At 38.8% G+C, this 72,089-nt stretch overlaps 1 protein-coding gene across 3 annotated transcripts; it reads right to left on the bottom strand.

Annotated features, from left to right (window-relative positions):
- Positions 1 to 23,372: 23,372 nt before the first annotated feature.
- On the bottom strand, positions 23,373 to 59,467 carry SLC25A36 (solute carrier family 25 member 36). Of its 3 annotated transcripts, XM_061420263.1 has the most exons (8): positions 59,188 to 59,466; positions 56,617 to 56,776; positions 46,237 to 46,401; positions 41,155 to 41,232; positions 38,949 to 39,049; positions 31,191 to 31,257; positions 28,503 to 28,792; positions 23,373 to 27,288 (listed from the first exon to the last, which is right to left on the bottom strand). In XM_061420263.1, exons 3-8 carry the CDS (start codon positions 46,290 to 46,292, stop codon positions 27,095 to 27,097), a joined length of 786 nt encoding a protein of 261 aa, XP_061276247.1. In that variant the 5' UTR covers positions 46,293 to 46,401; positions 56,617 to 56,776; positions 59,188 to 59,466; the 3' UTR covers positions 23,373 to 27,094. The 3 variants fall into 3 exon arrangements, with proteins under 3 accessions (XP_061276247.1, XP_061276229.1, XP_061276239.1); XM_061420245.1 differs by lacking the exon at positions 56,617 to 56,776 and having other exon boundaries at positions 59,188 to 59,467; XM_061420255.1 differs by lacking the exons at positions 41,155 to 41,232; positions 56,617 to 56,776 and having other exon boundaries at positions 59,188 to 59,467.
- Between the last annotated feature and the right edge of the window lie 12,622 nt (positions 59,468 to 72,089).

A 72,089-nucleotide genomic window follows, 5' to 3' on the forward strand; every position in this document is an offset into this window, starting at 1 on the left:
GCCATCCTCTTCTCTTGCCAGACATAACCATCATCCAGAATTTTTGTTTCTCATTCTCTTGATTTTTAAAAAAACACATACATATGTTTGCCTAAACACATTTTGTTGAGTTTAGCAGGTTTTTTAACTTCATCTTACATAAATCATGTTATATACACATATGCTTCTGTAATTTGCATTTCTTATTCAAAATTAAGTTCTGAGATTGAACCATGCTTGCTGATCATGTGGTTCATTCATTTTCACTGATGTGAATTTCTTCACTCTTTTATTCTTGGATACTTGGAATGTTTTCAGTGATTTTCTATTGCACGCAGGCTGTTGTGAACATTCTTGGGCATGATTCCTGGAACGTACAAGCCAGGGTTTTTCTGATGTATACACCTAGGAGTGGAAGAGCCAGCTTATAGGTATAAGCATCTTCAACTTTATAATATAATGCAAAATTCTTTCCAAATGATGATACCACTCTACACTCCCAACTGGAGCACATAAAAATTCCTTTGTTCTATATCATTTTTAATGCTTATAAAGTAGCCTCTCATGATTTTAATTTTCAATTCCCTAATTTCTAAGGTGAACATTTTTTCACATGGTTATTGCATTTCATGTTTTATTCTCCTATGCAATGTTTATTTATGACCTTTGCCCAGGTTTTTATTGAGTTTTCTTTAACTGAGAGATTCACAGTTTTTTTATATACTCTGATACTCTACCTTGTCAGTTGGGCTTCCCTGGTGGCACTGGTGGTAAAGAACCCGCCTGCCAATGCAGGAGGCATAAAAGATGCGGGTTTAATACCTGGGTCAGGAAGATTCCCTTAGAGGAGGGAATGGCAACCCACTCCAGTATTCTTGCCTGGAGAATCCCATAGACAGAGGAGCCTTGTGGGATGTAGTCCATAGGGTTACAAAGAATCGGACATGACTGAAGCGATTTAGGATGAACACACACACTTGTCAGTTACATGTGTTACAAATATAATCTAGTTTGGGGATTAATTTCAATATTTTTGAAGTATTTTGAGAAAAAGTAGTTATAAAGTTTAATGTACTCCAGTTTATCAATCATTTCCTGTGCAATGTGTTGACTAAAAAAGATGCACACTTTGAGAGTTGTGAGTTAAGTTTTATTTGGGGCAAAATGAGGGCTGCAGCCTGGGAGACAGCACCTCAGGGCGCTCTGAGAGACTGCTCCAAACAAGCTGTCAGGGTAGGTCAATGTACAAGATTTTGGTGAAGGTGGAGTTCAGTGAAATCAAGCACTTACTTTACAAAAGATTTCTGCTAGTCATGAGGAGCTGATGTTACCATAAAAGGATTTAGTGATTTTCTAGATATGAAGAGATACAAGGACTGGGATCATGGAATCAGTTCCTGAAAACATCTAACAATCTAAAGACCCATTCCACCAGTTTCTCTGGAACACAGAGTCTGGTATTTCCATCTCTAAGAATTTTCCACAGTTTGTTGTGATTCACATAGTCAAAGGCTTTAGCGTAGTCAATAAAGCAAAAGTAGATATTTTTCTGGAATTCTTTTGCTTTTTCTATGATCCAGTGGATGTCGGCAATTTGATCTCTGGTTCCTCTGCCTTTTCAAAATCCAGCTTGTACATCTGGAAATTCTCGGTTCATGTACTGTTGAAGCCTAACTTGGAGGATTTTACCTTGCTAGCATGTGAAATGAGTGCAATTTGTGTGGTAGTTTGAACATTCTTTGACATTGTCCTTCTTTGGGATTAGTATGAAAACTGACCTTTTCCAGTTTTGTGGCCACTGCTGAGTTTTCCAAATTTGCTGGCACATTGAGTGCAGCACTTTAACAGCATCATCTTTTAGGATTTGAAATAGCTCAACTGGAATTCTGTCACCTCTACTAACTTTGATTGTAGTGATGCCTTCTTAAGGCCCATTTGACTTCGCATTCCAGGATGTCTGACTCTAGGTGAGTGATCACATCATTGTTATCTGGGTCATTAAGATCTTTTTTGTATAGTTCTTCTGTGTATTCTTGCCAACTCTTCTTAATATCTTCTGTTTCTGTTAGGTCCATACCATTTCTGTCCTTAATTGTGCCCATCTTCGCATGAAATGTTTCTTTGGTATCTCTAATTTTCTTGAAGGGATCTCTAGTTTTTCCCATTCTATTGCTTTCCTCTATTTTTTTGCTTTGTTCACTTAGGAAGGCTTTCTTATCTCTCCTTGCTATTCTTTGGAACTCTTCATTCAAATGGATTTATCTTTCCTTTTCTCCTTTGCCTTTCTTTTCTCAGATATTTGTAAGGCCTCCTCAGACAACCATTTTGCCTTTTTGCATTTCTTTTTCTTGGGGATGGTTTTGATCACTGCTTCCTGTACAATGTTACGAACCTCTGTCCCTAGTTCTTCAGGCACTCTATCAGATCTAATCCCTTGAATCTATTTGTCACTTCCACTGTGTAATCATAAGGGATTTGATTTAGGTCATACCTGAATGACCTTTAGTGGTTTTCCCTACTTTCTTTAATATAAGTCTGAATTTTGCAATAAGGAGTTCTTGATCTGAGCCACAGTCAACTCCTGGTCTTGTTTTTGCTGACTGTATAGAGTGTCTCTATCTTTGGCTGCAAAGAATAGAATCAATCTGATTTCTTTATTGACCATCTAGTGATGTCCATGTATAGAGTCATCTCTTGTATTGTTGGAAGAGGGTGTTTCCTATGATCAGTGTGTTCTCTTGGCAAAATTCTGTTAGCCTTTGCTCTACTTCATTTTGTACTCGAAGGCCAAAGTTGCCTGTTACTCCAGGTATCTCTTGACTTCCTACTTTTGCATTCGAGTCACCTATAATGAAAAGGACGTCTTTTCTGGGCATTAGTTCTAGAAGGTCTTGTAGGTCTTCATAGAACCATTCAACTTCTTCAGCATTACTGGTTGGAGCATAGACTTGGATTACTGTAATATTGAATGGTTTGCCCTGGAAACAAAAAGAGATCATTCTATTGTTTATGCGATTGCATACAAGCACTACATTTTGGAGTCTTCTGTTGACTATGATGGCTACTCCATTTCTTTTAGGGGATTCTTGCCCATGGTAATAGATATAATGGTCATCTGAGTTAAATTCACCATTCCAGTCCACTTTAGTTCACTGATTCCTAAAATGTCGATGTTCACTCTTGCCATCTTCTGTTTGACCACTTCCAATTGACCTTGATTCATGGACCTAACATTCCAGGTTCCTGTGCAATACTGTTCTTTACAGCATCAGACTTTACTTTCACCACCAGACACATCCACAACTGGGCGTTGTTTCTGCTTTGGCTCAGCCTCTTCATTCCTTCTGGAGCTATTTCTCCACTCCTCTTCAGTAGCATATTGGGCACCTACTGACTTGGGGAGTTCATCTTTCAGTGTCATATCTTTTTGCCTTTTCATACTGTTCACAGGGTTCTCAAGGTAAGAATGCCGAAGTGGGAGATCTTAGTCAAAATGAAACTGTTTCCCTCAGATTAGGACTTGAACTCATGTGTTAGGACTCAAACTTGCCCCAAACCCATGGTCTTCCAACTGAGACCATATACCTGTTTCAGGATCTAATGAAGGTCAAGGTCTTGATGGCTCGTTGCAGAAAGAATTCAGTGAGAGAGAAAGTGATAGGCAAGAAGTGGATTTATTTAGAGAGAAACACACTCAACAGACGAGAGTGTGGACCGTCACACAGGAAAGTGTGGCCTCAAAATGTGGTGTGGTTAGCTTTTATGGGCTGTGTAATTTCATAGGATAATGAGAAGGAAAATTATTCCAATTGTTTAGGGGAAGGGGCAGAAATTTCCAGGAATTGGGCCACTGCCTAGCTTTTGATCTTTGAGGTCGGCCTTGGAACTGTCATGGCGCTTCTGGGTATGTCATTTAGCTTGCTGACATGTTACAACGAGCATATACTGAGGCTCAAGGTCGAATGGAAGTGATTTGTCTGCCATCTTGGACCTATTTAGTTCTAATCAGTTTATGTCATGTCCTTAGACTGTGTCATTCTTTCAAAGTTTATTCCCTTGCCCCCTTTCCTCCTTTTTCTTTGACAATATTTACAATACTGTATTACATACCTGAAAGTTGCTAAGAGATCTGATTTTAAATGTTTTACCACACACACATATAAATGGTAATTATGTGAGGGGACGGAGGTGTTAACTAACTTTATTGTGGTAAACCTTTGGTATACAAAATTGTACTATCAAATCATCATATTTACATCTTAAAGGTATGCAAGGTTATATGTCAACTATATCTCAGTAAGGCTAGGGGGAAGGAAAATATTCTTATAATAGTATGGGGAAAATAAAATTTAAAATAAACTCTAAAATTCTATTCTCTGAATTATTTCCCCAAATGGTGGAATTTTGAAATTCCAAATTTGGAACTACCTATATCCTATAATAAGATAGTTAACATTTATTTTTTATTTCAAACAACAGTGACATCAGCAGAAAAACAAAAAACCCTCTGTATGATTTGGATACATGCTGAAGTATAAGACAGGCCTTCCTGATGGCTCAGTGGGTAAAGAATCTGCCTGCAATGCAGGTAAACAGGAGATGCAGGTTTGATCCTGGGTCGGGAAGATCCCCTGGAGGAGGAAATGGGAACCCACTCCAGTATTCTCCTGGAAAATTCGCCTGGAAAATTCCATGGACAGAGGAGCCTGGTGGACTATAGTCCATGGGGTTGCAAAGAGTTGGACATGACTGAGTACATGACACATGAAGTATGAGAACCACAGCCCCAGTGTGATCTTAGAAGGAGAGTTTTGAGAATCGCAGAGCCTCAGTCTACTGAAGAATTGTTACAGCAAAACCAACCTGCTCTCAGTCCAAGATACTTAAATGCACAAGCAATAATTGCCTGTTAGGTTGAGCCATTATGCATTTGAGTCAGTAAACTACTGTGCGCTAGCCAACCCTAACTAATACAAAGGCTTGCCTCATTAATTTTTAGCCTTTTTTCTTTTCTAATGTATGGACTTAAAATGAAATTTTTTCTTAGGACTGCTTAAAAATTCATCAGTTTTAACATTTAGACTCTTTATTACCATTCAGCTTAAGATAGTTTGTCCATTTGATTGAGGAGAATTGTGGGTTCTCTAGAAGCATGTGCGTCAACTTCGATGCGCATGAAGTTCTTCAGTCTTCTTGTTGATTTCCAGTTTAATTGTTTTGTGGTCTGAGAAACTCAAGAAACTCCTCTGTATGACTTCAATATTTCGAAGTTGGATGAAATTGCTTGGGCTCATTTTTGTCAACATTCTGTGTATTCTTGAAAAATCGTGTATATTCTATAGATGTTGAATGCATGATTCCATGCATTTCTATTGGGTCGGCATCGTTAATTATCTTGTTGAAATTTGTATGCTTACTTTTTTAAAAAATGTTATTTATTTTTGGCTGTACTGGTTTTTCATTGCTGTTAGCGGGTATTCTCTAGTGTGGCTTGTGTGGGCTGCTCTCCAGTTGCAGTGCACGAGCTTCTCATTGCGGTGGCTTTTCTTGTGGTGGTGCTTGGGCTCAACAGTTGTGACACGCAGGTTTAGTTGCCCCTTGGCATGTGGAATCTTCCTGGACCAGGGATTGAACCCATTTCTCCTGCTTTGGCAGGTGAATTCTTAACCACTAGACCATCACGGAAGTCCTATGGTTTCTATTTTTACTTGCTTGTTCTATCAATTTCTGAGTGAAGTTTGTCAAATCCTCTCACTACTGCAATGGGTTTGTCTGTTTCTTTTTGTGGTTCTTTCTGTTTTGGCTCTACACAATAAAGAAATTTAATTAGATGCATGAAAAATTTAAATCATCGTGTCTTTGGTGAAACAAATCTTTTATTATCGTGACATGACTAACCTTGAATTCTAGCATTGTTTACTTGCCTGAAAGTGTGTTTTGTCTGGGGCTTCCCTGGTAGCTCAGCAGGCAGGAAACAAGGGTTCAGTCCCTGGGTTGGGAAGATCCCCTGGAGAAGGAAATGGCAATCCACTTCAGTATTCTTGTCTGAGAAATCTCATGAATGGAGGAGCCTGGAAAACTACAGTCCATGGGGTCACAGAGAGTGGGACACAACTTAGCAACTAAACAACAATGACATAGTTATACTTGTTTTCCTTTGGGTAGCATTTTTACATCTTATCCTATTTTATTCTTTTACTTTCAACCTTAACATGTTCTTATGGTTTAGCTATGTCTCTCACAAGGTTGTTGTTATTTTAAAATCCAGCCTGAAAATCTTTGACCTTGAACATTTGATCCTATTCCGCTTACTGTAACTACTGATATGTTTGGTCAACCTATATTATTTCATGCTTTTTGTCTCTCCTTTCTGGCTTAAAAAAAAAAAATTAATTTCAAGTTTTCCCCTTCTACTAGTATGGGGAAGTGGTACTATTTCTGTCCCTTCAGTGGTTATCCAACATTTTATAATGTATATTTAAAACTTTAAATGAATCAAGATCTTTGTCTTTCTCTTGGATAATACAAGGTTCACAGAACATTTAAACTCCACTTACCTCTTTCCTCACTTTCCAAATATTGTAATGTGCTATATTTTTCTGTCATTTAAAAAAATGTCACAATTATCTCTTTCATGTAGTTTAAATACATTCTGCATTTGCCTGCGTAACTTACTGCTCTTTGGCTTACCATTTTTTCTTGCATCTTAGGTCTTCCTAAGATTTGATCTTACATTCTTCTGCCTAAATCTTTTAGGATTTCCTTTGGTGAACTTCTGCTGAGAGCAAACTCCCAGTTTTAATTTTTTAGAAATTTCATTTCACCTTCATTTTGGAAAGATTTTTACTGGGTATAAAATCCTAGTTTGGCAATACCTTGAAAGGAATTGTTCCATTGTTTCTATTATGAACACTGAGTTAGTCATCAGACTGCCATTGCTTTGAGGAATCTGTCAAAGAAAAAATTCTGCTTTTATCTCAAATTTTTCTCCTGGTCTTTGGTTATCTAATTGCATGACTTTGTGTCTTGATATGGGCTCATTTTATTTATTCTGTTTGAGATTACCTGGGATTTTGAGTACCTGTGAGCACTGATCTTCATCAGTTGGAGAAAATTCTCAGCCTTTGTAGTTTCAGATGATGTCTATGATCCATTTTCTCTCTGCTTCTCTGGGACACTAATTAAACATCTATTGGACTTGCTTTGTATCATCCCTGTATCTTACTCTCTCTTCTGTAATTTGTTCTCTCTCTTTGCTACATTCTGCATTTTTTCTGCTCCATCTCCAGTTAAGTAATTCTCTTTCAGCTTTGTCCAACTGCACTTTATTTTTATTTTTCATTTCTGGAAGTTATATTTGGTTTTCAAATCTGGTCTACCATTTTTAAGTGGCCCATTCTCCTGTTTTCAAGTATGCCTTGTGTTTTTAAAAATACACTAATTTGCATTTTACAATCTGCATTTGATAATTCCAGAATCTGTTTTCTTTGGGGCGGGGGGGTGGTGGTGGTGTGGAGAATAGGCTGTTTTTGCTTCTATTTTGAGAGTTGTCCCCAGCAATGTGGTCTCCTTATATGCATATTATTCACTGTGTGCTGCTCATAGTCCTTGAAAAAACAAAGTTTTTTCATGATGTGGTTTTACCATGACCTGGGAGGAGGGATGAGGATTGGTTTTTCCAGAAATGAATGGGATTTGCATCTATTGTGCACTTGGAATTTGTTTATGGAACCACTTTAATTCATGACCTGAGAGTTCCTCTCCCAGTCCCTCTCCCCATTATAGTAATGCAGATTTGTCCCCTTCTCCTCCTGCCTTCAGTCTTTAATTCTGCTCAAGGGTCAGTACTTGATCTACTGTCTCAGGAACAGGTTTTTCCTCTCTCATTCCCCCCCCCCCCCAATTTCTGTTCAGTACCAAGGAAACTTCATCTGCTCAGTCAGTCATTTCAGTTGCTCAGTTGTGTCTGACTCTTTGCGACCCCATGAGCTGCAACATGCCAGGCCTCCCTGTCCATCAGCAACTCCTGGAGTCTCTTGAGTCTATTGAGTCGGTGATGCCATCTAACCATCTCATCCTCTGTTGTCCCCTTCTCCTCCTGCCCTCAATCTTTCCCAGCATCAGGGTCTTTTCAAATGAGTTAGCTCTTCGCATCAGGTGGCCAAAATATTGGAGTTTCAGCTTCAGCATCAGTCCTACCAATGAATATTCAGGACTGATTTCCTTTAGGATGGACTGGTTGGATCTCCTTGCAGTCCAAGGGACTCTCAAGAGTCTTTTCCAACACCACCGTTCAAAACCATCAATTCTTCTGCACTCAGCTTTCTTTGTAGTCCAACTCTCACATCCATACATGACCACTGGAAAAACCATAGCCTGACTAGACGGACCTTTGTAGACAAGTAATGTCTCTGCTTTTTAAGATGCTGTCTAGGTTGGTCATAACTTTCCTTCCAAGAAGTAAGCGTCTTTTAATTTCATGGCTGCAATCACCATCTGCAGTGATTTTGGAGCCCCCCAAAATATAGTCAGCCACTGTTTCCACTGTTTCCCCATCTATTTGCCATGAAGTGATGGGACCGGATGCCATGATCTCAGTTTTCTGAATGTTAAGCTTTAAGCCAGCTTTTTCACTCCCTTCTTTCACCTTCATCAAGAGGCCCTTAGTTCCTCTTCACTTTCTGCCATAAGGGTGGTGTCATCTGCATATCTGAGATTATTGATATTTCTCCCAGCAATCTTGATTCCAGCTTGTGCTTCATCAAGCCCAGCATTTCTCATGATGTACCCTGCATATAAGTTAAATAAGCAGGGTAACAATATACTTTGTTCAGCACCAAGGAAACGAGGCAAAAGAAAGAACCTAAATTTACTTCTGGGGTCCTAACTTAATGGGAAGGATCTACAGGCTCCTTGACTTAGGTGAGGCCTACTTGGTCATCTGCTCTGTCCCTTGAAAAGCTATCAAGATTATATAGATCAGCAAACATGTCTAAGTAGCTGTTAACTTTCTAGGTTCTTGTTGTATCTTAGATTTTGGCCTGCTCATTCTTCCTTATTATATTAACTCTTGGATGTTAACATTTTTGAAATATTTTATCTAGTATTTTAATTGCACTCATTAGAAACATTGGCCTTAAAACCTAGCCCATCATACAGGTAGTAGAAATCACATCTTCGTCTTGCTTTGATGTCCTTTAGTTTTACTAGGTGTATAGGCATAATTTAATCCTATATAGGATGCACTGTGATTCGTGGAGCTATGGATTCATGTTTATCAGCTCTGGGAATTTTACCTTTTAAAATATTGCCTCTTCTCTATTCTCTTCATTAAATATAACCAAGTATTGCACATTCCCATTCCATCCTCCATACCTCTTCTCTTTCATACAGTCCTTTTCTCTCTCTTCGCTGTCTTCTAGGTCAATTATTTAGATATATCTTCAAGATTAAATCACTTCAGTTATGTCTAGTCCATTTTTGATTTGTTCATTGAGTTGATGTCAGTTCCTATATTTTTCACTTTTACTGTTAACTTTAAGTCTGTTTATTCCTTTAAATTTTTAAATTTATATATTTATTTGGCTGTGCTGGGTCTTTGTTGTGGCATGTGGGATTTTTAATTGAGGCATGCAGTTTTAGTTGTAGCACATGGGATCTAGTTCCCTGACCAAGGATCGAATCCAGGCCCCCTGCATTGGTAGCTCAGAGTCTTAGCCACTGAACCACCAGGAAGTCCCTACTCTATTTATTCCTAATGTTTCTTATTGTAAGCTCATGTTAATAATTATAGCTACTCTGCATTTTATCTATCACTTGACAATTGGATCTGTGTTCCCATGCTTCTGTAGTGGCTGGTCTTACATGTTTGGTGACTATTAAATAATGCTGTGAGAGTTCTGTTGGCCTAACTTGGAAGTTTCCCCTCTAGGGATCTGATTTGGCTTCTACTGGCATTTCCCACCTGGAAATACTTCAGCCTGTTCTAATTCCCCTATTCTTCAGCTCCAGACCTCAAATATAATTGCTCCCAGTCATCTAAGCTGCAAAACTAGTCCCTACCCTGATTAATCCAGATTTAGTTCTGCTTTGGGCTTGGGGTGGCAGAGGAGAGGGAGAAATGTCCTTGGGGGAAGCCTTCAGTTTCTTGCCAGCAACGCCTTAAAAAGCATGTTCTAAGATCAGCTATCATGGAAGAGGTGAGTTGTTCAGGGATCCGGCTTTACTCATGACACCAAAATCAGATGTTCACTTTTAAAACCTTCATCTTATTTCTTGAGACATTAAGCATGACTGTTTATGAACTGTGAGCTTCCCAGGTACCTCAGTGGTAAAGAGGTAAAGTCTCCTGCAATGCAGGAGACATGGGTACAATCCCTGGGTTGGGAAGATACCCTGGAGAAGGAAATGGCAACTCACTCCAGTATTCTTGCCTGGGAAATCCCATGGACAGAGGAGCCTGGCAGCCTACCGTTCATGGAATGGCAAAGAGTCAGACACAACTTAGTGACTAAACAAAAATTTTATGAACTGTACTTTGATATTTCCAGTATCTTAAGTTTTCCTGGGTTTCATTCTGTATCTTTCACTAGAAATTTACTCTTTTTCCTAAGTATTTTTTATTTCACATTTTTAGGTTTAATTAGATTTATTTCTTCAAACAGTAAGCATGACTATGAACTGTGGGCTTCCCTGGTAGCTCAGCTGGTAAGGAATCTGCCTGCAATGTGGGAGACCTGGGTTCGATGCCTGGGTTGGGAAGATCCCCTTGGAGAAGGCAACAGCTACCCACTCCAGTACTCTGCCTGGAGAATTCTACTCCATGGACTGTATAGTCCATGGAGTCGCAAAAAGTTGGACACGACTGAGCAACGTCCACGTTCATTAGATTTTAAATACATGTTTAAAGTGAATATTAAATGTATAGCTAATGATTTTCATATTGTGTACACATCTGTTTAACCACTACCCAGATCAGCATACAAGAGATTTCCATCACTTGAGAGTTCCACTAGGCCCCTTGTTAGTCCAGCTCCCGCTCCACACTTCCTGGTAAACATTAATTTAGCTTCTATTATGTTAACTAGTTTTGCCTGTTCTTGGCCCTCACATAAATGGAATAGAGCATATACTATTCTGTGCCAGGCTTCTTTCATTTGTTTTTGATACTCATCTGTGCTATGGCATGTATCAATAATTCCCATCTTGATTTTTTACTATGCAGTATTCCACTATACAAATTGCCCTTCTCTTGATGATATTTAGTAATGAAGCTGCTATGAACATTTAAGGACACATTTTCATTTCTCTTGGGAATCCTTTCCTCTACAAATGGTAGTAATTCTGGCTAATAGAATGGATAGTTTTAAATTTTCCTAGAAATTGAACTTCTCCAAAGTAGGTGTATCATCTTACACTCTAAACAGCAATGTATGAGTCCCAGTTATTTGTACATCCTTGGTATGGCATCTACTTGTCATCATACTGGGTGCACTGTAGTGTTCCTTCTTGGTTCTATTCGGTTGGCCAAAAAGGAAAAACCCCAGTGAACCTTTTGGCCAACCCAGTTATTTGTTAATCAGGTTAAGTTGTCTTTTCTTATTAATGTCCTACCAGATAAACTGTGACTTACTTTGTCTGCATCTGCATTTTTTATTGTATTTTTAAAATTCTGATGTTTGTTTTTAATGGTTAGTGCCATTTTTGGTTTAACTACCTTGTCTACTTCAAGGTTGCAAAGATATTTTCTCTAGGTTTACAATTTTAATCTTTAAGACCAAAATCCATCTTTTGTGTACAGTTAAGTAACTGTTCATTTTTATTCATATTATTGTCCAGTTGCTCTAGCATACTTATCGGGGGCATGGAAACAAAAACACAAAATCAGTATATAGTTTAGGAAGATATAGATCAAATAATCTGGGCCACTAAAACATGTAGTTCACATAACTTTGACTAACTTTATTGGTTTCATCTTGAAAGCTATGTCAGAAGTAGCAGTTGAAAATGGGCTATTTATTCTCGATAATAAGACTCAAGGAGGGATTATAAGGTGCTTTTAAGGGATAAAACAAGGGTCCACAGCACTAAATTTCATTGTACTGGATGTGATGAGCCCCTTTGAATTAGACTAGGTTTAGAATCCTGAGTCAACCACTTGTTTCAAAATGCCAGGTCAGTTATAGTTACTTTTGAGTTAATTTCCAGGAAAAGAATAAAAGGGGCTGTTTCTCCTAATGGGCCATAGAACACTTTGATCTTTTCTTCAAGTAACACCCCTCCCTGTATCAGTCTGTCAAATTTCCATCTTTGTTTCAAATCTGGGTAAAATACTTTTTTTTCCAGGTAACATTTCCAGATTTTTCTAAGAGAACTAATTGCCACACTTCAGAGAACACAGGACACCCCTGAGGTTCACAGGTAGTATAACTGAAGGCAGCCCATCTAAGACAAATTTAACTTCATGTTTATTAAGTCTTTCTGTCGTCACATGTTTTGGCGAGAAAAAAATTCATTGTTTCTCCAATAGCCTCAGGATGTAATCCAAGCTCTATATAGATCAGCTTCAGACAGTCCATGTTCTTCCAATTTACAAACTGAGCTCCATTGCTCATTACTCCCCAATGTTTCATCCTAAGCCAATCCCCATCTATCTTTACAGTTTTTTAAAACATCATTTCAGTGTCATCTGAAGTGCTGATGAATAACCTAGTGTAGTGACTAACACTGTAGCTAACAAACCCTTGAATACCATATGTTTATTCACCCAATGTATAGGCTGTTGGGAAATTACTATATAAACACAGCAATCGACAAATTTACTGAGTTGACACCATATATAAAGGTAGTCATCTGGTCTGTGCAATGCAAAAATTAAGAAAACAAAGGAAACCACTGAACTACACTTTGCTTGCTTGCCTGAGTTTTATCAGCTGTACAGATGTCATACCTTAAGAAATCATAAATTCAGGGAGGCAGTCCTAAGATGGCGGAGGAATAGGACGGGGAGACCACTTTCTCCCCCACAAATTAATCAAAAGAACATTTAAACGCTGAGTAAATTCCACAAAACAACTTCTGAATGCCAGCAGAGGGCATCAGCCACCCAGAAAAGCAGCCCATTGTCTTTGAAAGGAGGTAGGAAAAAATATAAAAGACAAAAAAAGAGACAAAAGAGGTAGGGACGTAGCTCCGTCCCCGGAAGGGAGTCTTAAAAAGAGAGGTTTCCAAACACCAGGAAACACTCTCACTACTGAGTCTGTGGCGAGCCTTGGAAGCACAGAGGGCAACATAACAGGGGGGAAAGATAAATAAATAATTAAAACCCACAGATTACGAGCCCAATGGTAACTCCCCCAGTGGAGAAGCAGCGCAGACGCCTGTACCCGCCTCTAGCAAGTGGGGCCTGGGCAGGGAGGTGCGGGCTGCATTGCTTAGAGTAAGGACTGAGCCTGAATGCCCCGAGGGCAATCTGAGCGAACTAACTTGGGCTAGCAAACCGGATTGTGGGATAGCTACCACGAGAAAAGCCCTAACATAAGACACTGCCAGGCCCACACACAGAACAAAGGGCTGAACAGAGATAGCCGGCTGCAGACCATCCCCCTCCAGTGACAGGCAGCCAGAGCCAGAAGCGGGCAGTCACAGCCCCAGAGAGACATTATCTACAAAACTGCAAGCAGGCTTCTTTGCTAACTAAGACTTCTTGGGGTTCTGGATGGTCAACATCCGCCTGAGAAGGTGTGCCGGTTGTACACCCAGAAAACCGAGCGGCAGGGATGGGAAAGGCAATAAGTCGCAGCAACCGCGTTTGCCAAACACCTCATCACCTGAGCTGCTCAGACCTGGGAAGGGCACAAAACGCAGGCCCAACCGAGTCTGCGCCTCTGAGGACTACCTGAGTGCCTGAATCTGAGCGGCTTAGACCTGGGAGGTGCAGGCAGCCCAGGGCCGGCCTCGGATGGTTCCCGGCAGAGCAACCTAGAGCCTGAGCAGTGTGGGCAGGGAGGGCACACACGCCGTGAGCAAGGGCAGGCCCAGTGTGGCTGAGACACTGCGAGCACACGCCAGTGTTATTTGTTTGCAGCGTCCCTCCCTCCCCACAGCGCGACTGAACAAGTGAGCCTAAAAAAAGTGTCCACCACTGCCCCCTCTGTGTTAGGGTGGAAATCAGACACTGAAGAGACCAGCAAACAAAAGGAGCTAAAACAGAGGGAACTGCCTTGGAAGTGACAGGTGCAATAGATTAAAACCTGTAGTTAGTACCGAGTGGAAACAGTGTCAGACTTTATTTTTGGGGGCTCCAAAATCACTACAGATGGTGACTGCAGCCATGAAATTAAAAGACGCTTACTCCTTGGAAGGAAAGTTATGACCAACCTAGATAGCATATTCAAAAGCAGAGACATTACTTTGCCAACAAAGGTTCATCTAGTCAAGGCTATGGTTTTTCCTGTGGTCATGTATGGATGTGAGAGTTGGACTGTGAAGAAGGCTGAGCGCCGAAGAACTGATGCCTTTGAACTGTGGTGCTGGAGAAGACTCTTGAGAGTCCCTTGGACTGCAAGGAGATCCAACCGGTCCATTCTGAAGATCAGCCCTGGGATTTCTTTGGAAGGAATGATGCGAAAGCTGAAACTCCAGTACTTTGGCCACCTCATGCGAAGAGTTGACTCATTGGAAAAGACTCTGATGCTGGGAGGGATTGGGGGCAGGAGGAGAAGGGGACGACATTGCATGAGATGGCTGGATGGCATCACTGACTCGATGGACGTGAGTCTGAGTGAACTCTGGGAGTTGGTGATGGACATGGAGGCCTGGCATGCTGCGATTCATGGGGTCACAAAGAGTCAGACATGACTGAGTGACTGAACTGAACTGACATAGGAAGGGGCCTATAGATCTTGAGAAATATAAGCCGGACCAAGGAACTATCTGAAAATGAAATGACCCCACACTGCCCACAACACCACCAGAGAAAGTCCTAGATATATTTTTACTATTTTTACTATCATTCTTTTTTTCAATTTAAAAAAAAATTTTAAAGTCCTCTATTACTCCTTTAATTTTCATTTTTATAACCTATTACTTTGCAAAAAAAAAGACCCTATTTTTAAAAGCAAACTTCATATATATATATATATTTAATATAATTTTGTGACTTTGGTTTGTCTTTCCTTTTTTTCCCTTTTCTTCCCTTTTTTTTCCCTTTTCTTTAATATTGTATTTTTGAAAATCCAACCTCTATTCTAGATTTTTAATCTTTGCTTTTTGGTATTTGTTATCAATTTTGTACTTTTAAGAACCCAATCTTCAGTACCCATTTTTACTTGGGAGTGAGATTACTGGCTTGACTGCTCTCTCCCCCTTTGGACTCTCCTTTTTCTCCACCAGGTCGCCTCTGTCTCCTCCCTCCCACTTCTCTTCTCTACCCAACTCTGTGAATCTCTGTGTGTTCCAGACAGTGGAGAACACTTAGAGAACTGATTACTGGCTGGATCTGTCTCCTTTTGATTCCCCCTTTTTATCCTCCTGGCCACTTCTGTCTCCTTCCTCCCTCTTCTCTTCTCTGTACAACTCTGTGAACATCTCTGAGCGGTCCAGACTGTGGAGCGCACATAAGGAAGTAATTACTGGCTAGCTTGCTCTCTCCTCTTTTGATTCCACCTCATCTCATTCGAGTCACCTCTAACTCCCTCCTCCCTCTTCTCCATGTAACTCTGTGAACCTCTCTGGGTGTCCCTCACTGTGGAGAAACTTTTCATCTTTAACCTAGATGTTTGATCAACAGTGTATAGAAGGAGAAGTCTTGAGACTACTGTAAAAATAAGACTGAAAACCAGAAGCAGGAGGCTTAAGTCCAAATCCTGAGAACACAAGAGAACTTCTGACTCCAGGGAACATTAATCGACAGGAGCTCATCAAATGCCTCCATACCTACACTGAAACCAAGCACCACCCAAGGGCCAACAAGTTCCAGAGCAAGACAAACCATGCAAATTCTCCAGCAACACAGGAACACAGCCCTAAGTTTCAATATACAGGCTGCCCAAAGTTACTCCAAACCCATTGACATCTCATAACTCATTACTGGACACTTCATTGCACTCCAGAGAGAAGAAATCCAGCTCCACCCTCCAGAACACTGACACAAGCTTCCATAACCAGGAAACCTTGACAAGCCACCTGTCCAACCCCACCCACAGCGGGGAAACTCCACAATAAAGAGAACGCCACGAACTGCCAGAATACAGAAAGGCCACCCCAAACTCAGCAATATAAACAAGATGAAGAGACAGAGGAATACCCAGCAGATAAAGGAACAGGATAAATGCCCACGAAAACAGACAAAAGAGGAAGAGATAGGGAATCTACCTGAAAAGAATTCCAAATAATGATAGTGAAAATGATCCAAAATCTTGAAATCAAAATGGAATCACAGATAAATAGCCTGGAGACAAGGATTGAAAAGATGCAAAAAAGGTTTAACAAGGACCTAGAAGAAATTAAAAAGAGTTAATATATAATGAATAATGCAATAAATGAGATCAAAAACCCTCTGGAGGCAACAAATAGTAGAATAACAGAGGCAGAAGATAGGATTAGTGAAGTAGAAGACAGAATGGTAGAAATAAATGAATCAGAGAGGAAAAAAGAAAAACGAATTGAAAGAAATGAGGACAATCTCAGAGACCTCCAGGACAGTGTTAAATGCCCCAACATTCAAATCATAGGAGTGCAAGAAGAAGACAAAAAGAAAGACCATGAGAAAATACTTGAGGAGATAATAGTTGAAAACTTCCCTAAAATGGTGAAGGAAATAATCACCCAAGTCCAAGAAACCCAGAGAGTCCCAAACAGGATAAACCCAAGGCAAAACACCCCAAGACACATATTAATCAAATTAACAAAGATCAAACACAAAGAACAAATATTAAAAGCAGCAAGGGAAAAACAACAAGTAACACACAAGGGGATTCCCCTAAGGATAACAGCTGATCTTTCAATAGACTCTTCAGGCCAGGAGGGAATGACAAGACATACTTAAAGTGATGAAAGAAAATAACCTACAGCCCAGATTACTGCACCTAGCAAGGATCTCATTCAAATATGAAGGAGAAATCAAAAGCTTTACAGACAAGCAAAAGCTTAGAGAATTCAGCACCACCAAACCAGCTCTCCAACAAATGCTAGAGATCTTCTCTAGAGAGGAAACACAAAAAGGGTGTATAAACTCGAACCCAAAACAATAAAGTAAATGGCAATGGGATCATACTTATCAATAATTACCTTAAATGTAAATGGGTTGAATGCCCCAACCAAAAGACAAAGACTGGCTGAATGGATACAAAAACAAGACTCCTATATATATTGTCTACAAGAGACCCACCTCAAAACAGGGGACACATACAGACTGAAAGTGAAGGGCTGGAAAAAGATATTCCATGCATATAGAGACCAGAAGAAAGCAGGAGTAGCAATACTCATATCAGATAAAATAGATTTTAAAACAAAGGCTGTGAAAAGAGATAAAGAAGAACACTACATAATTCTCAAAGGATCAATCCAAGAAGAAGATATAACAATTATAAATATATATGCACCCAACATAGGAGCACCGCAATATGTAAGACAAATGATAACAAGTATGAAAGGGGAAATTAACAATAACACAATAATAGTGGGAGACTTTAATATCCCACTCACACCTATGGATAGATCAACTAAATGGAATATTAACAAGGAAACACAAACTTTGAATGATACAATGGACCAGTTAGACCTAATTGATATGTATAGGACATTTCACCCCCAAACAATGAATTTCACCTTTTTCTCAAGCACACACGGAACCTTCTCTAGGATAGATCACATCCTGGGCCATAAATCTAGCCTTGGTAAATTCAAAAAAACGGAAATCATTCTAAGCATCTTTTCTGACCACAATGCAGTAAGATTAGATCTCAATTACAGGAGAAAAACTATTAAAAATTCCAACATATGGAGGCTGAACAACACGCTGGTGAATAACCAACAAATCACAGAAGAAATCAAAAAAGAAATAAAAATATGCATAGAAATGAATGAAAATGAAAACAAAACAACCCCAAACCTGTGGGACACTGAAAAAGCAGTGCTAAGGGGAAAGTTCATAGCAATACAGGCATACCTCAAGAAACAAGAAAAAAGTCAAATAAATAACCTAACTCTACAGCTAAAGCAACTAGAAAAGGAAGAAATGAACCTCAGGGTTAGTAGAAGGAAAGGAATCTTAAAAATTAGGGCAGAAATAAATGCAAAAGAAACAAGAGACCATAGCAAAAATGAACAAAGCCAAAAGCTGGTTCTTTGAAAGGATAAATAAAATTGACAAACCATTAGCCAGACTCATCACGAAACAAAGGGAGAAAAATCAAATCAATAAAATTAGAAATGAAAATGGAAAGATCACAACAGACAACACAGAAATACAAAGGATCATAAGAGACTTCAGTTCAGTTCAGTTCAGTCGCTCCGTTGTGTCCGACTCTTTGTGATCCCATGAATCACAGCACACCAGGCCTCCCTGTCCATCACCAACTCCCAGAGTTCACCCAGACTCACGTCCATCGAGTCAGTGATGCCATCCAGCCATCTCATCCTCCGTCGTCCCCTTCTCCTCCTGTCCCCAATCCCTCCCAGCATCAGAGTCTTTTCCAATGAGTCAACTCTTCGCATGAGGTGGCCAAAGTACTGGAGTTTCAGCTTTCGCATCATTCCTTCCAAAGAAATCCCAGGGCTGATCTTCAGAATGGACCGGTTGGATCTCCTTGCAGTCCAAGGGACTCTCAAGAGTCTTCTCCAGCACCACAGTTCAAAGGCATCAGTTCTTCGGCACTCAGCCTTCTTCACAGTCCAACTCTCACATCCATACATGACCACAGGAAAAACCATAGCCTTGACTAGATGAACCTTTGTTGGCAAAGTAATGTCTCTGCTTTTGAATATGCTATCTAGGTTGGTCATAACTTTCCTTCCAAGGAGTAAGCGTCTTTTAATTTCATGGCTGCAGTCACCATCTGCAGTGATTTTGGAGCCCCCAAAAATAAAGTCTGACACTGTTTCCACTGTTTCCCCATCTATTTCCCATGAAGTGATGGGGCCAGATGCCATGATCTTCGTTTTCTGAATGTTGAGCTTTAAGCCAACTTTTTCACTCTCCACTTTCACTTCCATCAAGAGGCTTTTCAGTTCCTCTTCACTTTCTGCCATAAGGGTGGTGTCATCTGCATATCTGAGGCGATTGACATTTCTCCTGGCAATCTTGATTCCAGCTTGTGCTTCTTCCAGTCCAGCGTTTCTCATGATGTACTCTGCATAGAAGTTAAATAAGCAGGGTGACAATATACAGCCTTGACGTACTCCTTTTCCTATTTGGAAACAGTCTGTTGTTCCATGTCCAGTTCTAACTGTTGCTTCCTGACCTGCATACAAATTTCTCAAGAGGCAGATCAGGTGGTCTGGTATTCCCATCTCTTGAAGAATTTTCCACAGTTGATTGTGACCCACACAGTCAAAGGCTTTGGCATAGTCAATAAAGCAGAAAGAGATGTTTTTCTGGAACTCTCTTGCTTTTTCCATGATCCAGCGGATGCTGGCAATTTGATCTCTGGTTCCTCTACCTTTTCTAAAACCAGCTTGAACATCAGGAAGTTCATGGTTCACATATTGCTGAAGCCTGGCTTGGAGAATTTTGAGCATTACTTTACTAGCATGTGAGATGAGTGCAATTGTGCGGTAGTTTGAGCATTCTTTGCCATTGCCTTTCTTTGGGATTGGAGACTATCAGCAATTACACGCCAATAAAATGGACAACGTGGAAGAAATGGACAAATTCTTAGAAAAGTACAACTTTTCAAAACTGAACCAAGAAGAAATAAAAAATCTTAACAGACCCATCACAAGCACAGAAATTGAAACTGTAATAAAAAAATCTTCCAGCAAACAAAAGCCCAGGTTCAGACGGCTTCACAGCTGAATTCTACCAAAAATTTAGAGAAGAGCTAACACCTATCCTACTCAAAACTCTTCCAGAAAATTGCAGAGGAAGGTAAACTTCCAAACTCATTCTATGAGGCCACCATCACCCTAATACCAAAACCTGACAAAGATGCCACAGAAAAAGAAAACTACAGGCCAATATCACTGATAAACATAGTTGCAAAAATCCTTAACAAAATTCTAGCAATCAGAATTGAACAACACATTAAAAAGATCATTCACCATGACCAAGTGGGCTTTAACCCAGGGATGCAAGGATTCTTCAATATCTGCAAATCAATCAATGTAATACACCACACTAACAAATTGAAAAATAAAAGCCATATGATCATCTCAATAGATGCAGAGAAAGCCTTTGACAAAATTCAGCATCCATTTATGATAAAAACTCTCCAGAAAGCAGGAATAGAAGGAACATATCTCAACATAATAAAAGATACATATGACAAACCCACAGCAAACATTATCCTCAATGGTGAAAAATTGAAAGCATTTCCCCTAAAGTCAGCATCAAGACAAGGGTGCCCACTTTCACCACTACTATTCAACACAGTTTTGGAAGTTTTGGCCACAGCAATCAGAGCAGAAAAAGAAATAAAAGGAATCCAAATTGGAAAAGAAGTAAAACTCTCACTGTTTGCAGATGTCATGATCCTCTACATAGAAAACCCTAAAGACTCCACCAGAAAATTACTAAAGCTAATCAATGAATACAGTAAAGTTGTAGGATATAAAATTAATACACAGAAATCCCTTGCATTCCTATACACTAATAACGAGAAAATAGAGAAATTAAGGAAACAATTCCATTCACCATTGCAATGAAAAGAATAAAATACTTAGGAATATATCTACCTAAAGAAACTAAAGACCTATATATAGGAAACTATAAAACACTGGTGAAAGAAATCAAAGAGGACACTAATAGATAGAGAAATATACCATGTTCATGGATTGGAAGAATCAATATAGTGAAAATGAGTATACTACCCAAAGCAATCTATAGATTCAATGCAATCCCTATTAAGCTACCAACGGTATTTTTCACAGAGCTAGAACAAATAATTTCACAATTTATATGGAAATACAAAAAACCTCAAATAGCCAAAGCAATCTTGAGAAAGAAGAATGGAACTGGAGGAATCAACCTGCCTAACTTCAGGCTCTACTACAAAGCCACAGGCATCAAGACAGTATGGTACTGGCACAAAGACAGAAATATAGATCAATGGAACAAAATAGAAAGCCCAGAGGTAAATCCACGCACCTATGGACACCTTATCTTTGACAAAAGAGGTAAGAATATACAATGGATTAAAGACAATCTCTTTAACAAGTGGCGCTGGGAAAACTGGTCAACCACTTGTAAAAGAATGAAACTAGAACACTTTCTATACACAAAAATATACCTAAAATGGATTAAAGATCTAAATGTAAGACCAGAAACTATAAAACTCCTAGAGGAGAACATAGGCAAAACACTCTCCGACATACATCACAGCAGGATCCTCTATGACCCACCTCCCAGAATATTAGAAATAAAAGCAAAAATAAACAAATGGGACCTAATTAAACTTAAAAGCTTCTGCACAACAAAACAAACTATAAGCAAGGTGACAAGACAGCCTTCAGAATGGGAGAAAATAATAGCAAACAAAGCAACTGACAACTAATCCTAAAAATATACAAGCAACTCCTGCAGCTCAACTCCAGAAAAATAAACAACCCAATCAAAAAATGGGCCAAAGAACTAAATAGACATTTCTCCAAAGAAGACATAGAGATGGCTAACAAACACATGAAAAGATGCTCAACATCACTCATTATCAGAGAAATGCAAATCAAAACCACAATGAGGTACCATTTCATGCCAGTCAGAATGGCTGCGATCCAAAAGTCTACAAGCAATAAATGCTGCAGAGGGTGTGGAGCAAAGGCAACCCTTACACTGTTGGTGGGAATGCAAACTAGTACAGCCACTATGGAGAACAGTGTGGCGATTGCTTAAAAACTGGAAATAGAACTGCCTTATGACCCAGCAATCCCACTGCTGGGCATACACACCGAGGAAACCAGAATTGAAAGAGACACGTGTACCCCAATGTTCATCGCAGCACTGTTTATAATAGCCAGGACATGGAAGCAACCTAGATGTCCATCAGCAAATGAATGGATAAGAAAGCTGTGGTATATATACACAATGGAGTATTACTCAGCCATTAAAAAGAATACATTTGAATCAGTTCTAATGAGGTGGATGAAACTGGAGCCTATTATACAAAGTAAGCCAGAAAGAAAAACACCAATACAGTATACTAACGCATATATATGGAATTTAGAAAGATGGTAATAATAACCATGTAAACAAGACAGCAAGAGACACAGATGTATAGAACAGTCTTTTGCACTCTGTGGGAGAGGGAGAGGGTGGGATGATTTGGGAGAATGGCATTGAAACATGTATAATATCATATACGAAATGAATCACCAGTCCAGGTTCAATGCATGATACTGATGCTTGGGGCTGGTGCACTGGGACGACCCAGAGGGATGGTACGGGGAGGGAGGAGGGAGGGGGGTTAGGGATGGGGAACACGTGTATACCTGTGGCAGATTCATGTTGATGTATGGCAAAACCAATATTGTAAAGTAATTAACCTCCAATTAAAATAAATAAATTTATATTAAAAAAATCATAAATTCAGATTCCTTCCTCTATCACAGCTCCTGGTTAACTGGTAGTGAACACACATTCACAACATTTAAACTCGAGACGTTTGAGCTAAGTCATACCAACTTCAACCATTATTTTGCCAGTATCTTCACTCTATATACTATTTCAGTTTTCACAAAGAATACTGTAAGGAGGCTAAACAATGCCAGCTTTAGGCAAATTGAGAAAAGGAACATGGCAAATTTTTCCTGGTTTCCTTACCAAAAAAATTAGGTGAAGTTTGATGGTTGCTACAATTTGGGAAAATCTAAAAAAACCAAAACAGACAAAACATAAAGTGGATAGGCACTACAAACACTTACAAATGTATTTCAATCTACCACATGTGGATTCATTCAGCTATTCTAACAAGTTTCCAGCTCTTTTCAAGTTTAATTTTTAATATTCTTAGTTTTCTCAAAGGATGAAACTACAAATTTCTTCCTGAACTAAGAGTGGGATCACTTGACCTTTTAATTGCCAGAGACATCTATCACTAAGTCTAGCAGGTGGGACACTAACAATTGGAAAAAAAAAAAGGCAATGCACTTTTGCTCTACACATAATCATAAGAAAGTATGATTATATTCTTACCATACCAAATATTAGAATACATTATATGAAACTAAAAAATGAGACATTGGATTTTCATAAGTATATTTTAATTTTTTGAATTTTAACAACTCAAATAAAATTCAGCTAGTTAACATAAATACAGAGTAAATGCACATAATTTACAGCCACATAACAGGAATGCAATAGCAAACCTCACATAAATGGTCAAAGAATACCAACTCTTTGAAGTTGTTTAGCTACAACTGACAGGTCATAATTTAAATGTTCACATATGCAGGGGTACACATTCAAAATGTTTATTAACACAAAAACCGAGTAAAAGAGGAATCTTCAGTTTCTAAAAGGAGTAGCATAAAAAGCAGAGTATAGATTGAGAAATGTAAGGGCACAATGGAGAAGAGATTTGTGTAAGCTGAAAGTCTGTACACTGTATTAAATACTTTTAATTAAAATCCCTTTCCAATTTAAATCATTTAGAAATATCTGTATTCTTAGGAATGTTGAAGTCATGATCAATACTAGAGAAAAAGGCTGAACTATTACATCCACCAGCCCCAAAGGGGTCCTGATAGTACTAACAGTCTGGGCAGAAGGGCATGTAAACAACAAAAGACAGCACAGACAATGCCGGAAGATTACAGGATAAACTGATTCCTAGCACTTAATTCTTTCAAGGTCAAATCAATATTTTCAGTGATCTAAAACAAATCTAAAAAATGCGGACATATTTATACTCCAGTAAAAGAGTAAACACTCATTATTCTTAATAACCCAAACTCAGCTAGTCCTAATATAACCATGCTATTCCATAATGGGCATTTGGTTTTAGGAGACAGAGACATAGTTAAATAATGTAAATGATACTCTCTCTTGGTGTCAGTTTAAAAAAACCAATTACTTGGGGGTCCCATCTAGTAAGATTGGTTCCGCAAAGTAACACACATAAGGAAAACCAAGCTTTGGTGACAGTTTTTTTCCCTGGATTTAAAAGCACTGTGTGGTACCCCACAATCACAGGTTGGTGATTCTCAGATGTGCACTTTGAAATCTAGTAAACTGTTTCTGTGAGCCAGAAGTACCAGAGTTTTATCTGCTGCTCTATGAATATGCTCTTCAGTGTGTACCGCTTTAAACTGAAAGGATCAATTCCATTTTCTGAGAAGATTCTCAAATAAAAGTACATACCAATTTGAAGAGTGCTGACTACCTTTATACAGTAATAAAGTTATCTGATAGATGAAAATAAAACACAGAATAAAAAAAAGTTTCAATGCTTTGTTTTTCTTTTTAAATGTCTACACCCAAAAAAAAAACCACAAAAAACCACCTCCCAAGAAATGTTTCAGACAGACTTTATATACAATTTATATATATATATATATATATATTTTGTTAAATTATCTCTGTCATAAACTGCAGCAGATTGTACTTTTGGGGGGACAAAACAATTAAACATCATCGCTCCTTTCCAGTTGTTGCACAAAGAAACAAAGTCTGAGACTCTAAGATCCTTTTCTTCCAGCACAGAAATATACTCACTTTTAAAAGCTGAACACAATGCACTAAAAGGTCAAGGTCAATACAAACACAAACAGGAACAGAATATGAGTTCATCCTTGAAGGACACTTGTTATGAATTTGCTACAACTAAATAAGATGTTCCTTAGTTGCTGGTTTTCATACATTCTTAACCATTTGTGGGTATTCAGATCACTAAATTATTGAGTCTCTTGTACATTCGATACAACTAATGTTTACAGATCTTCACAAGGCAAATGGCACTGTATTAGGCAGTATAAGCGGCACCTGAAAATCAAAACACTATAGGCTGACACTTTCACTACAGATTTAAGTTATAAACCCTATTACTGCTTTCTTTTTTTGGCATGTTTCTCACAATAAATGTCAAAGCTGAAATTCACCATAAAAGATATGAATAATCCCAAAGGTAATGAAACTGAATTTGCCTTTGGTCTCCAAATAGACTGGAATACTAATTCCAATCGAAGCACCTCAAAAACATCCAGTTACTGTTGATTACAAGGAAGTTAAGAAGGTGGAGGAATTTAACAGGGCACTGCGTTTCACTGGTGACAGCAGAGAAAGCTTGCAATGACATGCTACGTTTTTTTATGTTAGGGGCACTGGAGTACACATAAGAATACTTAAAACATTTATTATATTAAAGATCCCCCAAACAATATACCTAAATCCCAGAAAAAAATGTTATGAATACTGTTTCTGCCTAATACATTAACCAACGTTTTAAAAAAATAATCTAACATGGGAATCCTCTCCTACTCACACCCCCCACCCCCCAACCTCCCAAAAGGCCACAAAGTGCATTCACAAAGAGTCATTCTTAAGATAAAGCCATTGCACACAATGCACAGTTCATGTATACTGAAATGAGTACCACACTGGAGTTCAATGGTATAAGCTTCATACACCAGTATAGCAACAACCATGAGCAAAAGTCTTTAATATTATAGACTTACAGCAAGTATCTTCACAAGGGCCATACATATAATACAGTATTAAAAGGTGCAGTTGATCTCAACAGCAAAATGTAAAAGCTATCTCTTGTTAATACACTTAATCTGAATTAACTTGCATTTTTTTATGATTTACCATTCAAGAAATTAGGATGGAATAAATTTCTTATGCAAAGTAGTTTGTTCATTTATAAAACTATTAGTCAATTAGGATCACTATCCACTCAATCAGATAACAGAGGCCCTTCTTCTATAAATGTTTATGCTGCCCTGGATACTTATAATGTTGCCTTAAGAAGAAAAACACCTTTTAAAGGCAAAGCTGAAAACTACCATTTTCTCTACTAAATAACGCAATGTATGAAGATCTTCCAGAAATAATCCAAAGGTTCAAATTCTTAATGTGAAACCAGAGAAAGATCTAGAAGCAGTACATTTTTTTTCACTTTAAGAAAATGATACCTAGGTATGATGGGTGATAATTCAACTTCATAATTAGTAAGTCACTGAAGAGACACTGCATTCATGTATCAATAGGTTAGCCAAGATAAGAGAACATGCTCAAGTTGTCAAAATGGCCAAGAATCAACATTTTGCTGGCTTATTTTGTCCCAATCTATTACCATTTGAGTTGATACACTGGGCAATTTTAGTGTTCACACTGGGCTAAACATAACACACCTGTGAGCAGTAGAAACCAACACATTTTTAAACTTAAAAGCAAGCACAATATTTAGATACTACTTCTTTTGTCAAAAACAGTGACTACTAATACCAAACAATTAACTTTAAAATACAGTGCCAAATCCTCTCAAGGAAATGTAAATACTAGTATTGTTACTTTCCAATTTCATAGGAACTATACAGAAGTGGGATGTTAGAAATTTACAACTGTTAATACTTTCTTTGGATAGTTCTAGTATATAGTTACGGATGGCTTTGTCTAGAAGACTGGAAAAGTGCTCATGGAATAAACACTGTACTCTGGTTGCCATAAATCAACAAAATGCCAATAGTATCCTGTGGCTGTGACAGAGAAAATGGCAATTTTGAGGAAGGAGTGCTTCTAAAGGCTTTTTCTTGGAGGCAGCCACGGTTTTTTCCCCCCACATTACTAAAAAGACTAAGTAATGTGGTTACAATTACTTTAATTCCTACAAGCAAACTTCCACTTAGGCATAGTTCCATGTTCCCACGCTATTTTCCTTCTGTCCGCCATGCTGGCTTTGGTGCTCCATGGTCCAATTTCTCTTTTGGTCTTCCCTCTTTACAGCGTAGCAGTTTGGCAGTGCTATCCATTGAGCAGGTAGACCACCAACTCATAGGTGGCCATCATAATGGCTGTGTTTGGAATCTGTCTCACCAGATGAGTTGTCAGACCACGGTAAAGAGACCCATAGCCTTCTTCTTGAACAAGCAAAGATAATGTCTGAAAAAAGGATCTATACTTTGTTCCCTCTTCACGCAGTCTTGTTCTTACAACTTCTGTATAGGGGAAAAAAAAAGTCATTTTATGTAAAATGTTAATAGTATCTTTATACCCTCCTAATATTGAGCACATTCCATTTATTAGATTGTAAGTGTGAGCTCAGAATAAGCGAGGAGTGATTTTTTTAAATGTAACTTACTGACACTAGTTATTTTAACAACACCAAACTCCTAAGTTAGCTAGCTAAAATCATGCATATTAATTATAAAATTTCATAGGTTCCTGAATGGAACCTATGAAAGAAGATAGAATAAACAAAAGTATCTGCTGCATACTAGATATAGATAAAAGGGAGAAAAGATGTGATTAAAAAAAAAAGGTAGAACAGGAATGATTAAAAAAAAAGGTAGAACAGGAAAGAGATTACAGGTGGTATCAAAGATGAACAGAGGACTTGCCTGGTGGTATACTGGATAGGAATCTGCCTGCCAATGCAGGGGCCATGGGTTTGATCCCTGGTCGGGACAGATTCCACATGCCAAGGAACAACTAAGCCTGCGTGCTGCAACTACTGAGCCATGTGCACCTAGAGCCTGCGCTCCACAACAAGGAAGACAGAACAATAAAAAGCCCCCGAGCTCACCAAAACCATGAGCAGCCTCTGCTTGCCACAACTAGGAAAGCTCTCATGCAGCAACAAATATAAACAAATCTTAGGGGGAAAAAAAGCCTTATGCTACTCATACATATTAAACCCCATTATGATGAACTGTATTGTTATACTATAATTCAGTAAAATGGTAAAATGTTCTAATAAATGGGCCACTGGCTGAAGTGGGAAAATATTTCAGAGTTAATGGATTTACTCATACACATTCAGGGTTTCCCTGGTGGCTCAGTGTGAAGAATTCTCCTGCCAATGCAGGAGATGTGGGTTCAAGCCCTGGGTTGGGAAGATCGCCTAGAGAAGGAAACTGCAACCCACTACAGGCTGGATGGCATCACTGACTCAATGGACGTGAGTCTGGGTGAACTCTGGGAGTTGGTGATGGACAGGGAGGCCTGGCGTGCTGCGACTCATGGGGTCGCAAAGAGTCGGACACGACTGAGCGACTGAACTGAACTGAACTGAACAGTATTCTTGCCTGGGAAGCCCCATGGAAAGCAGTGCCTGGCAGGCTACAAAGAGTTGGACATGACTGAGAGTCATGCGAAGAGCTGGACATGACTGAGCAACTGAGTAACAACATACATCATCCCGTCCTCCTACCGTGTGGATATGCTATACTCGTGGCACATGTTTTTGAGGTGGCGGCAGCTAGCATCATTCCCACAAAATCGGACACTTCTTTTACAGACTCTTCTTCATTTTCCATTGTAGAAGCAATCTTATATTCCAGTAGTTTTTGCTTAATACTTTCATATATAACAAAATGGATAACAGTCTCTGATATGCCAGCATATGAAGCAGACATGCCCCTATAAAATCCTCTAAGTCCATCTGTCTGATACACTTTACGGACACACTCGAAAGCACCCATTCGCTTTTCCCCACGGTTCCTGAAAACCAAAAAGGAAAAAAATCTTATTAACATAAAGTAGTACAGGTTTTTAAATAAAGTAAATACAATATACAGGAAGAGGCCACTATAGTCAAGAGTAACCCTCTTTAATTCATGAGGAAGTACAAATGAGAATTTAAAAACATCTAGAGTTCCTAATCTTTTGTCTCAAATCTGTCACATCAGACAGATAACTTATAAGGTAGTTTATTTTACTGAATGCAAAACACACTACATTGAATCTCCAGTTTCATTGAAGTTTGTATTGTAGGAATAAGCAACAAAATCCACCATGACTGCAGCTCAAGAGAAAAACAAAATAAAAACCCCTCACATTATATTAAATGCAGTTCTAAGTTGAGAAGATTTCTTTAGCATTTAATAACACATAAAAAGAATGACTGAGACACCACTGACAACAGAATATTAAGAAGTACAATTAAGGTAATTTCAGTGCACCTGAGGGATTCTTCCAAGCCCACCCAATTTCTCCCCAAAAGTCACTGGGTGAATTTAAGTCAAATTTTCTATGATCCTTTGAAGGTAATGGCTGTCTCTTTTACCTCAGTAAATAGTGAATGAGGACTTCTACAGTTATCAAGTATTTATTGAGCACTGTGCCCAAGACAACTTTCTTAGTGCTGCTTCAGGGTGCAGCATCTACTCTTGGATATAATTTTGAGTTCATAAAAATATTTATTACCTTCACTATGATTCCCTCAATAGAACTTTATCTGTAAGAAATGGGTTTAAACTCTACCCACAGGGAAAGAAATAGAAAAGTTGACTGTTTATAAATTATATACAATCTGCTTATGATGTAACAAAATAAAATCACAACTAAGACACCCACCTGATAACCTACAGAAAACCTCCAACTTTATAAACTAGTAACTGTCTTGAATAACTATCCTCAACTAATGGTACTGAATAAATACTTTCTTGGTTGAGTGATCCACGCAACCAACTGTAATTAGTTTCGGCTGTCAGACTCTTTCTTACAAGAAAGTTAAGAGAGCTCTAAGTCCTAAAGGATAACATGCAAACATATCCGTCCTATTCTCGGTCTCAGTGTTGTAAGGCAGCACACCTTCAAATCAACCTTTCATTAACCCTACTCCTAAGCCTAAAAAATTGTGCTGGCTTTACTATTACTTTTCACCTAAATCCACCCTCTAAATACTGAAGCATACATTCCCCTGGTAGTTTATAATAGTACAATACAGACTGGCATCTCATACTTTTTAACCTTTGGGTTATCTTATCTACCACTACCTTTCAGTTCTCTGACTTCAAAATAAACTTTGAGTCTTGCCGTAACACTGTACTTAAGGTTTCACTAAAAATTATTCCAGATGAAACAACGACTAGACATTTCAAGTCTCCAAGTGACATACAATTCCACATGACAAAATGCAGAAAACATATCTTTAGGCAGGCATAATTGTTAAAAGATTTCTTAGATCAGTTTTATTTATAATCTACAAGATATAACACTAGGCTTCCCAAACCCTGAAATATAAGAAACAGTGAAAATCTTTTATATAAAGCCTACTCCAGACTGAAGAGTTAAATTAGTTTCAAAACTATTAATGTGATTATTATTATTACAACACACCAGACAGGATCATCTCTCTACTTAAACAAGTGCTACCCTCTCCCCATCCTTCATTCTGAAGGCCAATGGGAGCTGAGATGGCAGGACTCTAAGCTATACCGCTTCTGGCCTTTCTCTCAGTTCCCAGAACCTGCCACAGGCACTAAACTTAAAGATATGTGAGGTGTGCACTGACTAGTGCCTCTGCTTAAAATGGGTTCAAAAACCATTCATTGACTATTCCACTAAAATTGGTCCTCACTGTTTCCAGAGGTATCTCTAGAACCTACCAGTACCTGTTCATTACAGATACACTGAATGAATGAATCTTGCTGCCATAAAGTGACTGGGGTAACAGATGAAGTTCATGAATACATGAGAGCTAAATTCCATGCTAGAACACTCTGCTGTACAAGGTTCTTGAGTTTGAGCAATGATCTTCAAAGACTCAGTCTAGACTCACTGATCATGTAGTTAGTTAATTTAGGTATTTAGAAGGGTTGATTATAATCAAACATGGGGTGAATGAAAGTATCACTGCTCAAGCTAGATCAAGAGGTCCTTTTTCTTCTTTTACTGAAAAACACAATGCATAATATACTTTCTTTCCTAGAAATTCTCATACCTGCAATTAACATCACTTTTGCATCTGATGGTACACCTAAGTTTCAAAACCAAATAAAACAAATTCAGCAGCAAATGAGGGCAAAAACATGGTTGGATACCTGGCACTGAAATCTCACTGATATAAATTTATAGAAAAAATTTTGTTGAAGCCAACTTTAATGAATTAACATACCTTGCATCGAGCTGTAATCGAGTCTTTATAAGCCAAATGGGGTTGGTCGCTGTGATTGCGGTAAAACCTAAACAAACATGTTTAAAATGAACTCTGGTAAAAATGAAGAACACACTATTAACCTCAAGGTTTTTTAAAACTTTATGTAAGTCTATATTTTAAAAAATGCATATAAATATTTACCTATAAACTGATGTATGCTTTACACTTTTGTTTTACAAATCCATTCACAACCATGAACATTTATACTTTATTTTCAATTTAGTCTCAAATTCTGACTCATAACTAAAAAATTTTTTAAGAACAAAATCTGATTATATATAATTCATCTTCCAATACATTCAGAATACCCTCTGGGCACCCTCTACTCTCTAAATTTAGAAACCCATTTTTGCAGACACATAGAAATTTTGTGTATTCTAGGGCTTTTTAGCATGCAAACTCTACAACAGCTACTTGGGGTCCAACTAACATCACAAATCACTATGTTCAAAATGGAGTCTACATAAACGTCAGCATTTACCAATATTTGATCTTAAGTTGACTATATGACGAAAGAATTATTGTTTGGCCTTATGAATACTTTATGTAACCATACACTTATTAATACTGTTAAAATAATGGTATCACAGAGATATGGTTTCTGTTAAAGAATTAAAAAGGGCAGATCTATTTTTTCATCCACTTAAAAACATACAAAAACTTAAACATACAAAAAGTTACAAATCAGAACTTCCCTTTCACTTTGAGACACTGAAGAGAGAAACTGAAGGTAGAAGGTAGCTTTATTATACTTTAAAACTAAAGTACTATGTATTAACTATCAGTGTGGAAGGGTGGTCCCCTAAGGTGGCTCATTTCAGGTAGTAAATTAAGATCTCTTCTATGTTTCTAGGCTAGTGCGTATCTTTTACTTGCTATCTTCCTAGAGCTATGGAAAAATAGCACATGAAATGCAATCTTGATGATGGAAATTTATGAAGATTGCCTCATCTATACAAAACAGGGTTTTCATAATATAATGCTTCTGAAATATTTAAGATTAGCTGCTACACAAATTTCATAGAATTACCTTTCATCAACCTACATTTATTCAATTGGCCTTTAAATTCAGTGAAAACTTACATGCAAAAATGTCTAAGGATCTTAACTGTTAATACTTTCTATCAAATACTAGCAGGTCAAGTACATTATTTTTAGAAAGGCTTTGAAATATAATCAGCACACTAATATTAGTAAAGTACTTTCAGGAACAAAAATGCTGTGGTACTACATTGTTTACTAATTGGAATTTAGTCTCACAGGTTCTTTCCCGTTCTATAATGTCAGATCATTAGCTAACTCAAATTGTACTCCTTTAAACCACTATATTAATACTGCAGAAATAGCCAGATGTTTCACAAAGAGATGCTCAAATTGAATCTATTATCAACTAAGATAAATGAAGCAAAAGTTTGGTTTAATAACTCCTTTAATAATTTTTTAATGATTATATAGTCTCCATTTCTCTTAAGTGCTTTTAATGCTACATACATACATATAAAACTAGAAAGGGATCAACAATTTTGTAAGAATCAGCCAATACCAAAACAATAAAAATTGAATGTGCTGAACAGGGTGTCAGGAAGATGTTTTAAAAGGTTCTTTTCATGCATATATTCTTGATAAAAGGAAAGAGAAGAAAACTATGAAACCAGATCAGTTTAAATATTTTATGTGGAATAGATTTGTGCATGGCCTGGCTTAATTAAGAATAAAGTCTCTTGAATCTCATTTTTCTAAGTGAAAAAGTCAAACTAAAGATATTTAAATTACATTGTATATTTAAATTACATTCTAAAGCAAACGTGAACCTGACATCAGAATTCTGATCATATCCCTAATTTAATAATTCTTTATTTTAAACCTAAATATCTGTATTAGCTAAATGTCTGTACAGTAATATTAGGAGTTTATCAACAAAAGGCCGCTAAGCAGCACAAGCCAACAAAATACTCTGCATTACTCAAAATAGTTTTTATTAATTACTCTGTGGAAATTTTAAGAAAAAAATTTGCTTTTTATTAAACTTTGAAAGCCTAAAGCTGGGTATCAAACTTAAGCATCAAAGCTTTCTAAAAAAATAAAGTTCTATGTCTAAAAATATAAACTGAGTACCTAAATTTATGAACACTCTTCCAAGTCTCAAATTCCTCAATTAGAGGCTGAAAAAACCCCATATATGAAAACTTAAAAATATTATAATACATATTTGTAATTATTACTAGGGATAAATTTTTAATTATCCATAATTAAGTTTTAATTGTGCTTTGTACATGTTAATAAACAATGATAGGAAGCAAACAACAGGTATTTCTCACTTAACTAAAATTCATTTCCAGATACAGACTCACCTATGGAACGTGACACACTAAAATTTAAGTGAAAGAATGACATCATCTTGTCCCTGAAGAGTCTGAGCTTACTACAGCTGGGACTCCCTCGCCCAGTAAAAAGCTAGCTCAATGAACACACTGCCTCACTGTCAGCGAACCATTAATGTAAAGAAAATAATCGATATATAATCCACAGGTTTTCTAGCTATTGTTCCTTTACCAGCTCTGGTCCTATTACATTCTTTTAACTGAAAACATTCTAATAAATTACAGAGACAGTATTAGGCTAATGAAATCTAGAAAACATAATCTATTAGTTAAAAAAAAAACAAGCAGGAAGAAACAAATTTATTACTACCTTTGAATTATATATGGTAAGGTGATTTGAAGCTGACAAACAGCTTAAGTTAAACACTTTCCTACTTCTTTTAAGATAAACATACACAAAGCTACTGGGAATGGTTCCCCTGAAATTTAGACATTTCCTATTACTTTTATTTTGGCATTAAAATTTTGTGACATTTTGATAATATGCTATTTCATATTAATATTCTGAGTACCCTGTTAAATATTAAAACTGACTTATCTATTTGTAGGTTAAAAAGAATCAATATTGCTCCAGTCAATAAAAGCAAAATGGCAATATACTGGCCATACTATTAGTAATATGGTTAATATTTTATTAGAAAGTTTAAGAAACCTTTTAAATGTAATTTTTAAAGTTTTGTTTCATTTAAGATTCTATTTGATAATGTAAACCAATTAAAAACCAGAACAACAGAAATCCACATAATAAACTTGCTGAAAATGTCTATTTCATTAAGTGAGTGATACCTGTAGTATTGCATTTGCAGTACTTTTTATTAACTTCTGTAAGAACAAAGCCCACCTAACCTTTGAAGAGAAATATATTAAAAACAAAACAAAACAAAAAAAACACAAAAAACTAATTAAAACTAAAATAAGATCCCATATACTCTTATCCCATATTTGGAAAGTAATGGTAGGTATTAAGATCAATGTTTTTGCAAGAAAGTAGAAAGCCAAGTATCAACAGACAAGAATGGAAAGCACTGTATTAGGCTTTTAAAACATGTTATACTAAACAAAGAGAACTACTATTTTCTAAAAGTTGTCAGATGGTATGATACCATTTACAGCTATGTAAATCTTAAATACTATTAAGGAATTCTTTGGAGGTCAAGGCTATTATGGCCAAGCTAAAGACCCCAGGCTTTTATTAACAATAACTGAAAAGTTACTCCATTCTTCCTTCTAGAAGGAGTATTATCAAGGAATCAGAATTAAAGTTTTATGAAATACTCAGATAATGCACACACAAATTCAGGAAATAAAAATTCATTTCCCGCCTTCTATTCAACAGCTATTATAAATTCCCAGGGTGTGTTTCTTATAACTAGAGGCTGCAAGAGATGCTCAGATCAGTACTCACGAGGTTTAAGTTAGTCCATATTTCTACAGGAAGTGACCTGCGGATGGGGAGCATGAGATGACACGATCTCACTCTTTTCTCGGGAGAAATGTACAGTAAATGCCTAAAATAGACACAGGCTTTTCTGTATCATAACAACAAGCAGTGACCTCATCAGAAACACGTGTACAAAATGAATCCCATTGGAAGGATTTGAGAAATATTTACTGTGAGATCTAACTTTTGAAAATTTTAAGTTAAAAAAGAAAAAGGAATATCAGAATGGGCCATAATTTTTTTGTTTTTAAAGTACCGAGTACTGAAAATTCTGCCATCTGTAGCAGTTTCGAGAGTCTAAATACTTACCCAAAAGAAGATCAATTCTGCCTTAATGAAAAAATGCTAACCTTGTCAAAGTGGAAATCTAAGAAAATATTCAGAGCAGACTGTCATATCCCATTTTCCTACCATTATTATTTACCATGCTCAGAGCTGAAATCACAAAATTTTCTGTTTTTTAACAATCAGCTTATTTGGTAAATCTAAAAACCACAACAACAAAAAACCCAGAGGAGTTCCTGGCAGTCCAGTGGTTAGGACCTGGCACTTTCACTGCCATGGGCCCAGCTCTGATCCCTGGTCAGGGAATCAAGATTCTGTAAGCCACACAGCATGGCCAAAAAATATTTAAATTAAATTAAAAAAAAATAAGTAAAAATTAAAAAAATAGAAAATTCAAGGAACTTCATTTTATAACTATAATTTTTTAAAAATGTAACATATAGGTGGCTACAATAGTACCTTTCACTTTCTGTACTATGATCAGTAATATTGCACATCCATTTTTATGAAATATTTTGTATTCAGTTTCTTGTGCTCTACGAAACAAAAAACAGGAAGAATGTTTACATGAAAACACACAAAACATCTAACCATCCATCTAGCTGAATAAACTGCCAGGGATAAATTATTTTAAAAAATATTTTATAATGTAAAACAAAATTTCTATTTAATGAGTAAAAATTTAACATTAAGCTTTAAGTCAAATAGAAAATGTACCTTGAACACTATTAACACAAACAAATAAAACCCACTAGTATCTAGGAAATGTTAAATGATTACATTATTGGTATTTAAAAAATTAAGCAATTACTGTGTAAATATATTATCCAATAAAAATCAGAAATCATTTCTTTTAAATCTATACTGTTGTATATAAAAGTATATATAATCCAGATAAAAACTTTGGAAGATTGGGAGTTACTACAGAAGAAAAAAATTTAATACTATTCTTTCTGTATACACATCTTTGTGTAGGTGTATACAGAGGGATATGCAAACTCATTTAAACAAAAACACACAAAGACCCTAAAGAAAATAAATACCCTTGATGATTAAGATATATTTAGTCTGCCAAAGGTCATATGTGGGGTGAGGGGGGAAGGTAGTAAAACAAAGTTACTATTACTTAACCTGATTAAGTAGCCTCACAACTAGAAAAAAAATTTTAATGCATGAAAATTTATAGCTCAAGTTGAGAGTTTACAGATTCTTACATTATTTCCTTGAAACACTAAAACAAATGAAAATAAGACAGCCTTTAAATAAACTGTCCTTTAAATTAAATAGGCTTAGTATTCAATTTCTATGAATAGAATGCAAAAGGCAACTTAACCAAGAGGTTACTTGGAATAAAAATTATGTACATGATTACTAAACCCTTAAGGCATATACTATGTGATGTGGCAAAATCTTGCAGGCATTATCAACAGTGGTACATTTTTGATACTAAAGTGACAAGGTTAGCATTTTTTTGAATAGTAAGAAAACAAATTTTCAAATGGCTGCCTCTAAGCACTTTGCACCCCAAGTTCATATTTTGAAGACCTCTAAAAATGATCCTGAAGAAAAACCAGTCTACATTATTACAAGAGTGAAGGGGGCCAAAGGCTACCTTAACAAGTCTGCACGGGACCATTCAGTTTCACCAACCATGTAGCTACCTATAAAAACTGCAAAGCTAAATATTATTGCTCATGAACAGGTGCAAAGAAGCTCTGAAGGTGTAATTCTCAGAAAAAATCTAACTGCAAACAAATGGAAGAAGTATTTTCAAATTACACAAGTGTATAGTACAATATTCTCTGAACAATGTAAGTCTTTCAATTTACCAAAATTCAAGAAATTCAAGTTGGGAAATAGTATCAACACATAGATAAAACAGAACTACAAGTTAATATTTGTACACATTTGAGAAAAAGTACAAAATGGCAATTCCACTGAAAATCTTTGCAATATGATACAAATACAGTAATAAATTTTGATGAGATAGTCTAATGAAAGATGTTCCAGTGGGAATTGGTTTTCTGAAACCCTAAATTTGCAATACTCAATATATTAACAACTATCCTCAACTTAAAATAATTGCTTACCTACTTTCTTGGCATCAAGTCTTTCAAAAAAGAAAGATTAACATTTCTTTACAATTTTCTGGGGTTAAAAAAACAAAAACATGAACACTGATAATCCAGAAATATATTCTTAAAGACCCTAACATAGTGGTTATATAGTTTGAAATTAGCCACTAACTTTATAGACTCAAATTTGGAGGGAAAAATCATATATATTCATATCCAACATTTATCAAAATACATTAAAAAAATCTAACTGTAACTAGATGATCTCTGTGGTATTAAAGAACTGATTCTCAAAATATAACCTATGTAGAGCAACCCACTCATTCTAAGAATATGGTAATGGAGAGTCACATAAACTACCTAACTTGTCTAAGATTTCTTTTCTTTGGTAAAGAGTATTTCACCATCTTGATCTTTAAAGCTTTACTTTCCAGTTTTAAAACTCTGTGAGTCAGTCAACAATAAACTAAATATAAAAAGCCATAAAAATAATTTGTAAGGTATGTACTAGATTGTATGGCTATTGACCTCTCGGAAATTAGTATTTCAAACTTACACTTAGTTCATTAATTATGTGGTTGAAATGGATCCAATTTATTTCTAAACAGAAAATAGTTAACTCATTATCAAACACCTGACATTCAATTTCTCAATCAACAGTTGAAAAAGGTACTTATAATTTGCTTTATAAAGTCACAGCATAATTTAGAAATGTGAGACATGATTAAATATGTGACAAATCTCAGAACTATAGAGAATTTTCTGATGAGAAATAAAGGTCATGGCTTTGTCTAACATGCATGGCAGCAAATGATTTCAGAACCACATTGGTCAAACCAATCTCCCAGCTCATCTTTAATGGCAGTGCAGAGGTCCAGGACTAGCTGTTTTAATTCACAATCATATTCTCATGAATGATGATGAAAGAGTTCCTGGAAACATTTCTAGAGCAAGCTTGCACACACATCTGGTGCACAGCTACATTTTCAGTGCTATCTTACTGTGATTTATGTGAAATGCTAAACATATTTTTTAATACATACATTATAACAACAGAGTTATCAGTAATACACCACTCGCAAAAATTTCAGCATTTGAGCACAGGACAAAATGAATACTTTACCAAGAACTGCCGGCACATTTCAGACAGAAGCCAAAACATGCAGCAAAAAAGGAAAAGGCACTAACAGAAATTGAGGAGAAAAGAGTAAATTACAGCTCTGTAATTTTAAGTATAATTATGGTTGGATTCTTAAAACAGTTAAAAGTGATCACAAACTACACAAGACAATGTAAATATTATATTACCTGCATGTATTACAAACTTCTAAATACATAAATGCCAACTGACAACAGATTTTACATATACTATTTAATCAAATTTATGGTATACTAAAAAATGTAAAAATCATGCTTGCAGATGTGAATCAATGAAAGCACACTGCCTTAACTTTACAAGGTTAAATTCATCAAAAAGCAATATTAAGTCTCTAGGTATCAGAAAATTTTGTTTTTTAGTATCATGTATTCATACCTGCCATTGCAGCTGAAATCATGTGTACCTGGGTAGAATCAGGATCAAATAAACCATTCAACTTTTCCTTGCAGTTTGAATAAGCAGCAAAGTATATGGCTCTAAAATAAAGATTTAAGTTTTGTCAATAAGCATGTTGCTTAATTCATAAGATTTAAATGGCATATAAATTGATCTTTATTATTTCAGAATCCAGAAATCTAAAAACATAATCTTAAGTTATTATTTACATTTTCATGTAATATCTACATATTTTTAAAGAAGACCATAAAGTATTTTTTGTATTGACTCGTTAAAGATAAACTCAAATGTAAAGCATTCTCAAACAGATGCTCATATCCCAATATTTTAACAGCAACTGACTGAAACAAAAAGTGTTTGTATAAGACTTTGATGATCAGAAAACACATGAATAGGCTGAAAGGCCTATACAGCACTAAGGGTAAGTTAAATACACCTAAGTAGATGTGATATGGGTATTTTATGTTGTTCTTGAAGAGAGGAAGGCAGAACTGACAAATAATCAAAGTGAATGTTCAACAATTTTGACACATTGAGCTACATATCAATCTATGCTACACAGAGAGTAGTTTACAGCATCCCTAAACTGACAGAACAACTGCAAAAGAAATCAGTCACACTGGGTCATATCAGGTATTCTAACATTTGTAAACACTTAATTAAATTTGTAAATATCTTCCCTGCTAACTTATTGTGACTTTACGCATTCAACTACCTCCTCACTGTTCATAGCCTTCCGGGCATTGAGTTACTTGCTGCTGTAACAAATATCTTGTTATTTCCCAACAATCCTGATTCTCTGTCTAAGAAGGGAAAGAGTAAACAAGTAAAAATGGGGCAAATGTCACTGTTGTGTGTTTCTTTAATGTGCTTAAGAAAATATGGAAGTCAATAAAACTGAAGATGAAATACTCTATTTCATAAAAAAAAGGATACACTGAATGATATCAAAGTAGTAAGAGGAATAAACACTGCATTACTAGATATGAATAAGAAAAAAAGCACCCTCATGAGAAAACGGGCAAGGAATATGCATATGTAATTCACAGAAGAGAGATACAAATGAAAAACAGTTACGAGGAGGAGGACATGAAAGCACCAAAATAAAACATATATTAAAACAGTGAAAATCATGGCTAGTCTATTTGGCAAGTATTAAAATACATGGAGAGTTGCCAACATTTGTAATATGTGGATAAAGAACAACTAATTCCCTACTTGAGAATAAAAGGATGGCATGCCTTTTCATAGGGATCTGAGCAATATTCGCTAACTTTAAATGTTCATATGCCCTTCTGTCCAGAAATTCTACTTTTAGGTAACTATCCTAAAGAAAAATATTTGCTTAAGTACTCACAGATATAGGCACAGCTATGTTTCCAAAACCATTGTTTTTAACAGCAAGAATCTGGAAATAAATCTAAAGGTTTACAAATAAGGGGGTCAATCACACTATACAAGTTTTAAAAAACTCAGCTATTTTCATGGAAAAAGCTTCAAGACAAATTTGGTGAAATAGTTCAATACGATTCAATTTATATAAATGATAATAAACATATATACTGTGCTTTTCATGTACACAATTAGCCAGAAAAAAATAAAGGAAGACTTTAAACCAGACTTTTATCATAGCTATCTATCTATGGGCAGGGCAGACTAACTGTGTGTAGAAAGGTACGCTGGGTGAGAGGGGATTTGTTTAAGGTGATGTGTCAAGCTTTACGCTACACATTTTTTTAGACCTCACAATAAGAATGAATTTTGGATCAGGTTTTAAAAAGAAAGAGCCCACAAGAAGTTGAAATCCCATGAATAATGGGATCTGGTTCTGCTACACTGTTTGGATACAGAGACCTGGGTACACATTTTCTGAATGTGAACTCTGCTGTGTTCTATCATGGAAAAAGTCAACCTAAGATAAAAAGGTATCAGAGAAAAAAGACAAAATATTAAGGCCTTTTTGGTTTTTTGACTTGGTGCAAAGACTGCTTCATGACAATCTCATACATGACAATGACCACTGAAGTCCTCACACTCCACATGATACAATCTGCCCATCCTTTTGGATGGTTACTGACATCCATCTGTCACAGTGCTCCATCCTTATCATCTTGACTTCTCGTCAGCATCTCCTCTCGTTAAACTTGACTGCCGCAATTGAATTAACTTAAATGTATTTTTTTACCTGGAAGGGGCCACCCCCACCAAATTGGGGCCTAATCCTCTAAATAGGGAACGAGGCCCTTCTTTTTCCAAGATCACCCTGAAAGAGAAAAATATTATTTAGAAAGGAATGTCCTTCAAAGTGTGGTACTTTATTTATACAGAACATATAAAAGTCTAAATCTCCTATGTTTGTACTATGTTATAACTGCTCGTCAGTACTCCTCACCTCACTTATGAAAACGTGCTTTCCTTGACAAAGCATATAATAAAGACTGATAACAGATTTACTAGTGAAACTCCATTCAGATTCTTTCCTGAAAGTTTCAGAGACATAATCATCGATATAGATTTCTACATTTTCATATGATCATGCTACTCCTTTCTTTAATCTCCTCCATTTTACTATCTTTACCAGCAACTTCAATTTCCAATCAGAAATGCAGTTGCTTCCTAGTATTGGAGATCCCTTGATACTGAACGCTATCCCACTGCAGCAGTATGTTATCCAACCATTTTAGTGAAACGGCAAATACCTACTAATATAGTACTAATCTACTAGTAATTTACTAATTAATCTACTAATGTTAGTACCCTTACATTCTTCAGGGTACTAAAATGGTTAGTCTGCTACTCTTTCTCCCTCTAATCAGTTAACATTTACTGAATAGTTATTGTGTAAAAACTAAACACAGTAAGGAGATAGAAAAGATGGTAAGGACCCTGCCACTGAGAAATCTGCTGTCCATTTGTGGAAAAAAGAATTAGGCTGAAGTAAGTAATTTAACAGAGCATATTAATAAGTAAATACTAAACACAGGCTCAGCAGGGAGAGGAACAGAGAGGCATGTCCAAGTTATAGAAGGCTTTCTGAAGGTGAGTTATTAAATGAGATTGGAGGTAAGAAACATAGATTGATGAAGTGTAGGTATTTTAACTCAGAGTTAACAGACTAGGCCAGTGGTTCTGAAGCATCTATATGCTTAAGAATGATTGCTTGAAAGGCAGTTGAGCATAATGCATAATTAAGGGTCTGAATTGTGGGGCCTTAATATAAGGCCCAATTCTGGTAACTGACTAGTTGTGAAACATAAAGTAATGACCTTTCTCTTATTCTTGCTTTTCATCAACAGTAAACAGAAAAACAATATTTTCAGGGGGGAGGTAGGGTGGTGGTTACTATGAGGAATGTGTGCTATGTGCTAAGTCGCTTCAGTTGTGTCCGACTCTGTGTGATGCTATGAACTGTAGCCCGCCAGGCTTGTCTGTTCACGGGATTCTCCAGGCAAGAATACTGGAGTGGGTTGCCATGCCCTTCTCCAGGGGACCTTCCCATCCCAAGGATCAAACCCAGATCTCTTATGTCTCCTGCACTGGCAGGCGGGTTCTTTACCACTAGCACCACCTGGGAAACCCAAGTTAATTAAAAAAAAAAAGAGCTTAAAAGAGTACCAGGCTTAAACACTTGATAAACCTCAATATTATCATTATTATTGGAGCATTTGTTCAAAATTAAAATTTCTTAGATTACACCCTCAAAGTATTCTGATTCAATAGGTACAGGACAGTGCTTAGCAACTTGCATTTTTACCATGCTGCCAGATGACTGATATAGGTGATACAGAACACTTTAGATAAAACTAGGTTAGACAGAAGCAGAATTAAGAATGACAAATTGTAGAACACATTTAATAAATTTCAGTGTTTGCTACTCCCTTCTGTGATAAATTCTTTTGAGAAGTTAAGAAAGGTAACTGTCCTTTGAAATAAACAAACATTTGCAAACACTCACAATATTGCACACAATTTCAACCTAATTTATAGATCTCTGGAAGTTCATCCACGAGTCCCTAAGAAACTAACAGAACCTAAGGGGGAATTCCCAAAATACCTGGTTTAGAAGCCATGAAACACTTCATACCCACTAGGATGGTTACATAAAAACAGATGGAGTAAAACAAAGGCTGGTGAGAATTTTTATTTTATATTTTGGCAAGGAATTAGAAACCTCATTCATTGGTGGTGGGAATGTAAAATGATGCATCCATTCTGGAAAATGGTTTGGCAGTTCCCCAAAGTGTTAAAATGACCCAGCAATTCTACTCCTAATACAATATTCAGTTCAGTTCAGTCGCTCAGTCGTGTCTGACTCTTTGCAACCCCATGAATCGCAGCACGTATATATCCCCCCAAAAAAGAAAACATGAACAAGAAAACAGGTTTCTATAATGACATTATTCACAATACTCCCAAAGGGGAGACAATGCAAATGTTCATCAACTGATGGGAGGATAAATACATGTAGTACATACCCACACAATACAACATTTGGCAATAAAGAGATGCTTGCTACAGCACAGATGAACTTTGACAACAGGCTGAGTGAAAGAAATCAGGCACAAAAGACCACATATTACATAACCTCATTTACATAAAATTCCTTGAATATGCAAGTCCTTAATGACAGAAAATAGATTAGTAGTTGTTGCCTAGGGCGGGGGGTGGAGCGGGGGGGGGGGGTGGCGAGGAAAAAGAGAAAACAGGAGTAACTGCTAACAGGAAAGGGTTTCTTTTTGTGGTGATGATGAGTATATTCTAAATTTAGAATGTGGTGATGTGAATATACAACTCTGTGAATGCAAACTCTGTGAATATAATATACTAAGAACAACTAAACTATACACCTTAAATGGGTGAATTTTATAATATGTAAATTATCTCTGAATAGAGATGATGGGAAAAAAGGAAGAAGCCACAAAACAGATTGATTGGGGAAAATATGGGAATACGAAGAGAGGTTAAGGCAAGAAAATGCAGACTTGGAAGTCATCTGGGTACTGATGATAGGTGAAACATTAAACTGACTTTGTACGTGGGGGAGTCCTAGGCAGCACTAATCGTAAAGAATCCACCTGCCAATGCAGATGATGCAAGAGACTTGGCCTTGATCCCTGGGTTGGAAAAGATCCTCTGGAGAAGGAAATGGCAACCCACTCTAGTATTCTTGCCTGGGAAATGCCATGGACGGAGGAGCGTGGTGGGTTACAGTTCCTGAAAAACTGAGAAATTAAAACAGAAACCAGAGGGATTCCTATTAGTTCCTCTGAGGAAAGTCAGAGAAGGCAAAACCACTGAAAAATGAAATAAAAAAATATAGTACTGTCAAAAAGGTCAAAGGAAGAATTTTAAGAAGAGGAAGTCAGCGGTAATGTCAAAATCATGGTATTAAAAGATTAGCATTAACCACATAGAAGTATTTATCTGTAACTATGGCAATGTTAACCTGAAATTGTTAACAATTTTATTCTGCCTACTCAAGTACTTAGCTAAGTCTGAAAAGTGATGAAACCTTTTAGTAGTGAAAGTAAACACAAAGTATGAGTTTACTTGCTACCACAAAATAAACACTACTGAACTAAGTTCAAACAGATTATGTCCCAAGTGAGCCGGTAAGACAGACACACAGGCCTTGAGTTACCCATGCCTGTGCTTGGTCGTTAAGCTGGGTCCAATTCTTTGCAACCCCATGGACTGTAGCCCACCACACTCCTCTGTCCATGGGATTTCCCAGGCAAGAATATGGGAGTGGGTTGCTATTTCCTTCTCCAGGGAATCTTCCCAACCCAGGGATCAAACCCACGTCTCCTGCATTGGCAGATAGATTCTTTACCACTGAACCACCCTGGAAGCCCATTCAGTTAAACACTTAAGTTCAAACATGTACAATCCAATTTCAATGGTTAAAAAAAAAATTTTTTTTTACTTATTTATTTGGCTGCACTGGGTCTTGGTTGTGGCATGTGAGATCTAGTTCCCTGACCAGGGATCAAACCCGGGGCCTGTGCTTTGGGTGCACAGAGTCTTGTGGCACTGGACCACCAGGCAAGTCCCCCATTTTCAACAGTTTTGAAATTTCAAATCTAATTTGTAATATAATGAAGTATGACAGAATGTAAAACACATCTTTTTCAAACCACCAAGAAATGCTAAACACTAAATTACATTTTAAAATCTGCTTTAAATCTTGGTTATATTTAGGCTGTTTAAAAATCAGACTGTCATTAATGGGAAATAGATGGGGAAACAGTGGAAACAGTGTTAGACTTTATTTTTCTGGGCTCCAAAATCACTACAGATGGTGACTGCAGCCATGAAACTAAGATGCTTACTCCTTGGAAGGAAAGTTATGACCAACCTAGATAGCATATTCAAAAGCAGAGACATTACTTTGCCAACAAAGGTTCGTCTAGTCAAGGCTATGGTTTTTCCTGTGGTCACGTATGGAAGTGAGAGTTGGACTGTGAAGAAGGCTGAGCGCCGAAGAATTGATGCTTTTGAACTGTGGTGTTGGAGAAGACTCTTGAGAGTCTCTTGGACTACAAGGAGATCCAACCAGTCCATTCTAAAGGAGATCAGCCCTGGGATTTCTTTGGAAGGAATGATGCTAAAGCTGAAACTCTAGTACTTTGGCCACCTCATGCAAAGAGTTGACTCATTGGAAAAGACTCTGATGCTGGGAGGGATTGGGGGCAGGAGAAGGGGATGACAGAGGGTGAGATGGCTGGATGGCATCACTGACTCGATGGACGTGAGTCTGAGTGAACTCCGGGAGTTGGTCAGGGACAGGGAGGCCTGGCGTGCTGCGATTCATGAGGTTGCAAAGAGTCGGACACGACTGAGCGACTGATCTGATCTGATCTGATGTGAGTACTTTGAAAATTAAAAACACACACACAAGAATTAGTATTAAACATTATCACATTTCAAAAACTAAACTGTTTTAGAATTCATAATTCAAAACAAAATAAATGCAAAGTATGAGTTTATTTTGATATCTTTCTGAAATGTATCTTTAGAAAATAAATCAAATGGATAAATGTAAAAAATATTTTAAATGTACGTAATTTGGAAATAATATTACATTTTATATTATCCAATTTGCTTTTTCTCTCCATTAGGGATTGCTGTTTCTACTGAACAGGTGAGAGTAATTGTCATTAAGCCTGTAAAACCTTTTTAAACATGGCAGAATATAAATAAGACAACAAGGCTATCATTAAGGTAAATCAACAACAACAAAAATTAATGAATATTGTGCTCTCACTTTAGACAATGGAGCGGTCCAGGAGACACTACTCGATTGACACTGGCTCCAGCCATGGTGCTCAGCTGAACTTCAGAGATATAAAGTGTCACAGAAGATGATTGCAGCCGTGTTTTCACAACTTCCAGTGGACATGTCAGAATAGCTCCCACTGTACCACCACATCTACAAGAAAGTACAAAGAACAAAACTCTACTTAATTCATAAATTAGTACACATGCACAGAGCTGTGAAATAAAATGAGCAACTGGGGCTTTGAGAAGGTACTAAAATCTACAATTTCTGTATTTAGGAGACTAAATAATTTTTTACATGTTTCATGTATTTGCACAGAAACATTTAGAAGCTAAAAGTAACAGTTTATTATCTACCTAGCAAGAAAAATTAGCTGAAGAGTCCAAACAGTGGGTGCTACTGTTAAAATGTATTGGTATATCACATCACAGCTTTAAATACGGTTATAAGGGTTTATTTAGTATTCCTTGTCCAGATAGTACTTGTGTTAAAACTGAGACAATTATGTGAGATATATCCTATTTATCAAACTCCTACCCTATCTTTCAATACTCAAGAAATAGTCTTGACAACCTGAGGATGTATTGGGCCGCACCGAGTGCAAGATCTTGGCTTAATTCTTACGATTTTAATAATACTGCTAGCTATTTTATAAGATTATTGTTTCTTGCATTACCAAATGTGTGACTGAGTATCTGACAAAAATATAATTTTATGAGTTATGATCCTAACTCTAGATATATGAAGATAAGAGGACATTTCCCCCTGGATCATAACAGATTAGTAAAACAGGTGGTACAGAGTCCTTTGGTTACTGTTGAAAAGACCCAGTCAAGTCACAGCACACCAAGTGGCCTATGAGAGAAATCTCTGCCAGATCTAGGAATGCCTTCCTAGCACCACGGGACAAAATGGTCATAAAATACCTCCCAAAGTGTGGTTGAATTTATGACCACGAGGGGACCCTGTCAACTACAAACTGACCCTTGCCATCTACCTCTACAAGGATTAAATAATGTGCTGCTGCAGCTGCTGATTTTCAATACTCCCTGAAAGGAGTTCAGGGTGGAGAGCAGAAATGAGGCACTCTGTGCTTGGCGAAAAACTGGCAGAACAGGTCTTCAGATAGATATTTCTAGGAGCTGATTTTATGAACCCAATTCTTGGATGTCCTTATATCTGCTGCTGCTGCTAAGTCGCTTCAGTTGTGTCTGACTCTGTGCGACCCCACAGACAGCTGCCCACCAAGCTCTGCCATCCCTGGGATTCTCCAGGCAAGAACACTGGAGTGGGTTGCCATTTCCTTCTCCATTGCGTGAAAGTGAAAAGTGAAAGTGAAGTCGCTCAGTCACAACCGACTCATGGCGACCCCATGGACTACAGCCTACCAGGCTCCTCCATCCATGGGATTTTCTAGGCAAGAGTACTGGAGTGGCTTGCCATTGCCTTCTCCATCCTTATATCCAGAAAAGTACTAAAATCCTTCATGGTCATGACTGCTCCTTATGACCAGCAGAAACCTTCTGCAGCATCATCTTACAGGATTTGAAATAGCTCAATTGGAATTTCATCACTTACACTAGCTTTGTTCGTAGTGATTGTTCCTAAAGCCCACTTGACTTCACATTCCAGGATGTCTGGCTCTAGGTGAGTGATCACACCATCGTGATTATCTGAGTCATGAAGATCTTTTTTGTATAGTTCTTCTGTGTATTCTTGCCACCTCTTCTTAATATCTTCTGCTTCTGCTAGGTCCATACCATTTCTGTCCTTTATCGAGCCCATCTTTGCATGAAATGTTCCCTTGGTGTCTCTAATTTTCCTGGAGAGATCTCTAGTCTTTCCCATTCTATTGATTTCCTCTATTTCTTTGCACTGATTACTGAGGAAGGCCTTCTTACCTCTCCTTGAGATGGATGCTGAGTTGTCAAATCAAAGGAGGCAGCATTATTCTAAGAACATCCATTCTTATTTAAGCCTTCCATGGTTAAAAAGATTTGAGGTTACATAATATACTTTATGTTCATAACTGATGTGGCTGGAAAACTACTATTGAATTTATAGCATCAGTAGAACTGAAAATGTGATATTATTTTATGCATGTCAACAAAGGAGTGACCTGTTCTTCTACAGAGAATGGAAATTGGAAGTCAAACAGCCTTTTGTGCTCCAAAGAAAAGTGAAGTGAAAGTGCTGGTTGCTCAGTCATGTCCGACTCTTCCAAAATAGGGTCTCAAACATTTTGTAACCTTCATTTAAGTTGTTAGGAGGCTTGGAGATATTAGTAGATTAATCTATCTTCCAATACAGTTTAATAAAGCACTGAATAAATGATGCAATGGATCAATGGATGAGTGATCAACTAATAGTTCTGCCAGTATCTGATTTTTTCCCCAATAAAGTTACATAAATCAAAAAAAAAAAAAATTTGTCAGTGTCAATTACAGATACCAGCAATTAAATTTGTTTTTAACAGAACTATTACTAATGGGCCAGATCACAAACTAGACATATACAGTATGATCCCTTAAAAAAAACCTCAATAAATAAAATACACGAGGATCTGAACTGTACAGAGCTGGGGGTGAAGTGTAAGTGGGTACACACACAAACACTTGAACTGTCCTGAAGGAGTTTTACATTATAAAATGCAATAGGTATGCAGTACAAGAGTAATACTCCAGTGTTTCTCTCACTGCTTTAAGTTATTTTAAAGTAATTATTTTGTACACTGAAATCATCATTAATTGATGTAGAGAACAAAACTATTGCTGTTGACAAACATTTAAAATCCCTATTCTGTGAAAACAGGAATAACTACATTAGATTTAGCTCCTCTCCACTGTCTAACAGAGAAGGCAATGGCACACCACTCCAGTACTCTTGCCTGGAAAATCCCATGGGCGGTGGAGCCTGGTAGGCTGCAGTCCATGGGGTCGCTAAGAGTCCGACACGACTGAGCGACTTCACATTGGAGGAGGAAATGGCAACCCACTCCAGTGTTCTTGCCTGGAGAATCCCAGGGACGGGAGCCTGGTGGGCTGGTGTCTATGGGGTCGCACAGAGTCGGACACGACTGAAGTGACTTAGCAGCCACTGTCTAAAGGAAAACGCCACAAAGACAGAGAGAGGAGGAAGGTTTCAAGCAATGAAGCAAATGGGAAGGATTAACTGTCTTGGCAAAGAGGAAGAAAGGCCCGCAGAAGGAAATACCAAAGAGTAGTAACAGTTTTGCCCTGCTGTGACCCCTTGCTGCTGCTGCTAAGTCACTTCAGTCGTGTCCGACTCTGTGCGACCCCATAAATGGCAGCCCACCAGGCTCCCCGTCCCTGGGATTCTCCAGGCAAAAACACTGGAGTGGGTTGCCATTTCCTTCTCCAATGCATGAAAGGGAAAAGCGAAAGTGAAGTCGCTCAGTCGTGTCCGACTCTAGCGACCCCATGGACTTCAGCCTATCAGGCTCCTCCGTCCATGGGATTTTCTAGGCAAAAGTACTGGAGTGGGGTGCCATTGCCTTCTCCGACTGTGACCCCTTAGAGGTCTAAAGACCAAGAGCACCAAGTACTCAAGATGGAGATAAGGCAAAGAATTGAACGCTGACAGGTAATGAAGCAAAGTGGGATACCCAGGTTGTATTCTCTCCCTCCCCCACCTACAGTGGGTAAAATTGTTTCCAGGAGCAGAAGCCTAATTCTCTGAAGAAATGAACTCAAACTCTGAGTTCAGGTTTAACAGGTACAATGCATCCAAAAGACTCATGTCAAGTTACAATACTGCAATCTCTCAAAATACTGAGTATACATTGGAGAGAGTGGGGCAAGGGTAGAAGCAGAGACTTCTAGAAAGAACAAAAGATCACATACATAAAGAAGCCATAATCCCATCAGATTTCGCAACAACTGCAGAAGGTAAATTATTCTAGAATTCTAAACCTAAGGATTAAACAGATAAAATAAGAAGTTCCCACTGGGAGGGAGACATGGGGTAAGGCAGCAGGGAAATGTTGGTTTTCATGATCTTTCAGCAGCCTTTTTAAAAACCTCATGTATACATCTTTATTTTCAAATAATTTTTTAATCAAAATTTCAGCAGTAAGTGTCCTTTAAAAACAGCAAGGGTTTTTTTTTTAACTGGAGAATGTGGTTGACGTTTCTGAGGCTCAATGGACTCCATGAAAAATGGTGTGTTTGTGCAAATGTCTATGACTCAGAACTCAACAATAAATTTGCAATCATGACCTACCTCTCACCATTTCCACCCTGGTCTAAGCACAATATTGTACTGAGGTTACTGGAGCAACCTTTTAATTAGTGTCTCTCTGCTTCTACCCCTGCCCCACTCCCTCCGATGTATACTCTAAAGTGACTGCATTGAAATCTTGAGTCAGATCAAGTCTTTTCAAAGACTTCCTAAGTCATTCAGACCAAAAGCCAAAGTCCTCACAATGGTCTATAAGACCTTACACAATCGCATCTATTTCCCTTCTCACTCTGCTCTGACCACACTGACCTCTGCTCTCATTCTTAGAATTTAACACATCAAGCATGCTCCTGTGGTTTTGGAGGACAAGCATCAGTTCAAAGGGAGTTAAAGGGACACAGAGGCTTTCTGATAACTGACTATCTTCACGTCTCACATGGTCTACATTCTAAACTTCCTTTCATATTTCCCCTGACCATCTCCACTGCAGTGCCTTAAAGCAGAGCCTCATTTCATGTCTAATCTTCTAACTGGTCCTGAGTCCCTGTGGTTCAGTGATGTGGCCATTGAGTTAAGATTGCAAGGTGTCACCAATGTAATTTGCTACTAATGAAAGTACTAAGTTGGATGCTTTACTGTTATAATTCAAAGTGTCTCAAACATTTGCTTTAAAAGGTTTGACTAGTAAACAATTCCAAAGAGAGAATAGCCAACTTTGACAGCAAAAGAGCATATAGTTATTCTGCAACGTCAAAAATCTAGCAAGGGTAGTTTCTAAGCAAGTAAAACTTAAATGTAACTATACCTTTGTTATATCCAGGTTAAAAAACTTCAACTACATTCTCTTAGAACTATGAATCCTTGGATCAATGCACATTTTAAAGTTTCAAAGGCAAATGTCACACCTTTAGAACATATGAGGGCAAGGCTGCTTGGTGAGAGCTTACCATGTAACTATGAATTGATTTTAGAGAATATTTTTTTAAATTTATTTTTTAACTTTACAATATTGTATTGGTTTTGCCATGTATCAACATGAATCCGCCACAGGTATACACGTGTTCCCCATCCTGAACCCTCCTCCCCTCTCCCTCCCCATACCATCCCTCTGGGTCGTCCCAGTGCACCAGCCCCAAGCATCCAATATCATGCATCGAACCTGGACTGGTGACTCATTTCATATATGATATTATACTGGTTATCAATAAACATCTTTACAAGACGTTTAAAACTATTCTATTTTCATGATGTCTGAGAAATTATCCAATAAGTAAATCAAGTCACCCCAGGAATTTACTGGATTGTAGACACATTTTTAGCCTATGGTAATTTGGGAGTGTAAATGTCTCAGAACTTTCCACTGTTGCTTCTACTTGTTTATAGTATATAATGAAGATAAAAATTTTGACATGTCAGACGTTCTAACTACTCAAGGGCCTACAGATCCCTTGAGAGTAAAGCAAAGGCTAAAAGCTGCTTAGAATGGAATTGTTTTCCCCCTTGAAGCTAGGCACAATGTAACCAAGAAACTGGTTAAAAAACAAAACACAAAAAAAATCTGGGAAAATGGGTCTTTAAGAAAGAGAAAGGCCTCTGAGGGCCTTAAAGTACTACACCCAAGTTACAGCAACACAGGAATCAGAAACTTGAGAGGCTGGGGGAAGACAGGGAAAGGGAAAAAGAAATTATTCACTAACATGAGTAATAAGCTTATCAGTTTCAGCCAAGATGCCAAGAGTCATAAATCCCTAGGGTCAGTGCATATGCAGAACGCCATCATCAGGACAGCCTCAAGGGCCTGAATCACTAGATTCAGTTTCCCTGGGTTTAGAGACTTTTACTAGACATATCTGTGGAGGAATCTAACTGGTGTCCCATGTTTCTGCTTAGGAAAGGATGAAAAGTGAAAGTGTTAGTTGCTCAATCCTGTCTGACTCTTTCATGGACTGCAGCCTACCAGGCTTCTCTGTCCATGGAATTCTCCAGGCAAGAATATTGTAGTGGGTTGCCATTCCCTTCTCTAGGGGATCTTTCCAACCCAGGGGTCGAACCCAGGTCTCCTGTACTACAGGAAGATTCTTTACTGTGTGAGCCACCAGGGAAGCCCCAAGGAAAGGATGGGTCATGAAAAAGCAATGGGATTTAAGACTGTGGTTGTTACACATACATGTTTGATTTTGACCTTCTGAGCATGTATGGATCAGGACACTTGCTTTTACTAGGCAAGGTAATTCATAAATGGACAAAGTCTATTCTGCTTGGGTCCACAATATTGATGTGTAGGCACACACACATATTTGTATGTATGTACATATATACAATAGGTACTTTAGAAATATATTTGTTAACACTAAGCAAACCTATTTTGTTAAACAACTGCAGTGTTTAGCTTTGAAAGCAAAGTGAATAGGTTAAAATATTTTGTTATCTCTGCTGTAGGTAACACTCCCTTGTAATTTCCTAATTAGGACATTAGTCAAATTAAGAAATATGTCTAAGAAAAAGACTCATTAAAATGTCAGAATTTTGCAATCACAAAAATGTAGCCTATCTTTGAAATTCTAGTAAGTCTTAACTGAAACTGTTTTCTCTGATAATATATTTGTAGAGGTACTTATTCTGAAGCTTTAATGTTTGAGCAAGATACAAATTCTTGAAGAATGAAAGACATATTCTATATACTTGACAGAATAACTTATGAAAAGTCAGACAGATGTGAGATGTGGTTGAGAATAATGGTACTTGGTGGGGGTGGGTATCTGTAGTGTTTCTCATGCAGGAAAAAAATTAACAAGCTAGGCTTTTTCAAAATGCTAAAGCAAAATCAAAGCACTAATAACATTAAAAAAAAAAAAAGACGTTAACCAACAACTTAGATAAATATGGAAAAACAATGATATCAGGATTAAAATTCACTATAGAAGCAAAATATACTGAGGGTATGAGATAGGTCTAGTAAAAATAACAACTCCCTCCCCCCATTATTGCTTTGTTTCTTTGCTCCCCCCAGCAACAAATCTCAAAATTCCATTTACTGTCTAATTTCTCTCCCACTTCCATCAGATTTCCACTCCCAGCTCTGCCTTGAAAACTGCTAATCACAGTAACCAAAGGTCTCCACAACTGTTAAATTCAGTAATTAAGAACTCTCAGATCTCATCGTAACAGACAATAACATAGGACAACTAATCAGCCACTCTTTCCTAATATTGTATATATTTGTTTCTTCATTTGACTTTCAGAGCACATTTTTGTGGTCTACTTTGCTGGTTCCTCTTGTTCTGATCCGTTTTGCTGAAATTTCCAGAGGTCCTCTCTTTTGCCCTATGTCCCTTAGTGACATCACGTAAGCTCATGTCACCATCTATATACCATTAATTACTAAATATGTGTTTCTAGTCCAGACCTCCTTTCTGGGCTCGCCTAATACATGCATCCTGTTCAAACTTACGTCTTAAACGGAACTATATACTTATCTTCCTCCACTCTAGCCCTATTCCATCTGCAATCTCGCCCATTTCAATTAACAATAATTTCTTCCCCTTCAGGTACCCAAACTAAAAATCTTGCAGTTACTAATTTTTCTTCACATGTCACATAGACTACAACCTTCTTTGAAGAACTGCTGCCCCTCATTTTGATTATTTCAACAGCCACATCACTTCCTCACCTCTGGTCTTGCCCCATGTACAGTCTACTCTGTGCATGGCGACCAGAGTCAGCCTTGAGAACTCCTGCAGTGACTCTTCCCATCTCAGGAAAAAAAGCCAAATGGCCTAATACGGCTCTATTACTTTGGCTATACTTACCCAAGGGCCTTTTCACTGCCTGGTCTACCTAAATAGTTAACTCTCTGCCCTCCAGGTCTTTGTTCAAAAGTCACCTTCTCAGTTAGGACTCCACCAAGACTCCCTACTTGGAGCTACAGTGTTGCCCACCCCCATTATTCCCTTTTATCCTGTTCCATTTTTTCCTCAACCATGGCACTGAAACCTTTTAATTAATGATATAATTTACTTAGCATAACAATTCAATCCCCTCTTTTCAGATAATTGTGGGCATTTTTCAATATTACATTAAAATTGGACATGTGGTAGGCTCTTGAAATTAGCTGCAATATGGAATCTGGACTACACCAATAAACTTTCACTTTGTTACATTAAAATCCATTGCTTTATGTTCTGTTCTGACTCCTTTACCTATGTATTACTCTATAACATCATGTATTGGTCATTTAAAAAATACTGGTTCACTGGATTATACAGGTCTTTCAAATGCTGATACATTTTATTATACAGTATCTTAAAAATTATATTCCCTATCTATTCAAGATTTCCAAAGTTCCAATTAGTGTTTGAAATCTCCGATTTTATCACATGGCAACAAATGCTACCAGTGGTTTTCCTCGAAGCAACAGGCCCACTTCTTTCATTTTTTTTTTTGAGAAAGTATTTGCCAAATATTCAAGACTGAATAGTCACAGTTGAGTGGTTCTCATGAAAAAAGAGGCTAGTTCAGTTTGAGGCTGCAAAAATTGCAGAAGTACTTTATTCATGTTTCCCATTTTCTCACGCAGAATATAAAATGAAGTTGTATACACAAGCGTCAAGATTTAAAACTAATTTTTACTGTTTCAAAAACATTCTTAAGTGAACCTGTGTTTTTAAAGTGCAAGTGCTAGTGACCACCAGCACAGTCTGGGGATGCTGCCTTGACGCATGCTAAGGCATCACTGCTTTTGCACCTGCGGTCCAAATATCAACAGTGAAAAGGCAATACTGTGTTAATATTTTTATGAGAAGAGCTTTAACATCTCAGACCACTAAAAGTTCTTGGGAACTCCCAGGGGTTCCTGACCTACAATGCTATACCACAATAATCTCCTTACAGGAATATAAGTTTCTTCAAGAATATTCTACATCAGGATAAGCAACTTACCTTAGTCTTACGATCTATTAGGCAGAATTAAAGAATGTATTTTTAAGGAGAAAAAGTTGTAAAAATCATGAAAATTAAGGCTAAGCAAAAATGTAGACAAAGTAAACTGTATATAAAGCACATTAATTATACTTTTAAGTATTCTACTTCTGCCCAGATCGTACAAGGAAACAGGGGAAGTCATTTAACAAATATTATGACAAAATTTCTGCAGAAACAAGATATCTGACACCCACTGGAGATTCTTACAGAATAAATGAAAAATAAATGGCTTAATAAATGACTGGGTTAATTCCAGGATATAAAAAGAAACAATCTTAGATAGCCTGAGATTGCCCACTGTATATTTTAAGCTCTCACTGTCACAGGAGCTACACAGGAAAAAAATTCATCCACCTAAGTTGGGAGATTTATTCCTCCCATTTGAGGCAATCTCTCTCTCAAATAGAAAAACCCCCCAACTGCCACACAAGTAAACAATGTAGATCTATCAAAGAATGTAAAAACATACTGCTTAAATCTTCATACACAAACACTATTATTAAAAGTATAGCTAAAATAAAATTGTATTTACATCCTTTTTGCAGGCTGTCATGAGCGGCCTCCGTTAATACAATCAACCTAACCGATGACCTGACTCTGAATATTAACCCTGACAAAAACTTAATGGGACCAAAGGGTGTGTTAAAGAAAGCACGAGTTACACATGTGAGGCTGTCACTCAGACCCAAGGTCCAGTGCTGCTGCTGCTGCTAAGTCACGTCAGTCGTGTCCGACTCTGTGCGACCCCACAGACGGCAGCCCACCAGGCTCCCGTCCCTGGGATTCTCCAGGCAAGAACACTGGAGTGGGTTGCCACTGCCTTCTCCAGTGCTAGAATGTTTTACAATTTTCTGATTTAATAAGATCACTACAAGGCTCCTAAAAAATCTAAGATGCAAACACATATTTGAATAAATACTATTATAATCATCAAGAAAACAATTCAAAGGCTCTATCTTAAAATGATTTTTGTCTAATGATTAAATGTGACTGTGAAAGGTTTTTGGTTCTTGCACAATAGCTAATAAAAAGAATTCCTTTTCTCTATCTGGTTATTATTAAAGGAAAAAATAAATTTCCCTAACTCTTAATTTACATAATTCTATCACGATAAAAAAATGAAATCTAGTTTTCTATAAAGAACGTCCAAGAAATGATCGACTAAATACACGACTTGAGATGTACCATGTGTGTGCATGCTCAGGTGTGTCCAACTCTTTGCCACCCTAGGGACTGCAGACCACTAGGCTCCTCTGTTCACGGGATCCTCCAGCTAAGAATCCTGGAGAAGGCTGCCATTTGCTCCTCCAGGGGATCATCCCGACCCAGGGATGGAACATGTTTCCTGCAATGGCAGGCAGATTATTTACCAGGTGAACCATCCAGACATCTTCAACCAAGAACAATGTTACCCACAAGTCAATTTGCATTTCTACAATGCTTAGCATACAGATTTTCAGAACATTCCACAGCACTGATTTCATTTAAGACAGAGCTGGAAGGTTCCTTAGAGATTATTTACCTTTCACTAAACATGTATGAAAAGTTGTTTGATGTTGGATAAGCACATTTTTTATACCTTGCTATTTCCCCATATTTTGAAGGAGCTAAGTCAGATGATCTTTACCATCCTTCCTAGTTCTAACGTTTCTCTAAGAAAGATAAGCCAAATTTTACTGAAATAACTTATGCAACTACATATAAACATATAATGGATACAGGATGCAAAGGAAGAATTTATATCTATCTTATGTCAGGTACTATAAACAAATACTTCATTTAAAACTCTAAATAACCTGCACATGCTAAGTTCTTTTTTGGGGGCTATTGAAAAGTCAAAGTTGCTTAGTCGTATCCGACTCTTTGTGACCCCCATGGACTATACAGACCATGGAATTCTCCAGGCCAAATATGGACAGGCAGAGGGGCTCCCAAACTGGGAAGTTAGTGCAATCAAGCTAACATTGCAAATAAATATGCCCTATTTTTAACAAGGCTGCCCAGGTGACTCGGTGGTTAAGACTCTGCCTGACAAAGCAGGAGATGAGGGGTCAATCCCTGGGTGGGGAAAATCCCCTCGAGGAAGAAACAGCAACCCACTCCAGTATTCTTGCCTGGAAAATCCCATGAACAGAGGAGCCTGGAGGGCTACCGTCCATAGGTTCACAAAGAGTCGGATGTGACTGAGCACACTTTAAACAAAACTTAACAATATGTAGAGCATTAAAATTTTTAGGACCTAGATCAGGGCCTTAGAAACGGTCTCAACGTCCTCATTTTAGAGATGAAGCAACTGAGATCAAAGAGTTTGTCCATTTCTCATTCAGATTAAAATAGTGGCCAGAAGTAGATGTGTCTAACTTTCATGAATTACCTTATGATCTAATTACAGAAGGGAACCCGATTATTTGCACAAGACATCTTTACAAGAATACCTACATGGCTAATGGGTTTAAAAATGATTTAATTTGCCAAGATTATTGGTAAACATATAATATAGAAAGCAAACCCTGCCAAAACTTAGTCTCGCAAACTAAATGAAAACTAATCTCACAACAGTGCCTGGTCCACAAGCGGTGTACAGTGTTTGTTGAGTTAACGTGCTAAGCTAAGGAAAGCATGGTCATCACTGGCGATAGAGTCCACACGTCTAACTCCAACGAAGCCACTGCGAACAGAACCGCGTATGTATTAGTTTAATATTCTTAAAGTAGCTGATTTAGAAACAAACTGCATGCTTTGAGGGGATGCGACTTTATATGGTCACAAAGGCAGAAAAGAACCTCAGCATAATTCGTCGTATCCATTTTTGATAAGACTATGACCCTGCAAAAAAGAAGTAACTCCTAAATTTAAAATTGCTATGCCTCCCCAAATTTGGAAAAAACAACCTAAAAAAGGAGACTAAATTGGCTGAACAAAAGATCTGTAGTACTCAGGCTGGCAAACAAGGAACGAAGACTTTTAGTCTTAACCTTGTACAAACAGTAACCATTGTCAAAGCTTCTGACCTCTCCCCTACCCCCACTTTTCTTCTTTAAGCGGACGAAAAGCAGTGGATGTGCAAGAGGGTTGATTTTCAGGAAAAGAATCTGACCCCGGACGCACTGTCGCTTTGAGACAGCACCTCGCAACCTGGAAAAGCTCAGGAAGGAAATTTTCTGAGCTCGAAACATACAGCTACTGCGAGCAACCGAACCCCAAAGCTTTCCCGCTAGAGCCGGAAGCCCCAGGACGACTCACCGGGACTGACTAGGGCCCGGAAATCAGCCGCGCGAGGTCCGAGGAGGGGCGTGAGCTACGTGAGGCCCCGCCGCAGCCCGCGCGGCAGGGAGGGAAGGAGGAGGAGGTGCGGCGCCCATTTTGTCCTCGGCCTCCGCACTTTCCGCCCCCGACCAGGCCGGGCAACCTACGCGAGGCCTGCAGCTGCTGTCCTCCCGCGGCCGCGCATCCCCGACGCCCGCTAGGCCGCGGCGAGTGGAGTGGGCCTATGTGGACCCCAGCGCCGCCAGCCACTCCCCAGGCCTCGCTCTGGCTCCGCGGGCCCAAAGCCTGACGTCCAGCCGGCTTCGCCCTCCCACCCTCCCCGCCTGGGCCTCAGCCCTCTGGGCTTCTTCGGCTCCCAGCTCCAGTGCCCTCACCCCTGCGCTTCCGGGCCGTATCCCCCTCACCCTTTTAGCCTGAGTCTCAGGCCACGGCCCTCGGCCTCAGCCCGGAGCCCTCAGCCACAGTCCGCAAGCCCCGGCTGCAACGTACCCTCCGGCAAACAGATGCACCAGCGTGTCCCTCTGGCTCATTCTCTCTGCCGCATGTCCTCCGGGCGCTGAGGCGGGACGCGGATCCGGCCGCCCGCGAAGGCCACAGCTTCCGCCCCGGCCTGGAGCAGCACGGCGCCCCACTGACGGCGAGGGGAGCTGACGGAGACGCGGCTGCAGAAGGAGCCGGCGCGGCCCTCCCCGTAGCGCTGCAGCCGGGCCGCCTCCCGCTCCCGCTCAGCGCTCACCACCCGCGCTAGAGGGCAGCGCGGCGGCAGTGAAGTGGGAAAGAATATTCCGACCACCGCCCCCCCGACATAAACAGAAGCTACCATTGGTCCGCGCTGCATGACGTCACGCAGCCGGCATGCCTCTTTCACGTGATCGCTAAGGCGTTTCTCAATGAAAGGGGCCGGGAGGCGGGGCCAGAGCGCGTGCACAGAGGGTAGTAGGTCACGGTGTCCTCGCACCTCCAGCGTTTGTTCCGAGGGCTGCGCCCGGCACGGTCTCGACCCGAGCAGCCTAGCGGATTCGAGCTCCTCGATCCCCCGGCTCCCGGTCTGGGTTCCTGGTATGCAAGCGGAGTGGGGGTGCGAGCCGGCCCAATCTCTGATTTGATTTAAGGACTGCTTGTTGTTTTTTGTTTTTTTTTTTAGAGCTGTTTTACATTCACAACAAAATTGAAACGAAGGTACAGAAAATTTCCATTTGCCTCCTGCTTGATTTGCGTTTTAATAATTGGATCTATGACCCAGCATTTCCGCTTCCTGTTATCTGTTGATATCTCAGTTGTGGCATCATGCGTGGAATCAGTCCTGTCCGACTCTTTACAGCCTCAGGGACTGTAGCCTGCCAGGCTCCTCTGTTCTTGGAATCTTTTCAAGTCAGGAATACTGAAGACCGTTGCCTTTTCCTACTCCAACTGATACCTCAGAGTAGCACTCAAAACAATCCAAGAATGAAAGAACAAACAAATACAAAAGGAAACAATCCAAGAAAAGGCTCGAACCAAGATACTACTACTTGATCACAAACAACAGTACTGTATTTACAAACAGTGCTTCTAATAGTGGAAAACTGATCAGTAGGAGAATGGAGAAATGAGTCACAGAATATTCCTACTGCGGAGTATTATGCAGTTGTAACAAAGGGTGCGGTAGATCAGTGTGGAAAAAAAATCTCCAAGGTGTAGTAACTAAAACAGGCAAATGGAATTAAAACACTAAGGTTTATTTTAGAAAGGAGAAAGAAAACCATTATTTACTAATTTTTCTAACTAGCAACTGTTTCTTATATGTATACGTAAGAAGGTCAAAGACTGAGGGAAAGAAAATGTTTTATCCCTTTAGAATATGATGATTAAATATTTGAAAATTTTCCTAATTAGTAGTTATTTCTGAGGTGCAGAATATAACATAACACTGAAACTATTTGTCGCTCACAGTAAATAAATGTTGATCTTTTCCACCTCTTGGCAGTTTCCATTTCACCTTCAAGGCCCTCACCACACGTTCCCACCCTTTCAAGGTCACTTACTTCATGAAGTCCTCCCTGATTACCTCAGCTCTCTATGCTCTTTACTTGCTCCTAAATTTCCACAAAATGTATGTACAGATTGCACGTCACTGTCAAGAGTTCATGCACTTCACAGTAAATGCTCATATGTAAAGTGGGCATAGGAGTACCTATCTCACAAGGCAGTAATGAGGACTGAACACCTTAAGATAATGTAAAACGCTGTAACAGTCTGTGTAAGTGCTACCTGTAATAATAAGTAGTATTATTTTACTGTGTTGTATTCCTAATAACAAAAATGATGGCAGCTGATATTTCTTGAATACTTACTAATATGCCAGGCTCTGATCTAAATCCTTTACAGCATTCTCTTGCTAAACTCACAAGTACTCTGCGAGGTCAGTGATCTTACCCCCCACTTTTTCCATGAGGAGACTGAGATATAGAATAATTGACTTGCCCAAGATTCTCTCTTTCACCCAGAAAGAGTTTGGATTTGAATCATCCAGCAGAGTCTCTCTGATCTCAGTGCTTCAGTTGGTAAAGTAATAGCTGCACATCAGAGAGGGAAATTTTGAAACAAAACAAAACTCCTAGAGAAGTAGAAATAAAAATTGACACCCTGGCCATACTTCCCTCAAACCTTTGTGTTAGCTTTTGGTGGTGGTGTTGTGGGTAGGTGGGTAGATCTTTTTTTTTTTAATATATGAGTTTTATTGAGGTATCATAAAACATGAGATAAAATTCACCCATTTTAAAGTATAGTGAGTAGTTTTTAGTATATTCTGATGATTGCACAACCATCAGTTCAGTTAAGTTCAGTTGCTCAGTCGTGTCTGACTCTTTGTGACCCCATGAACTGCAGCACGCCAGGCCTCCCTCCAACTCCTGGAGTCCACCCAACCCCATGTCCATTGAGTCGGTGATGCCATCCAACCATCTCATCCTCTGTCGTCCCCTTCTTCTGCCCTCGATCATTCCCAGCATCATTCCCAGCATCCATCACCACTACCTAATTCTAGAACATTTTCCTTATCCTGAAAGAACATTTCCTCACTCTCATACTTGTTATCAATTACTCCCATTCTCTTCTCTTCCTATCTTCTGCCAACCACTAATCTACTTTCTATCTCTCTGGATTTGTCTAATCTGGACGTTTCATATAAATAGAATTATACAGTATGTGTCCTTTTGTGTCTAGGTTCTTTCACTAAGCATAATGTTTTCAAGGTTTATTCACATTTTAGCACTTATCAGTACTTCATTCGGAGAAGGCAATGACAACCCACTCCAGTATTCTTGTCTGGAAAATCCCATGGACGTAGGAGCCTGGTAGGCTGTAGTCCATGGGATTGCTGAGAGTCAGACACAACTGAGCGACTTCACTTTCACTTTTCACTTTCATGCATTGGAGCAGGAAATGGCAACCCACTCCAGTGTTCTTGCCTGGAGAATCCCAGGGATGGGGGAGCCTGATGGGCGGCCATCTATGGGGTCGCAGAGAGTCGGACACGACTGAAGTGGCTTAGCAGCAGTAGCAGCAGCAGCAACAGTACTTCATTCCCTTTTATGATAGGATAGCAGTCCATCGTATGACTGTACTACATTTTGTTTATTCTCAATTGATGCCATTTGGATTGTTTCCACTTTTTGGCTGTCATGGATAATCCTGCTATGAATATTTGTGTACAAGTTTTGGCATGCATGTATATTATCAGTTCTCCTGGGGATGTACTTGGGAGTGGCATTGCTGGGTCATATGATAGCTTGATGTTTAATGCTTTCAATAACTGCCAGACTGTTTTCCAAAGTGACTGCATCAATTTATGATGCATTTTCTTTAAGACAATAACTGTGGCTCCATGTTTTTCGCATAGTGAGTACTGTGGTGATTACATTTAATGAAGGTTCTGAAACTGGTAAGGAGGGAGCCTGAGTTCTTAGGTGCAGTAAATTATTCCGACAAGAGCAATAGCAGTTCATAATGTGACTGTTTCTTTTGGATCCACCTTCAGATGCCATCATGGAAGGAGACTCTGTCCCCTGCACATTCTGACTAGTGGCCCTGGGGGCCAGCCACTGGGGTGTGGTTGCTGAGGCTGTCATTCCTGCAGGGATTCTGGGGTTGCATTGGCTGTCCTGTTTCTTGAGTTTCTACTGCCCTGTGTCATCTGCCAGCTCTTTTATAACTTTCCTTCCTCATTCCTATTTTCTAACGTCTTCAAGTGCTTCACACAGGACCAGCACAAAGAAGAGGTTACTTGAGCCCTTGCCCCTTAAACAAACAAGTTTCCAGGTACTTTTCCAGAATATTAAAGTAGGGTGGGTGGGGCAGAGACCTTGCTTTGTTGTCAGGTATACCTGTACCTCTTTCAGATCCCCATTCCAACTGAGGGATTTTCTGGGAGCTGTAGCTTTAAACTGAATGTAGAAAGAGAAGCTGATGGGGAAAGCATGGCCACATCTGGTTGCTTGGCTCAAAACAAAGAAGCTCATTGTGAAGTGGAGGAGACTGCTACTCTGTTTTCTGATTGGTACTGAGCTCAAATTTTCATTGCTAAAGGCTGAGAAGTTCTGAGTACCTATTTGTTGGGAAGTGGAGCACAGATGGGCCAGTGATACCATTTCCCTCCCCCACTTTGCCTCAATTGGTCTTGTAGATACAGAAAATTCATACAGGTTCCAAACCTTAGATTGGTAACATTAGTTTTAAATATTTGAGTGGATTTTTTTTTAAAAAAAGGTTTGTGTCTTCTTAGCTTTTAGGTTTGGAGGTTTGGAGAGATTGTTTTATATTCTCTTAGCCAGATGCCATTAAAATTGTTTTCCTTATGTTGCTTCTAATAAAAAGTAATAAATTCAAACAATACAGAGGTGCATGAGTTAGAAATTAAAACCCTCACCTCAACAACCTCCCTTCCTAAATCCTGCTCCTCAGAGGACATCATTGGCAAGTGTTGGTTAAGCACCCTTCTGGGTACTTAATGCCATGATAGTAATCATCTCAAAGAGCTTCAGGTGTGTGCAGTACTCACCAAGTACCAGTCACTGTTGGAAGTGCTTTTCATGTATTTAACTTCAGAACCTAATGAAGGACATATTACAGATGAGCAGACCGATTTACAGAGGGGTTAGAGGATTTGTTAAGGTGGCTCAGCTAACACATAGCCGAGCTTGGATGGAAACCTAAGGACTCTGGCTTCAGAGTATATATGTGCGTGCATGCTTAGAGTTGTGTCTGACTCTTTGTGACTCCACAGACTGTAACCCACCAGGCGGCTCTGTCCATGGGATTCTCCAGGCAAGAATACTGGAGTGGGTAGCCATTCCCTTCTCCATGGGATCGTCCCAACCCAGGGATTGAACCTGGGTCTCCCACATTACAGGCAGATTCTTTACTGTCTGAGCCATCAACGAAGCCCCTTACAGTCTGTACTCTCATCCTCTATTCCACACCATCTCAATTGTTCAGTGGTTGATTGAGAATACTAGCAATAATTTCATAAAAAAGTGGAGGGGGATGACCTTTGAAGGAACTTAAGGAGATGTGATGTCAAGAGGATGAAATGTACACTTATACTGAACCCCAGACCGGGTCATGAGGGCAGCTGCTCATGCGGGTTTCAGGTCCCATTGAGCCACCTCTCCCATCAGCAGCATCACTTACTCTGTGTCACATTTCTATTCGGTCATGGTTAAAGGCTCTCCTTAGTTACACAGGTGATAAGCAGAGCTAGCATGAAAATAGATAAGGAGGTGGTAGAAACGGACTTCCCCCAGAAGGATTCAGTTAGCTTGTTGGAAACACTGTCCTCCAGGGAGTATTTTAGTAATGTGTCCCAGGAGGCTTGGAGAAAAATCCCGAAAAACAGAAAATGACTTTTTCTATCCTGCAAGACAGGAGTTTTAGGAGGGTGGTGAGACCTTGCAGAGAAATCCAGAGATTTTCTTGAGATAAGGGTGTATAATACACTTCATATGGACAATGCCTGGAACCTCACAGTTTGTGGTAATACAGAAGTTGTGCCCTGCCTCACATTTAAGAGACCATCTAGGGAATTTCCATTGGATGGGAATTCCATTTGGAAATTTTTCATTTCTATTGGGAAATTCCATTGGAATTTCCACTGGATGGATCACCATCCAGTGGTTAAGGTTCTGTGCTCTCACTGCTGAGGGCCCAGAGTTGACCCTTGGTCAGGAACTAAGATTCACAAGACAAAAACAAGAAACCATCTAAGCATCCTTGCTTTGAAACCCCACTTGCTTGTTGGCATTTGAATATTGCTTTTAATGTTTTCTTGTTGTTTAGTTGCTAAGTCGTGTCCAACTCTTCCCAAACCCATGGACTGCAGCATACAAGGCTCCTCTGTTCTTCATTATCTCTGTGCTGTGCAAATCACTTTCATTGTGTCCAACTCTTTGTGACACTATGGACTGTAGCCCACCAGCCTCCTCTGTCCATGGGATTCTCCAGGCAAGAATACTAGAGTGGATTGCCACGCCCTCCTCCAGAGGATCTTCCGGACCCAGGGATCGAATCTGCATTCTTATGACTCCTGCACTGGCAGAAGATTCTTTGCCACTAGCCCCACCTGGGAAGGCCTCTTACCCTCTGCCACCCTGTTCTCCTCCTGCCTTCAATCTTGCCCAGAATCAGGGCCTTTTCTAATGAGTCAGCTCTCCACATCAGGCAGCCAAAGTATTGGAGCTTCGACTTCAGCATCAGTACTTCCAATGAATATTCAGGTTTGATTTCCTTTAGGATAGACTGGGTAGACCTCCTTGCTGTCCAAAGGATGCTCAAGAGTCTTCTCCAGGGCTTCCCTTATAGCTCAGATGGTAAAGATCTTCTCCAGCACCACAATTCGTTGCTTTGTTTTTGTCTCAAAGGAAAGATCAGCATGTAATTTTAAAATGTCTTGATTCTAATAAAAGTCAAAACACAGGAACATTTTCATAAATAATTAAGTAATCTTTGGTTGAGCCTGTTAGCCATTGAAAGGACATCTTACATCTTTGCCTTATTTTCAAGCTTCAAGTACATTTTCTTTACCATTGTTCGAGGAATACACCACAATTGTGGAGAATAATCTTGGGTTGTAAGGAAAAAACTGTGTCCCAAATCTGTGTGCTTGAGAATTTCTTAGGTACAGCACATCTGGTGATGCTCCTGCAGGTACAGTTGATCGTTGTAAATAAACCACAAGTTTTGTGCACAGTGTGGCCTCAGCTGTTCTACCCAGGGCCAGGGATGAATGGGCGGAAACCCAACAACAAGGAAGGCATCACTTACTCTCCCAATGTGGTGGCTTTTGTGGATTGTCCTGGAATGTGGCAGTCCACAGCTCTGCTGTGCTTCTTGACCTTGGGGCTGCCAAGGGTGTTTGAACTCCTACAAATGGGGTGGGATGGGTGGTCAAAGAGTTTATGGCCTCATTATGTCCTGTGAGGTGTCACCAAGCAAATACTGTGACACCCTAAAACCTTCACAAAGATGCATATAATCACAAAGTTTTTTTGTTTCTCATATTACAATATCATTTTTGTTTCTATCCTTTCCTATGAGCATAGCATCCCTTGGAGGGGAACAATGGGCACAAGACAACTAGGAGCCTCCCTCAGGCTGTCATATGCAGGCAAAGTCACACACACTTAGATTTACTTTGGTATATGGCTGCTGCTGCTACTGCTAAGTCACTTCAGTCGTGTCTGACTCTGTGCGACCCCAAAGACGGCAGCCTACCAGGCTCCCTGTCCCTGGGATTCTCAGGCAAGAACACTGGAGTGGGTTGCCATTTCCTTCTCCAATGCAGGAAAGTGAAAGTGAAGTCACTCAGTCGTGTCCGACTCTTCACGACCCCACGGACTGCAGCCTACCAAGCTCCTCCATCCATGGGATTTTCCAGGCAAGAGTACTGGAGTGGGTTGCCATTGCCTTCTCCATGGTATATGGCTACCATCACTCATATCTCACACATCCAGAACAGACACTTTAAAGGATGCTAGACACCTTCTTGCCTGGAGAATCCCAGGGACGGGGGAGCCTGGTGGGCTGCCATCTATTGGGTCGCACAGAGTCCGACACGACTGAAGTGACTTAGCAGCAGCAGACACCTTCAGGAAGCCTTCCTGAATTTCTCCAGGCTTTGCTGGAAGCCTCATTTCCTCTCCTCAACAAACTGAAAACCAGGGATTGGGACACTTTCTGATGCAAAAGGTCATATAGTAAATACTTTGGAATCTGTGTGTCATGTGATCTCTGTTACAACTACCTGACTTCGGCGTGAAAGTAGCGACAGAATATGTAAACAAACACCTGTGACCATGGTCCAGTCCGTTATAAGAACTGGTGGCAAGCTGAATTGGGCCCATGATTAATGTTTCCTCAACCCTTGCTCTGGATCGTAGCAGGCTTCCTATTAGGAAAAACCCTCTTATGTTTGCACGGCCCTGACACGCCACTTCCTATACTCTGTACCTACAACCCCAAAGTGAAATAAACCATTGATTTGCTTTTCCCACCACTTGTGTGAGCGCCATCATTTACGTACAATGAGCACGACAGTCCCCTCCCGTGGGCAGCAGCTAGCGGACTGCACAGAAAAATAGCTCCTTAAAAGTGAGCAAGGGGAATGTGAAGGCTGGGAGACAGCGTGTTGCTGCAGGAGATAGAGCCTTAGAGCTTCTAGTTATAGGTCAACTCATCAGAAAGCGTCAGATACCACAGCTGTTGATCAGTCGCCCAGTAGTGTCTGACTCTGCGACCCCATGGACTGCAGCACGCCAGGCTTCCCTGTCCTTCACTACCTCCCGGAGTTTTCTCAAACTCATGTCCCTTGAGTTGATAATCCATCCAGCCATCTCATGCTCTATTGCCCCCTTCTCCTTGTGCCCTCAATCTTTCCCAGCATTAGGATCTTTTCCAATGAGTCCACTGTTCGCATCAAGTGGCCAAAGTTTTGGAGCTTTAGCTTCAGCATCAGCCCTTCCAATGAATATTCAGAGCTGTTTCCTTTAGGATTGTCTGGTTTAATCTCCTTGCAGTCCAAGGGACTCTCAAGAGTCTTCTCCAGCACCACAATTCGATGCTTCGTTTCTATCTCAAAGGAATAAAGGCAAACAAAAAACCCAATCCAAAAAAATGGGCAAAGAACTTGAATAGACATTTCTCCAGGGAAAATATACAAATGGCAAATAACACAGGAAAAGATGCCTAACATCACTAATTATTAGAGAAATACAAGTCAAAATTACAGTGAGATCCTACTTCATGCCAATTAGGATGGCTAGTATAAAAGCAAAACAAAGCAGACAAACAAAAATCAGAAAATACCAAGTGTTGGCCAGGAAGTCGAGAAATTGGAACCCTAGTTTGTTTAAAGTGGTGGTGGTGGTGCTGCTGCTGCTAAGTCGCTTCAGTCGTGTCCGACTCTGTTCGACCCCATAGATGGCAGCCCACCAGGCTTCCCCGTCCCTGGGATTCTCCAGGCAAGAATACTGGAGTGGGTTGCCATTTCCTTCTCCAATGCAGGAAAGTGAAAAGTGAAAGTGAAGTTGCTCAGTCGTGTCCGACTCTTAGCGACCTTATGGACTGCAGCCTACCAGGCTCCTCCGTCCAGGGGATTTTCCAGGCAAGAGTATAGGCAAGAGTGAGGTACCATCACCTTCTCCGGTAAAGTGGTGCAGCTACCATGAAAAACCCTATGGCGATTTCTTAAAAACTTAAACAGTTATCCTGTGTTCCAGTAATTGCACCTTTACGTGTGTATACCCAGAAGAATTGAAAGCAGAGACTCAGATACTCACATCAATGTTCATTGAATCACTATTCAAAATAGCTGAAAGGTGGAAACAACCCAAGTGTCAGGCATCAGATGAACGGATAAACCAAATATGATATATACATGCAGTGGAATGTTTACTCAGCCTTAAAAAGGAGGGAAATTCTGACACGTGCTGTAACATGGATGAATCCTGGAGACACTATACTAAAGTGAAATATGCTGATAAGCAACCAATATTGTAGCATTTCCCAAACATGAGTTACATAGAATTGTGAAATTCATAGAGAAAAAAAGTAAACCAGTGGTTCCTAAGCTTTTGAGAAAGGGAGGATTGAGGAGATAGTGTTTCAGTTTGGGGTGATGGAAAAGTTCTGGAGATGGATAATGTATGGTGGCACAATAATATGAATGTACTTAATGCCACTAAATTGTACACTCTGACATGGTTAAAATGGTAAATTTTATGTTATGGAAATTTTACCAGAATAAAAAAGTACTACAAGCAATACACATAGCTGTAAAAAAGTAAATATATAGTATTAGAAAAGTTAGTAATTACTTCAGACTTCCTACCTCATTCCTCACTGTCATCCTCATTTTTGCTCCTAGAGGTAACCACTTTCAACTTTTTCTTTAGTTCTAGATTTCTCAATTATAGCAATTCATGCTGTTTCTCTTGATTTATTAATTTCAAATGTTATCCATTACCCTTTGGGTAATAAGAGATGCAGATTTAGGGTTCTTATTCCACCCCTAAACTCCTCATTTTTCCTGATTCATCTTCCCAATAGTTGTATCACATTTTATTAGTTAAATTGACAATTATTTATCTTATCAAGACTATGTAGATTTTGTCCACTACAAAGCCAATTGATGTACAAGTTGTACACCATATATCTACATCGTATCTATCAATGGCCTAAAAATATTATTTTCCAAATGTTTTAATATCAGTCTATCAATCCTACTTCTTTTCCCTCACTCTAGAGGCCTTCCTCTTGGATTCTTCTATCTTGCTGCTCCAACCTGGATTAGTTATAGGTACTCTCTTGGCTACATGATTGTCATCCTGGGATTTACATCCTCTTACCTATATCCTGGACCTCATGTATTTTTTTTTCCTTCTTTATTTGCTACTTCATACTGCTGAAGTACTTCAGCAGATGCCAAGGAAAAGTTGCATAGGAGGTATTATTATCATTAGATTTTGTATGCTTTTACTTTATCTTCATATTAGATAATTTGGCTAAATATGGGATTCTATTCATAAAACTAATGGAGGTGATGAAATTTCAGCTGATCTATTTAAAAGCCTAAAAGGTGATGCTGTTAAAGTGTTGTACTCAATATGCCAGTAAATTTGGAAAACTCAGCAATGGCCACAGGATTGGAAAAGATCAGTTTTCATTCCAATCCTGAAGAAGGAAAATGCCAAAGAAAGTTCAAACTACCACACAACTGCACTTATTTCACATGCTAGCAAGGTAATGCTCAAAATCCTCCAAGCTATGTTTCAACAGTCTGTGAACCAAGAACTTCCAGATGTATGAGCTAGATTTAAAAAAGGCAGAGGAATCAGAGATCAAACTGCCAACATCCGTTGGATCACAGAAAAAGGGGGGGAATTCCAGAAAACCATCTGCTTCATTAACTACGCTAAATTCTGTGACTATGTGGATCACAACAAACTGTGGAAAGTTCTTAAAGATGTGGAAATACCCAAACATCTTACCTGCCTCCTGAGCAACCTGTATGCAGGTCAAGAAGCAACAGTTAGAACTGGACATGGAACAGTGGACTGGTTCCAAATTAGGAAAGGAGTATGTCAAGGCTGTATATTGTCACCCTGCTTGTTTAACTTCTATGCAGAGTACATATGAGAAATGGTGGGCTGGATGAAGCACAAGCTGGAATCAAGATTGCTGGGAGAAATATCAACAACCTCAGGTATGCAGATGATACCACCCTAATGGCAGAAAGCAAAGAGGAACTGCTGCTGCTGCTGCTGCTAAGTTGCATCAGTTGTGTCCGACTCTGTGTGACCCCATAGATGGCAGCCCACCAGGCTTTCCTGTCCCTTGGATTCTCCAGGCAAGAACACTGGAGTGGGTTGCCATTTCCTTCTCCAATGCATGAAAGTGAAAAGTGAAAGTGAAGTTGCTCAGTCATGTCTGACTCTTAGCAACCCCATGGACTGCAGCCTACCAGGCTTCTCCGCCCATGGGATTTTCCATGCAAGAGTACTGGAGTGGGGTGCCATTGCCTTCTCCAAAAGAGGAACGAGAGAGCCTAGAGAGCCTTTTGATGAAGGTGAAAGAAGAGATTGAAAAAGCTGGGTTAAAATTCAACATTCAAAAAACTAAGATCATGGCATCCGGTCCCATCACGTCATGGCAAATAGTTGGGGAAACAATGGAAACAATGCAGATTTTATTTCCTTGGGCTCTAAAATCGGTGCGGACAATGACTGCAGCCATGAAATTAAAAGACTCTTGATCTTTGAAACGAAAGCTATGACAAACCTAGACAGCATATTAAAAAGCAGAGACATCACTTTGCTGACAAAAATGACTATAGTCAAAGCTACGGTTCTTCCAGTAGTCATGTATGGATGTGAGAGTTGGACCATAAAGAAAGTTGAGCGCCGAAGAATTGATGCTTTCAAATTGATGCTGGAGAAGACTCTTGAGAGTCCCAAGGAGATCAAACCAGTCAATCCTAAAGGAAACCAACCCTGAATATTCATTGGAAGAATTGATACTGAAGCTGAAGCTCCAATACTTTGGTCACCTGATGGGAAAAGTGGGATTCTGGATTGAAAATAATTTTCCCTTTTTTTTTGGCTGCATCAGGTTTTAGTTGTGGACAAGGACCCTCTAGTTGTAGTGCACAAGCTTATTTGCTCTGTGGTATGTGGGCTCTTAGTTCCTTGATGAGGGACCAAAACTCTCATCCCCTGCATTCCAAGGCATATTCTTTTTTTTTATAATATATATATGTGTATATATATATATATATAATTTTATTTACTTTTGGCTGTGCTGGGTCTTCATTGCTGCTCAAGCTTTTCTCTAGTTTCAGTGAGCAGGGGGTTGGGAGGCTTCTCTTCATTGTGGTTCTGAGGCTTCTCATTGCAGTGGCTTCTCTTGTCGCCGTGCTCTAGGGAAAGCATGCTTCAGTAGTTGTGGCATGTGGGCTCAATAGTTTGTGTTTCCATGCTTTAGAGCACAGACTAATAGTTTTGTTGCTTGGGGTTTTTTGCTCTTTGGCATGTGGGGTCTTCCCAAGTCAGGGATTGGACCAGTGTCCCCTGCATTGGCAGGTGGATTCTTAACCACTGGACCACCAGGGAAGTCCCTCTCTCTGACTTTTGAAGTCACTGACCCATTGATTTCTAGCATTCAGGCCCACTATGGAGAAGCTTGACTCTATCTGTAGCTCTGGCCTTTCTATAGAGCATGTGTTTTCTTTTCATTTTCTCTTTTAACCTTTTAGGGTCTTTCTTCTATGGTTTTGGGAAATTTCAGAGAGTACCATGTTGATGGTGGAGTCTCTTCATCCATTGTGCTGAGTACCATATGGGCCTCTTATGCTTGGAAAT

Source organism: Bos javanicus, chromosome 1 (assembly GCF_032452875.1).
Source record: "Bos javanicus breed banteng chromosome 1, ARS-OSU_banteng_1.0, whole genome shotgun sequence".
Taxonomy (NCBI): Eukaryota; Metazoa; Chordata; class Mammalia; order Artiodactyla; family Bovidae; genus Bos; species Bos javanicus.

Coding starts and splice junctions, on each gene's coding strand:
- SLC25A36 (XM_061420245.1), bottom strand. CDS start 59,228: ATGAGCCAGAGGGACACGCTGGTGCATCTGTTTGCCGGAGG. Junction 41,233..46,236: donor GGACCGCTCCATTGTCTAAA/GTGAGAGCACAA, acceptor TTTCTCTTTCAG/GGTGATCTTGGAAAAAGAAG. Junction 27,289..28,502: donor GAGTATAGCATATCCACACG/GTAGGAGGACGG, acceptor TCCCCTATACAG/AAGTTGTAAGAACAAGACTG.